The following is a 60,948-nucleotide window of genomic DNA, read 5'->3' on the forward strand; positions in this document are numbered from 1 at the left end:
TATTCAAGCGGTTCAAGGGGAAAACAAGATGTGTGCGTGTTCCCTGAATGTGTACTTATCCTTTAAGAATTCGAATACCTTGAGATCTGTTTATATATGTTTTCACACAAGATTTACTCAGTTCGCCTAAGATTTTCCAACTAAATATGTATGAATCTTAAAGCGGAGTTCCGGGCACAGAATTGTTTTTGTATAATTCACTGCATGGTCTTCCTGACCCTTTGCTGAGCCTGAATTGGATATTCCCGTTTTTTTTTCCCTTACCAGTTTAGAGAGCATTATATACTCACCTTTCCATCGACTTCCTCCCTCCAGAGCCGCGGCTCTCCCCGTCAATTCCGGTCCCGCAATGCGTCCTGGGAGCACTTACTCGGCGCTCCCAAGATGCACTGTGCAGTGACGTAGGCGGCCGGCCGCTCTTATCATCGCGCTATTTCCTCTAACATTGCTGACCCTACGTAAACCAGTACTATGCCGATCGCATAGTACTGGGCATGCGCGAGATTTCGCGCTCGACTCACAGGCCTACTCCCACTCGGATGAGGAAGAAGGGAAGACCTTTCCCCACAACGGACTCGGCGATCCACAAGAAAGATGGCGGCGCTCGTCCAAAATTTTATAAAGTAAGATTTCATACTTGCAAAAAGATTATTCCAATCTAAGAAACAGGATTAGCGGATATATAGTGGTGTAAGGATCACTGTTTGGGGGACATTAAAATAAAAAAAACGATTCTATGCCCGGAACTCCGCTTTAAGGCTACATTCACACCTGAGCGTAGCGTTTTTGCGCGTTTTTTTACCACGATTTTACCGCGATTTTTACCGCGATTTACAGGCGTTTTTTGTGCAGGCGTTTTTTGATTGAATAGATACCAATGGAAAACGCCTGTAATCTGCCAAAAAGAAGCTCATGTACTTTTTTGAGGCTGCATTCACATGTCAGCGTATGATCGCGTGCAGAACCGCCGCGGTTCCGCCCGCGATTCGGAAATTTATTGCAAATCGCGGGACGCCTAGCGTTGCCCGTTGATTTGCAATAGCCCCCCAAATGCCGAGCGATGTTGCCGCGATTTATGCCTGCCGAATCGCGGCAACATCGCGCAAACAAAATCGCGGGACGCAATACGCTCCAAAATAGTACAAGAGCTTCTTTGGAGCGTATTGCGTCCCGCGATTTTGTTTGCGCGATGTTGCCGCGATTCGGCGGGCGTAAATCGCGGCAACATCGCTCGGCGTTTGGGGGGCTATTGCAAATCAACGGGCAACGCTAGGCGTCCCGCGATTTGCAATAAATCTCCGAATCGCGGGCGGAACCGCGGCGGTTCTGCCCGCGATCATACGCTGACATGTGAATGCAGCCTGAGCGTTGGGCGTTTTGCTTACAGCGTCAAAACGCTCAGATGTGAACAGGGGCCATTGAAATGAATAGGATTTGTCTTGTTGGGCGTTTTGAGAGCTGATCCTAGAGCAGAAAAACTCCCCAAAAACGCCCCAAAAAGCCTACATGTGAACGGAGCCTCAGTGAAAGGAGAGTGAATCTGAGGTGAAAACTTTTATAAATGGTGGCCTTTATATGATTTTAATACATTTTATTTGAACTGAACTCGATATTTGTGTGTCCAGCATTGGGTGACAAGCTTTTACAAGTCATGTTGCTAATAAGAAGCCTCCCCCAATGGTCTTATAACCGGTGTTTTCTCCCCTCACAGCTGATTCCCCCAGCCCCTGAACTACACTTCCCAGCACCCCCCTCCCAGCTGATGACACGTCACGCCAAACAAGCCCGGACGCAGCCCCGTCCCTCTAGCCACGCCGAACTACACCTCCCAGCAGCCTCAGCGGCGGCCTGACCAATGAGAAGCCGGCGGCAGACAGCTGCGAAGACGGTGATTGGCCGGCGGGGGACATCCGGGCTGTGTAAAGGAAGTAAGTGACGTTTTGTGCTCAGGCTGGAGCCGGAGGAGGAGAATGGCTGCGCAGGGAGGTGGGTAGAGTGTTGGGGGTTCGGGGGGCACCGGTGTACGGGAATGGCAGCTGCCTGTGTTTGGTAGACTGTACCAGTCAGAAGCCTTGAGGGCTTGCCAGCTGTTGGGGGGAACTACAAGTCCCAGCATGCTCTGGCATAGACCCTGTGGGCATTTGTGTACACTGCTCTGGTGTGAGGTGATGGGTCCTGATCTGGCCAGTTTGATCCCTATGTCTGTGGGCAGCAGGAGATCTCCCCCAGCTAAGTGATCTCTGGAAACAGTGATGTGTTGTGCTATGATGTCCCAGAGATCAGCCAGTGCTGTGATGTCTCCCTGCCCTCCATAGACATAAACATGTCTGCCCTGGGGAGCCCAGCATGCACATCACTGGGTTGTCAGGCCCACACTCTCCTCCAACCAGAGTCTGCTGGTGGTAGATAAGGGATTGTGGATGTGCGATAGTCCTTACATGTCTGAGCTGAATGCTCCAGTCCTGTATCTATAAGCAGCGTGTGGTCGCCTTCTTTATCAGGCTGAGGGTACATACACATGGATGGATGGGTAAATTCAGCACCCGGAGAGCCGCATGGGGTGTGTACAGCCGGCCATAGAAGTAAACTACTCTACACGCTTCTACTCCGCGAAATGCCAATGCTCTTTTGCATCAGCATTGACCCACCAATGAAAGATTTCTCCCCCAAATTTCAAAACATCCAGAAATGCATCACATGTGCATGCAAGGGTAAGCACTGATGGGAAAAGATCATCGATCTTTAACTGAGTACGAACGCAGACAGCCATTCGTTACTATAGCAGGTTGTAAGTAGCTCCCCATGCGTGCGAAAAATGCTGTGAATTTTGCACTAAAGGAAATTTGCTCCTGCAAACGTCTGTATATAATCCAGGTGAACTCCAAACATCCACCTTCCGGAATACAAAGACAGCACTGCAGGTGAAGCCTTACCAGGAATGCCAATAGTGAGAAATCCCTGCAAATTATGGGGATCTCTTGGGGACCCCCAGGTCACCAGAACTAGTGTCCTCATTAGAAGATTTCTACTCCTTTTTTCTCTGGAGAACCCAAAATTTGGGATTTTCTTTACCTTTCGATGATAATGCTAAGTAATGGTAATGTAGACCCTACAAATAGGTGCTAGATAAAACTATAGTGGGCCTTGTCTGCCTAACAGCAGGGCTGTGATTTATCAGTCAGGGTGTCAGGGCTTCCAGATGTGCCTGCTGAGGGGAGAAGTATCCCCACTGGCTCCTGTGAGAGGCTTCTCATAGGGCAGTTTGGGAAGCCCAATCAGGAGACACATCCAAGCTTGTAACTACCCCAGAAGGCAGATTATGCTGCAAGGGATTCTGGGAGTGGGTATAAGTTTGGGGGGAAGTGTGTGGCACGGTATCTTTGGTGGGAGCAGAGTCCCAGGAGGGAGAGTACGGCTGTCTCTCCTCCTGTCTGAGGAAGGCGGATGTCTTGGGGTGTCGCCTGAGAATCCAGAGAGTGCTGAGTTGAGCTGAGGGGATCCGGTGTGCCGAGAGCCTGCGGAGAGAGAGAGAGGTGCAGTCCCAGGAAAGCCTACACAGGTCGTGAGTACTGCGGATTGCCCCTGGGGGTCTGCCTAGAGTCAGAGGGGACCACTCCGGAAGAGGTTCTGGGATCCAGTGTCAGCTAGCTGTAAAGGGGGAACCTAGGTAGAGGACCCTGAAGTTGTAAAGGGGGTACATAGTCAGTGGACCCTGAAGAGTTCAAGTAGTAAAGGGGGCACCGTCAGTCTGGGCCCTGAATTGTATTGCGTGTGCCAGTTACAGTGATAGTTATTTAGAGTTGTACAAAATACTACCTCAAGCTGTGCCAGGCGGGGGAGAGTATTCAGAGACTTAAGCCCCGTACACGCGTACCGATTGTTGGCCGCAAATATTCGGCCGATTGTAGGCTTGTTAGTATGATGCTTCCGACAGCGCATTTTCGGCCGAACAGAATCTGTCCTGCAGGCATTAAAATTTTTGTACGCCGACAACAGAACGGCCGATTGTGCGTCAGTCAGTACAGATTTCGGCCGACAGACAGCAGATTAGCAAGACTGGGCATGCTCAGAGAAGAAAAAAGACATGGAAAGTTAACCATCACATGACATCACTTCTGCAGTCGGCTGTTGTTGGCCGACAAAATTCGTGTGCAGTCTTTTGCACTTTTCAGCGGACAGGACAGCCCTGGACAAAAGACGGCCGATCGTTCGGCCGACGATCGGTACGTGTGTACGGGGCTTTACACAGTGAAGCAGTGTCAGGAGTTCTACAGTTCTCAGTCTTGGATCTACTGGACTATAGGTCAGGGATTCAACACTTAATCTGTTATACAGAGTGTTCTCGGAGTCGGTGAGCGTTGGCTGGTGTCGGCTGGCGTCAAGGAAGCGCCAACGGGCATTTTCAGGCTCAAAGTCCCATTTGTAATTAGTTCAAGCCGAAAGGAGTATCCCACTCATTCCCTTCTCCCATCCCCTTAATTTATAATAAAAACCACAAACTAAGATGCCGGAGTTGTCACTGCTTCAGTTGTCACACCTGGGGACTCCTCTCACAGAGGCTGGAGAGGATTCCGGTACTAATGGCAGACCCACATCAGGCCATAGGCCTAGAAACCTTGCTACAGTAAGAACATATTTGCATGAATACAAGCGCATACAGCCATTCACTTCTATGGCCAGTTGTTTGCAACTTCTTGGGAAAACGCTGTGAATTTTGCTCTAGAGGAAATTTTGCTCCTACAATTGTGTGTATGTGCTGTAGGTAGACACCAACTTGGTCTTCCTCCCAACTCCTCTCCTCTTTTCTCCAATGGCCTGTAGGCTGGGTCATTCCCCACCGATAAGCCTAAGGCTACTTTCATTCTTGTAAATAGAGATGGGCTTGGGCATGCCCGATCCCACCAGGAAGCGGACCCTGAGCAGGGCTAATCAGACAGTGGGACATTTCCTGATTTTGTGCAGCTGCGGACTGGAAAATGTCTCGCTGTCCGTGATTAGCCGTGTGCTGTGTCGGCTTCCTGGCGAGATTGGGTAGGTGAGATCCTAAACACACCTGAGGTCATTCCTACTTGTAAACATGCCCAACAGCAATTACAGGCAAGAACCCCAGTAAGGGATTCCCTCCAGGACATTATCTGTGAGAGGCAGTCCCAATAAAAGCAATGGGAGGCTAACTGGGGTCACTGTCTGTGTGCATCCACTTTTATGGGTTGTTTGCACAAAGCTTCAAGGTGGATGTGCATGCAACAGTCTCAGATTGGAGAACAAGTCTGATCGCCCATGTGAATGAGTCCTTACATGCAAGCAGCCACAATTAGCTGTAGGAGCCAGCAGTCTGCTATTGCTTTCAGTGGGGTTGCCTCCTGCAGCTAACTACTGGTAACCCCTGCTGGGGTTCTCTCATGTAATCTGTGTTGGGCCCATTCGTAGGTGTGACTTTGACCGACACATCCCTATTCCAAAAACACATCATACGCACAGGTAAGGGTACACACTGATATGAAAGAGCTTTGAAGAGTACATGAGTAAAAGCGTGGTCAGCCATTCACTTTTATAGCTGGTTATATGCAGCTGTCTGGGCGTGGGGAAAACAATGTGAACTTTTGCGTTGGATGAAGTTTGCTCCTGTAAGTGTCCGTATGTACCATAGGTAGGGATGAATCCTGGCTTCCACCAAACTCCTCTCTAGCCAAACTTAGAACTTTTTTTTTTTTTACTCCAATGGAGTCATTCCCACCACACAGCTCATGTAAACAAAGAGACAGGGATAACCCAGCCTGCAGCTCATTGGAGTAAAAAAAGTGTACAAGTTAGGAGTATGCCCCATCTCATCTCTAACAGTGCACACTCTAGCACATGGCCGATGGGTCCATATGTCACCCAGATCAGTGTTTTTCTGTGACTGGTTTTATAACAAGCATTGTCAGAAGAACATAAACCCCAACTCATTAGAGGGGCGGGTGCTGTGTCCGTTAATGAATATCAAAGGAAAGGCTTTTACGGTAAGACAAAAATCCCATTTTCTTTTTCGTTCACTGACTGATACAGCTCCATATCTTCTTGACCCTAGGGACATCACAAAGCAGTGTAAATATGAGGGGTGGGAAAAACACAGCAATAAACACACTTCACAAAGGCTAAACATAGCCAACCAGGAAACCTCTGGAGCTGACCTGAAAAAATGCACCTTCAAAGAGGACTAATCCTCTTCAACAGTGGCCTGCAAAACCTTGCAGCCAAAGATGGCATCCGCAGATACCAACATATCCATCTTATAAAATTTTGTGAAAGTGTGCATGGATGACCAGGTGGCCGTCTTGCAAACCTGCCCGCTGACCCCTGATGACAGAAGGCCCAGAGGCACCAAGCGCCCTCATAGAATGCACCTAAACAGGGAAAGTAGGATCCTGATCCTTATTGCAATAGGCCTGCACCACCATCTGCCTGATCCATCCGGAAGTGGTCGGAGCAGACGCGGTCAGCCCTTTACGGGGTCCATCCGTAAGGACAAACAGGAAATCCGATTTTCGGAACGACACCCTGATTGCCCAAACCACATCCAAAGAATGTAGGGCAATTTCTATAGGGTGCTTAAGCTTCGAGCACAAGGAAAGCAACACAATACCTTTATGTAAATGGAAACCAGAGACGACCTTAGGGAGGAACGACTGAAACACCACTTTATCTCCGTGAACCACCAAGTAAGGTAAACGACAAGACAAGCTGCCAGCTCCGACACCCTCGGTGCAGAAGAAAAAGCCACTAAGAAGGCTACCTTCTAGGACAATGTAATCAGAAGAATCTCGCATATATTTCCAATGGCAGTTACTGGACTGACAGCACCAAAGTGAGAGCCCATGAGGGCAATGGAGACCGGACTGGGGGAGCCAAGTGGTGAACCCCCTGGACAAAGGTGCGAATCACAGAAAGCATAGCCAAAGGACGATGAAAGCAAAGCGCCATTGACCGAACCTGGCCCTTGGTACTCAAGGCCAGATGCTGCTCAACACCTCGTTGGAGGAAGTCAAACTCCGAGTCACCAAAAAGGCGCGGTGGTGAACACCAAGACATACATTTCCGCAAAGTAGGCTCTTCAAACGTGATGGTAAATCTACCTAGAATTAGATGTACTAGATTTTAGCAGTGTGGGAAGCACAGATTCAGACAACCCTCTTGCCTTCAGCACCTGGCTTCCAACAGCCAAGCCGTTAAAGCCAGAGACTGTAAAGCAAGATGGAAAATGTGCCCTTGAGCCAACAGATCTCCTCTAAGAAGAAGTCTCCAAGGAGCACCGACGACCAATCGTATCATATCTGTGTACCAAGACCTGGCGAGGCCAGTCTGGAGCCACTAGGATGGTCGTAATCCCTTCTGCCTGAAGCCTACGCAGGAGACGTGGCAGAATTCCTAGAAGAGGAAGGAGGTATATCAGATGATACCGGCCACGAAGAAGCCACCAGTGCGTCTGTGGCGTTTGGCCAGAGGATCCGGAGACCGTGCTACAAACCCATGCACCTTCCTGTTGAGACGAGAGGTCAACAGGACCAACTCAGGAGTTCCCCCACCAGAGCCACAACTGATGGAACGCCTTCTGAGGAAATGTCCTATCGATCGGTAGTCTGGATCCTTCGAGAGTCAAGACCCCCCTGAGCACAATCCCTGCCAAACAACGCCACCCCACATCGGTCAAAGGACCGAACCGGTCACCGTAAACATTTGGAGGACCAGAGTATCGGCTCTCCTGTCAAAAGGATCTTTTAAAAACTGGAGACTCCTCCACCGGGACTTCTGGTGAATGTATTCAGCCTGGAGACCGGAGAGTCCACCACAGGTGGGACTGCCCACGTACTCAACAGACTCCCCAAGGGATATGCTGCACTGATGCAATCAATGCATCCACCTGCGCCTTTTCATGTGCTTATGCAGTAAAAGAGTAATCATCCTCACCGTTGGAGCCCTCAAAGTGCATGGACACAGACCCAGTAGAGTCGCTATATATCAACCTCCCCCTGAAAACATAAGCGCGGGGGCCGCCAACCTCAGTCCCGCAAGGAGACTCTGGCCAGAACTCCACAAAAGGACCAGCTATTAGACCCTGCAAAAAAGCAAGAGGGTCACCCTCCATAGAGGACATAATAGGACATGGCCCCCTTGAAGAGGGGGGGTGGCCGTGACGCAGACGCGCAGTCAGAGCACACTCCTTCCTGGCAAGAAAAAAAAAAGAGCACACTCGCCTACCCAAAGGCTTCTACACTTCACTAAAAATGAAGCGCCTCCCTCCCCCCCCCCCCCCCCCAGGCTGACCAAATAGCCCAGATCCACAGTCCGGCAGATGCCCAGGGAGAGAGTTTGGGGGGGCCTCAGCTAAACTCGCCCAGTAGACCGAAAGCCGTGGTTTACATTTTTGAGGGTGCCCATCCGCCAGGACGCGAGCCCCAGCAGGGCCGGCCACCTGGGGGAAGGCGGATGCCTGTCACTAGCTCTATCAACTCAGTCAGCAGCTCAGACAGCTTGGTCAGTCAGCCACAAGTAGGCCGCAAAGCGACAGCCTAAAATTATTTTTCTATTTTTTTTTTTTTTTTCTTTTTGGCTCGATCCGACCGCAGCACTGTCAGCTCGATTGGATAGCTTGGTCAGTCAGCCACGAGTAGGCCGCATAGCTGCGGCCTAAATTTTTGGCTCGATCTGGCCCGCATGAGGCATGTGCCCGACGGCAGCTCTCTGTCAGCTTGGTCCGGCAGCTGCGAGAAAGCCGCGGCCTAAATTTTCGGCCTGATCCAGTCGCGTGAGGCGTGCACGCGCGGATGATAAAACATCCGCTCCCCCAGCACAACAACCGCCACAGGGAGCCCAAAGGACATCCCTGAACCAGTCACACCCCCCCCCCCCCCCCCCGGGAGGTCAGGGAAACCGCTCAAACCCCCCACCCTTTAAAAGACCTACTGTGACTGTTTTTTGGAGGGGATGGGGAACCCTGGGGTCTGACCATCCCAGGGAGGGGCCCAAGTCCACCCCCAAAAGACCACAGGGGGGGGGAGGCACTACTTATCACACCATGGAATTGGGTGGGCACCACTCCAGGCAGACCATCGCACCATCTTGGAATGGGAGTACTGCAGGCCAGAGGCACGCTGCAACATGGATCATGACCAGGGCTATGCTTCCTCGTGAGGTGTTTTAACTCGCTGGCCAGCCCCTGTCCAGTGGGGCTTTGTCGCGGCCGACCCAGTGCGGCGCGAAGGTCAGGTCGTGCTCGCTGGCCAGACTGGGAAGACCGTAACTATCTAGGATATCCAGTCTGGCAGTTAATGGTAGTTCCCACAGGAACAGCAAATAATAAGAGGGATTCCGTTTTTAAAAAGAAAAAAAAAAAATGCTAGGACCAGAGATCCAAGCAAGGAACTAGGTCCTTGGTCCTGACTAGGCAGAAAAAAACTGAAGCGCTAGGGCAGGAAGCAGGAGTATACCCCCTGGCACTTCCCTATGGTCGCAGTCAGTTTTTTCCTGCCTAGTGTCCTACTCCTGTAGGGGGCAGCATAAATCCAAGGGTCCAGGAGATATGGCGCTGTGTCCATCAATGAACGACAGAGAAAACGGGGTTTTGCCTACTGATGCACATTAAAGCGGAGTTCCGGGCACAGAAGTCATTTTTCAGTAAACATACCCCCGGGACAATCAGGGCTAGTACATTCCACAATGGCTAGCCTCTGATCTGTCCCGGTTCGCACTTACCTGCAAGATGAGATACTTACTAAATTTCTTCCACAGCGTTTCCATCTCTCTTGTGGGCAGCTGAAGCCGGCGCGGTCCTCTTCTGCGTCTTCTTCCGCGTCCTCTTCTCCCAGAATGCGCCTGCACCGGCCCCTCTCATCACTTCCAGTGCGGCGCCGCATTCCTCCACAGCTTCTGGGCATGCCCAGAAGCTGTTTAGTAGGGGAATGCGGCGTCGCCCGGAAGTGACGAGCGGGGCCGGTGCCGTCGCATTGATTCCTGGGAGCGATGACGTTCAGCTCCCAGGAATCATCGCGAGACAGGAAGTGACGGCGGAGCCGCGGTGCTGAGGGAGGAAGTACACTGAGGTGAGTATTTACGATCTTCATTTACAAGGTGAGTAAACAAAAAAAAAAAAAAAACCTAACTATCCAATTCCTTTTCAGGTGATGTCGAACTAGCGGAAGGGCACAAAAAAAAATATCGATTTTGTGCCCGGAACTCCGCTTTAAGAGCTTGTTCACACCAAATCCCCGTTGACCTGCATTTTTCTGCATACCACTTCATGTATACTGTGTGAACAGGGCACATAGAAAACAATTGTGACTGAACAATAGACAGTGTGAACAAGCCCTAAGACACTGTCTTTTTTTTCATCACTTTTCTTTTCGTTTTGCCATCTGTTTCCCAACTAGAAGATTTTTCTTCACTTCTTGTTCTGGAGACCCATCAGAAAGTAAGAGGTTTTCTCATTGAAAGATGCCATTTGTTCTTGGGAAATCCAAATTTTCTAATTTTCTGTATTTGTGACTATGTTTTGGCTTTACCCACTAGGCCTCATGCACACTGGGTGTTTAGCAGCATTTTTGTACAGAAAGTACAGGCACACCATTCAGCCCTGCTGCCAGCAGCCTGTAAGAGTCTGAGAGGCTGAAAGCTGCTGCGGCTGGACAGTGCACTGAGCGGTATCAATGTTTAGGTCAGTACGCGACCAGGGAGGAATGCCCGGAAAACATCCCTGGTTAAAGATGTACTGCCACTGGGCACAAAGGAAAGACCCCCTGTGTGTTATATTTTGCCAGAGTCTTAGCTTGCACAGAGCTGTGGACTGATTATCCCAGTGCTTTTGTATATCCAGACGTACCAGGTGGTACTTTAGGCTCCTGATGCGTAAATTAATGAAGGATAAATATTTGTTATTGGGGATGGAGAGGTAACGCAAACTTGTTTTAGTCTGAGTTTACACTTAATGTGATGCGGGAACCAACACGATTCTAGTGCGGGTTCCCGCATCGTGTCTCCCCTGCAGGCAGTTCACACTGCCCTCTGCGAACCATTGCGGGTGTCAATACAAAGTTAATGACCCCCTCCAGAGCAGAACTGTGAATTTGAATGGGAATCGGATCCCATGCGATCAGATTCCAGTGCTGGGGGTGGAAAATTCACAATTGTATGGCTGAATTTGCGTTGGGACAGACATTGCATGGGGTCTGCACAGCAATGCGGTGTGAATCACCTGCAATGTCTGACTTTGCATACGTGTGAACCCAGGCCTAATGCAACACTAAATTCCTCAATACTTGTTTCTTCTACAACGGTACAAAGCCCACAAGAAGGTCCCATGATGGCCTTTCTTCCAGATGCTGGTCTTCAGCGGTCTTGATTTGCCAGTGCGAGGTGCTGTCACTCCAGCACATGCCCAGGAGTTCAGTTATCTGGGCTCACAGGTGCTGTGTAAAAATGTCCACCATCAGTGTTCATACGGCACAGAGGCACTCAGATTGGCTCTGTGTCTTTTTGTCTGAGATGCCAAGTGTCTGACAGCTCCATCCCTAACATCTGGTACAATGGTCGCCCACCCATTATTTCTGCAGTGTCATTTACAAATGCACTCCAGAAATGTACATGTACAACTCTGCCTTCTTTCAATACAATGTTAAGGATATGGGTAAAGGCTTCAACAAAGCAGCTTCAAGCTTGTTGATGGTGTCACTTGTGCTTTACACAATTGCTTTTATACAAGCTGAAACCCACGTGAACAAGGCCTCAGCAATGGCTTCAAACACAATCCTAGTTTATAAGCCATTTACATCCCTGTAGTGTTTGTTCAGCTACAATGCCCAGCATGGTCATTCATGTACAACTGTGGGCACCCTATTAAATGTTATGGCGTTTTTCCCAGTTTCCTTGCCATGTGCCTGTAGTGTAGTCTTAGGCACCCTGGCATCCCTTATGGCACTTTTCCACTGCAAGTACCGGCTCGGCTCTACTCGGCCCTGCTTGGCCCGGTTTGCTTTTCCACTGCTGGTACCGCATGGTACGGTGTTGGAACGGTTCGGTACGGTACGGTTTGCTTTTCCACTAAAGTAATACTAAAGTTAAGTGGGTGGGATAACAACGGGGTGGGTGGGATTCTCTGACCAATCAGTGGCTAGTAGTCATTGCATGCAAAGACTTGTGGGATATGGTACCTCTTGGAACCCCAATCGAGTAGGTACTGTTTTTGAGAGCCGTACCGTTCGGTTCCATGCAGTGGAAAAGCGCCACCGTACCGAACCGTTCCTACACCATACCATGCGGTACCAGCAGTGGAAAAGCACAAAAGCGAGCCGAACCGTTCGGTTCCATGCAGTGGAAAAGCGCCATTGGACTGAGTAACCATGAGTGACGTGTGGTCACAGGCACACGTCACATGCTATCTGGAAGCTTAGGGCCATCATGGACAGTCTAACTTGCTCTGGAAGCAGTGGAACTACAAGTCCCAGCATAGGCTGGTGGTTCTGGTTAGGAACTCTAAAGCTGTTGTGACTGCTTTGTACCTACCTCTGCAGCTTGGAAACTACCAGACTGGCATACCCTGCCAGCTAGGCCTTGTTACTCTGGGGAGACTGCAGAGCCATTACCATTTCTCTACTTCTATAGAACACAGAATAATCATCATAACATGGCATCATCTTTTGTATGTATGTGTATATATCTATCTCCTAAAAGCAATGTCTGTTGGTGTATAGTATGTCATTGGCTATTTTGCTTTCCTTTATTTAGATGTGATGCAGTTGTTGCTTTTTTGTATGAAATGATTGTGGCCAGGTTTAACACCATCGACCAGCCTATTGTCAGCCGTGGGGGTCTTAACAGGGGTCCTAAGTTATTTAATACATTTTGGATTACTTTTGCTCATACTGTGGAGGCAACATATTCTTTTTGCTATGGGTAAAAGTCCAAGCATCCCAAGTCCATAGTTGTATGGTGTGCAGTGTAGAGACAAAAAATAAACCTCTGACTATACACATGCACTGATTCAGTGTTAATTTCGTCGACTAAAACTGACTACAACTTTTTCGTTGACTAAATTAACACAATTTTAGTCGACTAAAATACGACTATAACTAAAATGGCATTTTAGTCAAAAGACTATAACTAAAACTAAATCGAAATTTGCTGCCAAAATTAACACTGGTGCATGCTGAAATCTTAATACCACCATAAATAATAACCTATTCGATTTTTCACTCCAGGACCAGCAGTAGTATATGAGTTTGGAAATTGTAGAAAAATGCTTAAATAATGCATTACAAATTACAATTGAACTACACCCATTCGATTATAGATGACTAAAATGTACTGGAGTTTTAGTCGACTAAATACGACTAAAACACTTGCAGAAGACTAAAATGGGACTAAAACTAAAATGCCATTTTAGTCCTAAGACTAAAACTAAATTGAAATTTGCTGCCAAAATTAACACTGCGCTGATTTATTGCAAATGTCATATGTGTGACCTGATGACCCAAAAAAAAAACTTCTGAGAAAGCGCTGCATAGTTTTTTTTTTTTTTTTCTATATTACTATTCCCATAACTACTGTACAGTCATTTGCTATATTTCCTGAGCTGTACATCAACCATTGTCCTGTCTCATTCTATTTGCTGTATCCAAGTGCCCCATTCCTGGAATTAAGCCAGTGTGTTGCATCGGCAGTTTCTGTGAATGCTTTGGCATGAGTCTGTTAGTAGTGGTCTGTACTCATAGGGGACCCGGGGGTGTGTGATTGTGGCAGAGGCAGCTGGAGAGAACACGTAACTTATCAGTGCAGGTTGTAAGCAGTGCAGTCTACAGTGGCTTGAGGACAAAAGCAGGGGTGACTGCTGTCCATGTTTTTATGTTAATCTGGGTATACACTAGTGAAATTTTGTGCAACACTTTTTGTTGTCCAATTTCTAATCATTAGTTGGGTCATAATATGATTTGTTTTCGTAGTTCCAACAAAATTCAAAAGGAGGTGTGTGTGTGTGTGGGTTTTCGTTTGGTAAAATCCATTCATTCTAAAATGTTAGAGGTTGTAAACCTCAGAAGAGAGAAAAAAAACCAAAAGACAAAGGCATAATGAGCTAGTATGCATCGCATACTAGCTCATTATGAAATACTTACCTTGGAACAAAGCCCCTGCAGCACCACCCACTCACTGGTGACACGGCCGACATGTTCCGTCTTCCTTCCGGGTTTTCGAACTACCTTCAAATGACATTTTAATACAAGTGCATCTTGAAATATTTGAATATCATCAAAGTTTCATTTATTTCAGTAATTCCATCCCAAAAGTAAAACTCCTATAGATTCATTACACACAGTAATATATTTCAAGCATTTCTTTCTTGTAATTTTGAGGATCATGGCTTACAACAAGTGAAAACACAAAATTCAGTATCTCCAGGAAAATTAGAATATTACAAAAGACCAATTATAAAAATAAAATACAGAAATGTCGGCTTTCTGAAAAGTATGTACAGTATAGTATGCACTTAATACTTTGTCAGGGCTCCTTTTGCATGAACTCCTACTCCTGCATCAATGTAGCATGGCTTGGAGGCGATCAGCCTGTGGCACTGCTGAGGTGTCATAGAAGCCCAGGTTGCTTTGATAGTGGCCTTCAGCTCGTCTGCGTTGTTGGGTCTGGCGTCCTCATCTTCCTCTGAGAATACCCCACAGGAGTTTAGGTTAGGCAAGTTTGCTGGCCAATAAAGCACCGTGATACGTTGATCATTAAACCGGGTATTGGCAGTATGGGCAGGTGCCAAGTCCTGCTGGAAAATGAAATCAGCATCTTCATAAAGCTGGTCAGCAGAGGGAAGCATGAAGTGCTCTAGAATTTCCTGCTAGAGGGCTGCGCTGACTTTGGACTTGATAAAACACAGCGGACCAACACCAGCAGATGACATGGCTCCCCTAATAACTGACTGTGAAAACTTCACACTGGACCTCATGCAACTTGGATTCTGTACCTATCCACTTTTCCTCCAGACTCTGGGACTTTGATTTCTACATTTAAAAAAAAAAAAAAAAAAAAAAAGCAAAATTTACAGAGGACTTTGCACCATTGAACAGTCCAGTCCTTTCTCTCCTTAGCCCAGGTAAGACACTTCTGATGTTGTCTTTGGTCAGGAGTGGCTTGGCACTAGGAATGCGACAGTTGTAGCACATGTCCTTAATACATCTATGTGTGATGGCTCTTGAAGCATTGATACCAGCCATAGTCCACTTCTTGTGAATCTCCCCTAAATTCTTGAATGGCCTTTGCTTCGCAATCCTCTCAAGGCTGCGGTTATCCCTGTTGCTTGTGCACCTTTTTTTTTTTTTTTTTTTTTTAACACTTTTTCCTTTCACTTAACTTTTTCCATTAATATGCTTGGATACAGCACTCTGTGAACAGCCAACCAACTTCTTTAGCAATGACCTTTTTGGAACTTGCCCTCTTTGTGAAGGGTGTCAATGACTGTCTTCTGGACAAGTGTCAAGTCGGCAGTCTTCCCCAAGACTGTGTAACCCGCTGAACCAGACTGAGATCATTTAAAGGCTCAGGAAACCTTTACAGGTGTTTTGATGAGTTAATTAGCTGATTAGAGTGTGACACCGTCTACAATATTGAACTTTTTCACAATATTCTAATTTTCTGTGATACTGAATTTTGGGTTTTCACTAGCTGTAAGCCATTATCCTCAAAATAAAAGCAAGAACTTCTTGAAATCACCGTGTAATGAATCTATTGGAGTTTTACTTTTTTAATTTAAATACTGAAATTACTTTTTTGATATTTACATTTTTTTGAGATGTACCTATATACTGAGAATGTACACGTATGTCCAGCTATAGAGACCTTGTCACCAGTCCATTCATTTCTACAACCACCTTCTCATAAGAAATATATGTACATTTTTTTTTTTAATGTATTTTATGCATAATGTTTACCTGTAAAAGCCTCCCTTGTACAGACATCCAAATGCCCCCCGACTTCTGCTGAGTGCTACCATCTTGGATGTGATGTCAGCAGCCTGAGGTGCCACTCAAGTAACGCTCTATTGCAGGGGTATCCCAAATTTTCTAAACAAAGAGTCAGTTTACTGCCCTGCAAACTTTAGGTGGGCCAGGCTGTGGCCAGTGGGACAAAAAATGTCTTGGTGTCAGTAGGAGTACTAGTGGCCCATCTTTGGGGGGGGGGGGGTGTGGGAGAAATGGTGGTACATAGTTCGGGTGTCTGTGGGAGGGATAGTGGTGGCCCATAGCTAGGGCGTCTGTAGGGGGGAGGGGGGTAGTGGTGGCCCATAGCTGGGGTGTCTGTAGGGGGGAGGGGAGATAGTGATGGCCCATAGCTGGGGCATCTGTAGGGGGGGGGGTAGTGGTGGCCCATAGCTGGGGTGTCTGTAGGGGGGAGGGGAGATAGTGATGGCCCATAGCTGGGGCATCTGTAGGGGGGGTGGGTAGTGGTGGCCCATAGCTGGGCCGTCTGTAGGAGGGGGATAATGGTGGCCCACAGCTGGGGCGTCTGTAGGGGGGGAGAGCGGGGGTATAGTGGTGGCCCATAGCTGGAGTGTCTGTAGGGGGGGAGGGGTGGGGGATAGTGGTGGCAAATAGCTAGGGCGTCTGTAGGGGGGGAGGGGGGTAGTGGTGGCCCATAGCTGGGGTGTCTGTAGGGGGAAGGGGAGATAGTGATGGCCCATAGCTGGGGCATCTGTGGGGGGGGTAGTGGTGGCCCATAGCTGGGGTGTCTGTAGGGGGGAGGGGAGATAGTGATGGCCCATAGCTGGGGCATCTGTAGGGGGGGTGGGTAGTGGTGGCCCATAGCTGGGCCGTCTGTAGGAGGGGGATAATGGTGGCTCACAGCTGGGGCGTCTGTAGGGGGGGGAGCGGGGGTATAGTGGTGGCCCATAGCTGGAGTGTCTGTAGGGGGGGAGGGGTGGGGGATAGTGGTGGCAAATAGCTAGGGCATCAGTAGGGGGGAGGGGGGTATTGGTGGCCCATAGCTGGGGAATCTGTGGGAGGAATAATGGGCCAAGGGCCAGATTAAAGCAAGCAAAGGGCCACAGTTTTGGAAACCATTGCTCTTTAGTATTCCCCTTTCCTCCTCCCTGGCTGGTACATGAAAGGTTATGTAGTGAGGTGAGGGTGGGGGAGCTGAACCAGCACAGACAATAATTGGACACTCCCAGAAGAGCGGATAACGACATATGCTGCAAGTAAGCATCTAAAATACTTTGTATGTGCTTTTACCTACAATCTTTGGTTATATGGTCTTTTTTCAATCTCATTTACATACGAATGAAGTCAGAGTTGGCGAATGTTTGGTCCTAAAAAAAAAAAAAAAAAAAAAAAACAGGTAAAAACTGATATATTAAATATTTCTCAAATATCACTTTAGCCAGCTGGCAGTAAGTTTCAAAAAGCCTCTCTAGCCTTCTGCTCTTTCACCACAGAACTGTTTTTTAAAGACGGGAGAGATCAGATTACACACAGCTGTCAAAGTAGTGACGCCCCATCTCCCCTCTCCTAGCCGAGATCAGACTACCTTGGGCTGCCAACAAGCAAGCAGGCAGCGCAGTTTTGGAATGTTCCCCATGGGGTTTATAGATGTACCCTATGTTTAGACTTTACTTGGAAAATGTAATTTAATATAAACAAAAAAATTACCAAATAAAACGTCATTGTTTAAAATGTAAGAAATGATTGAAAAACCATTAAAACCTTAAACAAAAAATCCATGTTAATGACCTGCAAAAGCACAACTTTGACGTTTTTTATTCATCTTCAGTTCTGATTATTAGAGATATAATCAAATATTTCTTCTTTTAACATATTGAAATTCTTAATTTTAGAAGTAGCCAAATTTTTACAAACACAGAATGGAATTCCTTCACCCAGTCCAGTCAACAGTGCTGTGGACCCGTACCATGCCTGCAGCATCCTCCAGCAGCTTAAAGCAATGTACGATGAAGGCAAGCTGACGGATATCGTCGTGGAGGTGGAGAGCGGCAAACATTTTTCTTGTCACAGAAACGTTCTCGCAGCAATCAGTCCATACTTCAGGTATGTCATATGAAGATGTCATCTAATTTTGGTTGTGAGGTCTGTTTTAAGGAATATCTAAAACCAAAAAATTTTTTTTGTTCTTTAAGCTAGAGTAGGGGAGGTTCAAACTGTTGTCGGTTTTTTTGCCATCAGTGTCTCAGAGCCCATTCACATTGAGGCGACACGACTTCGGGGGGGCGACCTGTGAAGTCGCGTGCACTGCGACTTCGGCGCGACTTGCAGAGACTTCACATAATGGAAGTCTATGCAAGTCGCTCCGAGGTCGCCCCAAAGTAGTACAGGACCCTTTTTCTAAGTCGGAGCGACTTGTGTCGCTCCTATTAGAACGGGTCCTGTACTACTCAATGGACTGCGACATACCGCTAATGTGAATGGGCTCTCATTGGAAGATTTCCCTTCACTTTCTCTAAACAGATAAGCAAGAGGATCGGTTTCCAATCTGGGGGATATAACTTAGTTGTCACAGGAACAAGTGTCCTCGTAGGAAAATTTCTCCTATTTCTATTCCGGTGGCAACTGAGAATTTTGGATGTACCCTCCAGTTTTTTTTTTTTTCTTTCAAGTGACATTGGTAATCCAGACAATTGGAGAAGGTATGAATCTCCCTAACAGGGAAACGGACCACAATAAAAAAATTCCAATTATAACCTCTTACCACTTCATCCAAATTTAAAAAAACCTTGCTTTTAGTTATACTGAATCTTAGTGTGTGTACACCCCAACAATGAACTTCACTTATTTGCTTCCTTTTTGATCTGTTAAATATACCATTGGAAGCATTTTGTTATGTCTGCTGAAAGCAAAAAATACCTGTTGATCTTTCCAGAAATGTAAAGCTGTCCTATGTGTCAGACGTGGCATCAGACCCGGCCACCATCGCCAACTTGCGACAAATGGCTGGTTAAGCTCACATTGTTTTCCCTGATATACAACAGTGCCACTCTAAGCCTCACCCAGCACAAAGATTTTCCAGCTCTCAGGGCCACAGTCTCATGTGCCAGTAGACTAAGAGCGGTAATCGCTGGGTTTAGGTAACTACGCGGTTAACCCTTTATACCCCGAATAGCTTGTCGGCCGATCAACCGTTTAAAAGTTGTAATGGTTATTGTAATGTCTGTAATGCACCACAGACAGGAATATTGCCAAGATTTTCAGTATGGTAGCACTTGATACCAATAGCTACCAGTAGGGTATAGTGATTCCTTTAGGCTGCGTTCACATATTTACGAATTGGATGCGTTTTTGAACTGTATCCAATTTGCATGACCTGAATCAAGCCGGCTTTCTATAAAGCCGAATCACATGTGCGGTGCAGCAGCAGTGTGAATGCAGCAATTTTTTTTTTTTTTTTTTTTTTTTTTTAGCTGTGCCGTAAATTGGAAAACAGTTTGGAATATAAAATTCACATTTTTTTGTTTAGTACGTGGCTAAAAATAGACTTGGTAAAAATTCTTTACACATGCCAGTTATACGGTCACAAATTGAGCAGGTAATTGTAGTGTAGTGTCTGATCCCAACATGTTTCGCCGATCTTGACTTCTTCAGGGGGATTTGGAGACCACTACTAATAGACTATAACAAAGCAGAAACGTGTATAAAGCATAATCTGTTAACATTACATTGTGTGGTACATGGTATTGTATTTACAGTATATACATTGCCATTTTTCTACATTTGTTTGTATTCACTCTGTACAAATCATTCCAATTTTACCCTAAGAGACAACAATGTGGGCCAGCTAGACCATCCACGCCATAAGGGGAGAGGGCACTGTGTGGCCACAGGAGACACACTTAGACCAGACCAGGCTAGGAAAGACCGTACATAAAAGATAAGTTTGAATGTGTAACGGCGGGTATTGTATGTCCAACACATGGCTAATTAGCCTAGTAAATTTACTTGCATGTGTATCGTTTACAAAGGGTTAATGTGAGGGCATCTAGATTCATGGCAACAGCCAACAACAAAGATGAATAAGCTGAAACAAGAAAGAGACAATGATGGCATAGTGTATGACTGTCCTGTCAAATGTGTGATGTGCACACACCTAAGTACAACGCACATATGGTGCACATACACATATCCATAGTAATATGTGTATTTATGCGGATGCACACAACACATGACAGTGTATTCCTAGTTTTTGCAAAGGAGAGACATGGAGGACAAAGTTACTTTGAATTTATGTGAAAGCTGATAGAAAGCCCTCTGCTGTAGGAGGTTAAAAGATGGCAAAACTCAACTGAGCTAAAAACGCCTTTTTTATATTCTAGTGTGTGGATGCATGTATCCAAATAAAACCGAGCAAAAGCCAGGGGTCATAATATGGCAGTGTGTCTCCAATCTATTTATGCACGTATTCTAAAATCCTAAGCAAACACTCAGCATCATAGCAATTTGTTTAGGTTATCAGCCAAGTTTCTCACCTATTTGAGTAAAGCAATGTGTGGGTTGCCCTCATTGTTCCAACAGAATGAGCGCTGGAAATAATGGCTATTTATGTCTGACGTCACCGGCTGAGTGCGGACGTGACTTTGCTACCGTGCATGCGCCAAGGTCCAGATCAATCTTCTCCAGGGCACCTGTGGGATTCACATCTTAGCTGTGCCCATATTGTGTGTTCTGGTGTGGACGGTTTGGCTGGCCCACAGTGTTGGCTCTTAGGGTAAGATTGGAATGGTTTGGACAGAGTGAATATGAAGAAATGTAGAAAAACGCCAATATATATAAATTAAATAACATGTAACTTACCATGATATATTAACTGATTCTGTTCTATACAGGTTTCTGCTTTGTTATAGTCTGTTGATTAGTAGTGGTCTCCAAATCCCCCGAAGAACCCAATATCGGCGAAACGGGTTGGAATCAGACACTATACTACAACTACCTACTCAATTTATGTCCGTATAACTGCCATGTGTAAACCATTAACAATTATATTTTTAACCATGTACTAAATAAAATGGGAATTTTATATTCCAAATTGTTTTTGTTTTCTACTTTACGGCACCACTATAATCCCATCATATACTAGTTTCGTACGCCCTTTCGGCTTGGATATAGATTTTAAGGGGAATGACAACATTTAAAAAAAAAAAAAAAATGGTAATCCATACCAGACCGTTTGTCTCTCCCCCCCCCCCCCCCCCCCTCTCCTGAACAATACCAGGCCACCACCCCGAAGCAAGCACCTTGTCCCCATGTTGATGGTGACTAGGGCCTCTTCCCCCACTACCCAGGCCGGTGGTTGAGGGGGCTTATCTGAACCTGGAAGCCCCCTTTAAGAAGGGGGGGGTGGCAGATCCAGGCCCCACCCTATGAAGAAGTATGAAGTACACTGTACCCCCTACTCATTCACCAAAAAAAGCATCAAAAATAAATTTAAAACAGTTTGACAATTCCTTTTATAAATAAATGTCTCCTGGGGTAGATGCATCGTCGGTCATAATCGTCGCCACCACCGTCGACTGGAGGAAAAAAAAAGGGGGGGCTCCCGCTGTCTGTCGGCTCCATCGTGTGACCGTTCTTAAATCACTAAGGGGCAGGGCCATCAGTCAATGTCACCTGTTGGCACCACCCCCTGAAATATTACTGTATTACTGACCCAGCATGCCCTGGTTGGTGAGGTCACTGGGGGCCAGCCCCTAGCTATTTAGGAAATGTTATACGGTGTGAGCCGAGTTCTACCCCCCCTTTCTTTTTTGGGGTCGGCGGGCGCCGTGACTGACGCTGGATCTACACAGGGGGACAAAGGGGTGTGGGGTTCTTTATTTAAAAAAAAAAAAAAAAAAAAAAAAAAAAGGAATTCTCAAAAGCATGCCCCCCAGTGTAAATCCATCGTCAGTCATGGCGCCCGCCGACCCGAAAAAAGAAGGGGGGGGGGCGCTTTTTTTTTTTTAATCTTTGCTAGACCCAAAAGGGCCTGGTAAAGATTGGAGTGGAGGGGGTTGTTGATTCCCACGCCTGGATTTGTGTGTGTGTGTGTGTGTGTGTGTGTGTGTGTGTGTGTGTGTGTTCCCATTCAGCTGATGAGTTTTCCAGTGTTAAGGATGCAGCAGCTGGCTTCCCAGCCCACTCTTTAAACAACCAGCTAATGTTAAAGACACCGGTGGCCACCGCCTGCAAATATTTGCATCTAAAATCACAGCTGCTTGGGGAAATTCGCAGTGAAAACTGAGGGGAAATTTGCATCGGACATTTGTAAACCTAGCCTTGATCTGTAAAAGTTCAATTGCATCTTTACCACAGGGGGTAGACTTGTTATATGGCCCTAAATGCTAATCAAGGAGTCTGTTGGCATTTTCAGTAATAGTCTACACGTGAGATGATCAGCATCCCCAATGGAGATTTTTTTTTTTTTTTTTTTTGACAGCATACAGGATGATTAGTATTCCATCCTAATGTCATTGAATAGATCCATTGTATGTTTTTTGATTTTCAGATATTCCCATTGGAAATCACAAATACTTTCCAAAGAAATCTGATACCATTCCTTGTCCCTTTAAAATGTAATGGCACATAAATATATAAATATACAGTATCTCAAAAAAAGTGAGTACACCGCTCACATTTTTGTAAATATTATTTTATCTATCATTTCATGTGACAACACTAAAGAAAGGACACTTTGCTACAATGTAATGAGTGTACAGCTTGTATAACAGTGTAAATTAGTTTCCCCCCCTCAAAATAACTCCATACACAGCCATTAATGTCTAAACCGCTGGCAACAAAGGTGAGTACATCCCTAAGTAATAATGTCCAAATTGAGCCCCAATTAGCCATTTTCCATCCCCCCAGTGTTGTGCGTCTCGTTAGTGTTACAAGGTCTCAAGTGTGAATGGGGAGCAGGTGTGTTAAATTCGGTGTTATCGCTCTCACTCTCTCATACTGGTCACTGGAAGTTCAACATGGCACCTCATGGCAAAGAACTCTGAGGATCTGAAAAAAAGAACTGTTGCTCTACATAAAGATAACCTAAACCAGTGATCGCGAACTTTGCCTCTCCAGATGTTTTGCAACTATATTTCCCATGATGCTAAACTACACTGCAAAGTGTATGAGCATCAAGGGAAATGTAGTTCCAAAACATCTGGGGTGCCAAGGTTCGCCATCACTGGCCTAGGCTATAAGAAGATTGCTAAGACCCTGAAACTGAGCTACAGCATGGTGGCCAAGACCATACGGCGGTTTACCAGGACAGGTTCCACTTGGAACAGGCTCCGCCATGGCCGACCAAAGAAATTGAGTGCACGTGCTCGGCTTCATATCCAGAGGTTGTCTTTGGGAAATGGATGTAGGAGTGCTGCCAGCATTGCTGCAGAGGTTGAAAGGGTGGGGGGGTCAGCCTGTCAGTGCTCAAACCATACACTGCATTCAATTGGTCTGCATATCCCAGAAGGAAGCCTCTTCTTCTAAAGATGATGCACAAAGCCTGCAAACAGTTTGCTGAAGACAAGCGGACTAAGGACATGGATTACTGGAACCATGTCCTTTGGTCTGATGAGACCAAGATAAACTTATTTGGTTCCGTTGTGTCAAGCATATGTGGCGGCAACCAGGTGAGAAGTACAAAGTCAAGTGTGTCTTGCCTACAGTCAAGCATGGTGGTGGGAGTGTCATGGTCTGGGGCTGCATGAGTGCTGCCAGCACTGGGGAGCTACAGTTCATTGAGGGAACCATGAATGCCAACATGTACTGTGACATACTGAAGCAGAGCATGATCCCCCTCCCTTCAGAAACTGGGCCGCAGGGCAGTATTGCAACATAACGTCCCCAAACACACCTCTAAGACGACCATTGCCTTGCTAAAGAAGCTGAGGGTAAAGGTGATGGACTGGCCAAGCATGTCTCTAGACCTAAACCCTATTGAGCATCTGTGGGCCATCGTCAAACGGAAGGTGGAGGAGCTCAAGGTCACGAACATCCACCAGCTCCGTGATGTCATCATGGAGGAGTGGAAGAGGACTCCAGTGACAACCTGTGAAGCTCTGGTGAACTCCATGCCCAAGAGGGTTAAGGCAGTGCTGGAAAATGGTGGCCACACAAAATATTGACACTTTGGGCGCTATTTGGACATTGTCAATTAGGGGTGTACTCACTTTTGTTGCCAGTGGTTTAGACATTAATGGCTGTGTTGAGTTATTTTGAGGGGACAGCAAATTTACACTGTTAGGCTCCATGTACACGGGACGTTGTTAAAAGTCCCTTTGAATGCTGGAATTTTTAGGACGTTTGAAACGTCCGGTCGCGTTTGTACCCGCGTTTAGCGGCGTTTGCGTTTAGAAGCGTTCCTAGAGGTCAAAAAAATTATTCCCTTTTAAAATGGAAAAACGCAAACGCTAAACGCGGGTCATCGCGTTCGGACGCGTTTGTGCGTTTGAAACGCCGGGAAACACACGTTCGAACGCAAATAATTGCGTTCTAAAAACAGTCCCTGAACGCAACTGCCTGCAAATGACTGTAAACGACCTGGTGTACATGGACAGATGAGATAAAATGTAGATGGGTTCAGGGGCTTCTGAAAAAAAACGCCCAACTGCTCCTAAACGGCCATTTCCAGCGTCCCGTGTACATGGAGCCTTATAAAAGCTGTACACTCACTACTTTACATTGTAGCAAAGTGTCATTTCTTCAGTGTTTTGTCACTTGAAAAGATATAGTATATTTACAAAAACGTGAGGGGTGTACTCACTTTTGTGAGATACTGCATATATTGGCTATTGTCCATATCTACAAGGTTTTTTACTTATCTATCTGGTGGTTTAATCACAGTGTTCTGAACAGCCAACAGCACATTCTCCTGATGCCAACTTAAATTAAAGAGCTTTTTCTTTTTATATATTTATTTAAAGACAATTGTTGAACTTCCCTGGTTACTTGTACAAATGCGCAAATATTAGCATTAGTATGTTGTGCTGGGAACAACCTCAATTTTTCTTCTAGAGTTCCTTTGTGAAACTTGAATCTCAAACTTGTCCAAGTCTGGCAATGGCCAAAAACTAGGACCCAGACCTAAAACTTGAATCTCGTATCAAGAGTTCATATAAGGAGTGCTTCTCTTAGACTGTTCTTTGTCACATTGGTGCTTTTAGCTATTACATGTTCCCTAATAGGACTTTTGGAATTTCTCCCAAATGGTATGACCCACCTACTGCATTTTCCTCACTGCCCTTTTAGCTCACAATTGATTACTTGTATTTACATTAGTTGGATCTTGATAAGCTCCTACCTGTTCTTCGCTAACATGATTTTCTGGCAGGACAATATCTGGGGTAATCATAGCTATGTTATGGGAATAAACCTTAAAGCGGTAGTAAACTGGCGAGGAAAAAAAAAACCTCCCTGTGAGTTAATGTCATAATGTGCTAGTATGCATCACATACTAGCACATTATGAAATACCTGAAAACGAAGCCGTGCAGCATCTCACTGTAACTGTTGAAGGCACTTCTATCCTGGTTCGCGACCTGCGGTCATTATTATTAATAAGAATAATATACAGGATTTATATAGCGCCAACAGTTTGCGCAGCGCTTTACAAATTGAGGGAAGACAATACAGTTCAATACAGGAGGAATTAGAGGGCCCTGCTCATAGAGCTTACAATCTAGAAGGGAGGGTAAAGTGAAACAAAAGGCAAGAACCGTGGGGGATGGGTTGATGGAGAAAATGGAGGTACATTTATTAGGGGCTGGTAGGATAGGCCTCTTTTGAAAAGGAGGGTTTTCAGAGATCGCCTAAAAGATAATCACACAGATAAGGGTAAGGAGTTCCATAGGATTGGAGAGGCTCTGGTAAAGTCCTGGAGGCGAGCATGGGAGGAGGTGACGAGGGAGCTAGAGAGCAGGAGGTTTTGAGAGGAATGAAGAGAGCGATTAGGTTGGTATTTTGAGACAAGGCTAGTGATGTAGCTGGGAGCTAAGCTGTGGATTGCTTTGTAAGATGTTGTAAGTATTTTGAATTTAATTTGTTGGGTGAGCAGAAGCCAGTGGAGGGCTTGACAGAGAGGAGCAGCTGACACAGAGCGATTGGTAGGTCATCTGGCCGAGCCGCAATGTCACTCTGCGCATGCACGTGGGAGTCAAATGGCACACCATCCATTGAGCGCACAGTGTGCATGTGCCGGTGACATCACCAGTGCTGTTTAGGTTAATATCTTCTAAACTGTACAGGTTTTAGGAGATTTACTGTACCTACAGGCTTACCTGTTTGTATAATTAAAAAGAAAACTCCTTTACTACCACTTTAACCACATCTAAAATAGTTGGACAATCGCTGTACATTTTCCCCATTCCCAAGCTGCCTGTATCCTCTTCAGTGCCATGAAATATCCTGGTGACGCCATATTTCAACACAAAACAAAACTGGCCATACACCAATGACGTCTTTGGGATCCGACTGGGTTTGTTGAACAGACAACACACCCTGCATCCTTCCACCTGGAGCCAGTGTGTGCTGTCCAATAAATTCAGTCGGATCTTAGAGGTCATTGGTATGGAGCTTTCTTTGTTTGTGTTGAAGTAGGTCTATAATATGTTAAGTAAATCAGATTCCCCTCCCACCTTCTGTTGCATTCTGTGAAAGTGTTGGAGAACAGATCATTGCTAACAGCTATAGCCTCTGGCCAAAAAATGGTATGAAAACCAGACGGGCTGATTTGATCAATCAACTTGGTTACAATCGGCCTGCCTACACACGTTTGGAATCTCAACTGGTCCTGCTAAACCGGATGAGATTTGAATAGTTTATGGCTGGCTCTAGGCATCTGTTTGCCATGTAACAAAATATTGTCTATACCCACCACCCTTTTTTTTTTTTTTTTTTTTTTTATTCCTTTTACATCCACTGTGAGTATATCCCTCTGAGTCATTTTTCTAAGCTGCAGTGAAGGCTGTCAAATAAATGTGAAGATGGATCAAATTTATTTTTCCTTCTCAAGTTGATTTGTAATCTGTCAAGATCTCTCTATATTTGAGGTCTCTTCTATTTTGCATGGTCCATTTGTAGACTCCACCTCCACATGTCGTCATGTTCCTTTGAATATTTTTAGCTTTTTAATATTTAGATTCCCCCCCCCCCCCCCCAATTTTCTCTTTTGTCACAAATGTAGGGAGAGTTAAAAAAAGAATTGGCATTCTGCAAGTAGATCTGTTGTATTTCATTTTAAATATCAATTTCTTCCTGTGATATCTTATAAGCATTCCATCAGATTCTGGCAGAATTGTATGTATTTTTTTTTTCTCCCCAAATGTTTTAAAATTGAAATTCATGTTTTTTAAGATGCAAAGAAATTTGCAGGCGCAGACCAAACGGATTTGTAATTGACATTTATTTCTAAAAATTATTTTTAATGTGCCAAAACAGACGATTTATTCTAAGTGACATGCACCACTTAACTCGGTGTCCCTGCACTTTGCAACGGTTGCAGGGACACAATAGGTTTAGTGGTGCATGTCCCCTCAGGAATCTCTCCTCATTACTTATGTGACACATTTTATTGCATATTGCTTTCATTATCCCAGAGGATACGCTCCAGCTGTGAGGAGAAGAGCGCGCACAGCAGCTATGCCCACCCCTCCCCTCCCCCTCTGTTGCCCATTCACAGAAGCCTTTGTATTTTGTGAATGAGTACCTATAATGCAAAGACTTATGTGACCGGGCAGAAGGAGGGGGGGGGGCATAGCAGTTTCAGAAACTGTGCGCTTGAGGAACTGAGACTACAGTGAGCAGGTCAGTTATCTTCCTGGAGCACCATGAACCTGTCAGGTGAATAATAGAGAAGTCTACAGGTGGCATACACCTAGTTAGACTTGACTCCTAGTATGCCGGCAGTTTTTACATAGCTGGATGCCTGGAATGCAGCTTTAATCACTTCATGTCCGGCCTATAGACATATGACAGCCGGCGTTGGCTTTCCCATCCTGACTGGACGTCATAAGATCCCCTTACGGATGGTTTCCGTAAGGGGCTGGCCGCGTCTGCTGTGACCTTTTCTTAATGGATCTGGCAGACGGTGCGCAAGCCTCTTGTATTAGAGGTCAGGATCCTCCGTTTTCCTGTTGAGGCGCGTTCTACGAGGGCGCTTGGTGCCTCTTGGGCCTTTCGTCATCTGGCGTCAGTGGGTCAGGTTTGAAGGCGTTCTTCTGGTCGTCCGTGCACACTTTCACATAATTTTATAGGGTGGATATGTCGGCATCTGTTGATGCTGCCTTTGGCCGCAAGGTTTTGCAGGCACTGTTGGAGAGTATTATTCCTTTTTTTTTTTTTTTTTTTTCCTATCACAGCAATTCATTTAAAAAAAAAAAAAAAAAAAAAAAAATCTACACTAAATAGAACAGAATAACCAGTCCTATATGTTAATGGTGTTTACCACCTAAATATTTATATTAAACCATGTGTTTGGAATAGTTAGTGGTGACAGTGCCACATCCCTGATTAACCTCCCTGGCGGTAATCCCGAGTGTGGCTTGGGGTTAATTTTCAGTACCAAAAGCGGTAACCCCGAGTCACACTCGGGATTACTCTGCAGTGAAACTTACCTTGTCCCCACGATCCCCCGATGTCCTCCGGCCGATGCCGGTGTTCTATCCGAATACCGCTACCTATCAGATTCTGCAACTGGAAGTGATGTTCAGACGAGAACTTACTGCACATGCGTTCCAACATAGGCACTATGCGTTCCAATATAGGATATGTTCTTACACCCAAGCAACTCTTGAATTTCAGACTGATTTTAGCAGTAAACTCGCATTATATACTGAAATAGTCTATTTCACTGCGACCAGTTTGTCGCTGAGCAGTGCTGGGTGTACCAAGATGGACGTCGCCAACTTCTACCTGCAGGTTTCTCGCTATATTTACTGTATTACAATAATAGAAATGTAAACTGTTAATTCAGTCTGTGACTGAATCAGGACACTGCGACTGGGTATCTCCCCCAAGAACCGGCTTCCTAAGCTCTGGAACACGGGATCCGTGAATCTGGCTATAGTTACCCCCAAGAACTAGACAGTACAAGATTTTGAGTCAAACCAGAATCAAACTGTTTATTGAAACACAAAGCAGAAGGTGTGCACTCTGACAACCCCTCCCCCTTAGCCAATCCACACAAACATACACCTCCCATAATAAGCTTACTCAAGGCAGACCTGAACAATGGAATGCAGGTATTGTTCAATAACAAACCCCCACCCCACTAGCAAGGGTCTATGAAAACCCTTTATGCAATATATCTTTATATATTTCCTGAGGGACACTGTTCAGAAATATTACAGTCCCAAGTGAAAGAGCCCTTCACTCTTTCAACACAAACCACATATAGAACCCAGGATAACCGGGGTAACACGAAAGGCTGAGTCCAGTGTGGTTGTACAGTGAGTCTGATTAGTGCAGACCTGACTGCCCCTAATAGACACAGGGTAGCTTACACATAAGAGGGGCTGGAGAAGCTGGACAAGTAGTCTCCCATCCTCCCTAAAGCAATCTGGGTTCCACAAGCCCCCCCAACCAAAGTGACTCAGTCTATAAGGTCCGCTTACTGGTAAAATTAAACTAAAATCCAAGACTGACGTCGTGTAAGAAGATGTCCGCAGCTGCTTTGTGTTCTCACATTAGGAAACCTATTGTAATGCATAGCGGCCATGTTGGAACACAGTAAGGGTCCTTTCACACGGCCGCTCCGTGTGTCCGCAAATCATCCCATCCGTTTGCGGATGATTTGTGGACATAATGTAAGTGAATGGCATTGCGGATGTCAGCGGAATACCATCCGCTGACATCCGATTTGCCCCCTTTCAGTTCTGTTCCGTTTTTTCGAATGGAACAGAACCCTATTTTTTCATCCGTGTAAAAAACGGAAAGGAAGGAAAATCGGATGTCAGCGGTGTTATCCGCTGACATCCGCAATGCCATATACTTACATTATGTCCGCATATCATCCGCAAACGGATGGGATGATATGCGGGCACATGGAGCGGATGACAGAAATGTCATCCGCTCCGTGAAGGAAAAAAAAAAAGTCCCGCAGCGGACTTAAGCAGCGGAGCGGCCGTGTGAAAGGACCCTAAGTTGTGTGTTTTTTTTTTTTTTTTTTTCTTCTGACAAAAAAATGCAGCAAGCAAGATTAACACCACAATGGAAGTGCAATAGACCAGTGTGAAGACATACGTAGGATTTTAAGTGTTTTTTTTTTTTTTCTTGCACTAAAGGTCCCTATAATGGCCCCACAATAAATTAAAATTCATGATATTTTAAAAGTAGACTATAGTACAATTTTTTTTATTTTTTATATTTTTTAAAAACTATAGTTTTCGGCCAATGTATCCTGCGTTTTCGCTTTCGGCACCAAAATTTCCTTTCCACCCGCAGCCTAATGGGATGCAGCACAGGTCCCCAAAAGCTACGAGACCATTCACAATGTGCAGCGCTACTCGTGCACACGCAGTGGGAAGCCGGCTTTCTAAAGTAAATATGCCGCCAGCTGGGGCCGACAAGCCAGTTGAGATGAGGACTGCACTGGATCCCATGACAGGTAAGGTTAGGTCTTTAATAAGACTTTTTTAGTTTTTGTTTTTAGGGTTAAGAACCGCTTTCAAGCACAGCTTCCCTAAATTTCAATGAATCTGTAGGATAGGGCATTTCAGACATAGCAAGAATTGACATATAATGTAAGTCTACACCTCACAAATTGATATTGCTAAAAAAAAAATTACTATCACTTTGAATGTCTTTTCAACTGCTTCTTGTTGTTCCCTAGATCTATGTTCACCAGTGGCCTTACAGAGAGCACACAGAAAGAAGTCCGAATAGTAGGCATTGAAGCAGAGTCCATGCAGCTAGTCCTGAACTATGCCTATACCTCCAGAGTTCAGCTGACTGAGGCCAACGTCCAAGCTTTGTTCACTGCAGCTAGCATCTTCCAGATCCCTCCACTCCAGGATCAGTGCGCCCAGTATATGATCAGTCGCCTGGACCCTCAGAACTGTATAGGTGTATTTATTTTCGCTGATCACTATGGTCACCAAGAACTAATAGATAAGTCTCAAGAATACATACGTAAAAAGTTCGTGTACGTCACCAAAGAGCAGGAGTTTCTACAACTGACGAAGGAGCAGCTTATAGGTATCCTCAACAGTGACGACCTGGACGTGGATAAGGAGGAGCACGTCTATGACAGCATCATCTCTTGGTTTGAACAAGACCAGACTGAGAGGGAGGAGCACCTTGTGGAGATCTTTGCCAAATGTATTCGTATGCCTCTTATGGATGAACAATTTGTGGAGAAAATCCCTCCTATGTTTGCACGGGCGATGCCTAAAAACCACGTCCAAAAGGGAAAGCTTAGTGCCAATTACTGTAATCGGCGTCTTGGCATGACCGCTTCAGAAATGATCATCTGCTTTGAAGCCGCTAGTAAACACTCAGGGAAGAAACAAACTGTGCCTTGTCTAGACATCCTCACAGGAAAAGTCTATAAACTATGCAAACCCCCAGGGGACCTGCGAGAGGTTGGCATTCTTGTAACACCAGATAATGAACTGTACATTGCCGGGGGTTACAAGCCTAGCAACAACGATGTCTGTATAGACCACAGAGCAGAAAGTGACTTCTGGTTGTACGACCATTCAAACAATAGGTGGTTAGCCAAGGCCCCCTTGCTTAGAGCACGTATAGGTTGTAAACTGGTTCACTGCTGTGGTAAGCAATACGCCATAGGTGGGCGAGTTTATGAAGGAGATGGTCGCAACCCGCTTAAGTCCGTCGAATTCTATGATGTAAGAGACAATTGTTGGACGGCTGTAAGTTTAATGCCAGTGGCGATGGAGTTTCATAGTGCTGTAGAATATAAAGACAAGATATACATTTTACAAGGTAAGGCATGATGTTTAAGGTAAGTAGTGTGTGTCCTGTATTTTTATAAGAATCAAAGTGTGACCTCCTACTATTCACCTTTTTAGGAGCATGTTACATATTTAGGGTGCAACATGCTCCCTATACACCCACCTCTTGCCGCTAGTGCTCCCCGTTCTGTGACACTCGCTGTCACTTTTTTAAAATGGATTGGCTATGTGCGTTTTCACCCACATAACCACGTCATTCATTCAGTGTGCTGTAAATGAATGAACTTCAAGTACATTGGCCTCCACGGCAGATGGCTGTAGTTCTTGGTGAACTGCAAGGGCGCTGGTGAGTGCTTTCGTAGTTCATTGACCCTTCCTGCAATTCAGTAATTGTCTGCCTATATGGGTGCAATGCCTTTTACAGGCTGCTGTGTAAAGACAACCAAGAAAAAAAGCAATCAATAAATGCACATTTTTAACTGGAATATATATATATATATATATATATATATATATATATATATATATATATATATATATATATATATATATATATATATATATATATATAAATAGTTGTGCTCATAAGTTTACATACCCTGGCAGAATTTGATTTCTTGGCCATTTTTCAGAGAATATGAATGATAACACACAAACTTCTTTCACTCATGCTTAGTGTTTGGCTGAAGCCATTTATTATCAATCAACTGTGTTTACTCTTTTTAAATCCTAATGACAACGGAAACTATCCAAATGACCCTGATTAAAAGTTTACATAGCCCAGTTCTTAGTACCGTGTATTACCCATTTTAACATCAATGACAGCTTGAAGTCTTTTGTGGTATTAATGGATGAGGCTTTTTTATCTTAGATGGTAAATCTGCCCATTTTTCCTGGCAAAAAGCTTCCCGTTTCTGTAAATTCTTGGGATGTCTTGCATGAACTGCACGGTTGCCATCTCCCCAGAGTGGCTCAATGATATTGAGGTCAGGAGACTGAGATGGCCACTTCAGAACCTTCACTTTATTCTGCTGTAGCCAATCGCAGGTCAACTTGGCCTTGTGTTTAGGATCATTGTCTTGTTGGAATGTCCAAGTATGTCCCATGCGCAGAATGCAAATTTTCCTCCAGTATTTTTTATTTTTTTTTTTAACATACTGAATTCATCTTGCCATCAATTCTGACCAAATTTTCTGTGCCCTTTTTGTAGCTCACATCCCCAAAACATTTAACAATCTATCTCTGTTTCACTGTAGGAATGGTGTACCTTTCATCATAGGCCTTGTTGACTCTCCAAGATGTAGCGGTTATGGTTGTGGCCAAAAAGCTAAATTTTGGTCTCATCACTCCAAATGACTTTGTGGCAGAAGGTTTGACGCTTGTCTCTGTGCTTTTTTGCGTATTGTAAGCAGGATACTTTGTGGCATTTGCGCAGTAATGGCTTTTTTCTGGTGACTCGACCATGCATCCCATTTTTTTATTCAAGTGCCTCCTTATTGTGCATCTTAAAACAGCCTCACCACATGTTTTCAGAGAGTCCTGTATTTCACCTGAAGTTGTTTGTGGGTTTTTCTTTGCATCCCGAACAATTTTCCTGGCAGTTGTGGCTGAAATTTTAGTTGGTCTACCTGACTGTGGTTTGCTTTCAACAGACCATCCAACCCCCCACCCCATTTTCCACTTATTGATTAGTTTGAACACTGCTGATTGGCATTCTCAATTCCTGGGATATCTTTTTATACCCCTTTCCTGTTTTATACAGTTCAACGACCTTTTCCCGCAGATCCTTTGAGAATTCTTTTGCTTTCCCGAGACTCAGAATCCAGAAATATCAGTGCGGCACTGGATGAAGGATGCAAGGGTCTGTCAGGAGTCCAGAAACTCATTGACCTTTTTTTATACACCCACTAATTACAAGCAAACAGATAACAGGTGAGGATGGTTGCCTTTTTAATAGCCATTCAAACCCCTTTGTCAACTTGTGTGCATGTTATCGGGCCAAAATCACCAGGGTATGTAAACTTTTGATCAGGGTAATTTGGGTAGTTTCTGTTGTCATTATGATTTAAAAAGAGTAAACACAGTTGATTGATAAATGGCTTCAGCCAAACACTAAGCATGAGTGAAAGGTTTTTGTGTTATCATTCATATTCTCTGGAAAATGTCAGAGAAATCATAAATTCTGCCAGGGTATGTTAAACTTATGAGCACGACTGTATACAAAGGTATATCTTCTACTGCATCTGGACCCCACTGGACTGGATGTTAGAAGAGAGAGCCTGGAAGTGGTTTCATATAGGTCTGTTCTGCTAAAATGACTCCCTTAGTGTATAGACCAGTTGGCTGGGAGCTACCTTAATTACTTTTGGTTGCTGGGTATCTTATTCCATATAGTTTTTTTTTTTTTTGTTGTTTGAAGGCATCTGTTGGGTGAAATGTCATGGACTTTTTCCTCTTATACAGAATTGAGCAGCCCACTTTTACCTGCTACCAGCTCTATTGGTTTCAGGAGTACCTCTAATCTTTAGCCTTTTAGTTGCCTTACTGCTACAGTCACATGTTAAATTCTAGACACAGGGTAGGGAGACAGCCCCACTGTAATGTGGGCTCCTAGTTTACCTTCTGCAAACTGTTCTGGAGAGGCTTGCAGTGCACCTTCCAACAGTGCCTACATTTGCATCCTAGAATCATGTTAATCTCTGATCTAGGACTCTGGTCTGTGCTTTGGATGAGTCTTGGAGTCTGTCTGGGTGTGGCTGGTTCCTCTTCTCCTCTTGACGGTTTTACCGTAGTATGAAAGTTTCTTGACCCACATTCTCCATTCTCCAGTTGTTGGCGTTCTCTGATCAGAGAGGTACAAGTACACACACTCAAGCAGAATTTAAATCTGATTTACCCGCTGCATCCAAGCCATTAGCTGCCATCTGATTCTCAGTCCTCTGGTCCTTGGCTGATGAGTTTGCTCTTGAGGAGTCACACAATAACACATTTATTTCCAAATATGCCACAATGGTGGTGATCTACTAAAACTGAAGCACAAAAAATCAAATGCTGTGCATAGTAACCAATCTGCTTCCGGGTTTTATTGGCAAAGCTTAATTGACCAAGCTTAACGTCTTCAATACAGGGCACCTATACCCCCTTTCTGCCCAGGTCAATTTTCAGCTTTCAGTGCTTGTCGCATGTTGAATGACAATTGCGAAGCCATGCAACACTGTATCCAAACTAAATTTGTATGTATCTTTATTTCTCTAGCGCTCATCGACAGACGTAGTCCTCGGTGATACACCACCTTCGGGTTATGTTACCTCCGCAGGAGCAGGACTAGACAGGAAATTAAAAAGCTCTGGCCACACCCTAGGGGCAGTCCCAGAGGGTATATCCTCTCTCTCTCTGCCTCAGCAAATCAGTTATTTTCTGTCTAGTTAGGAGTAAGGACCTAGATACCTTGCTGGGATCTTCGGTCCTGGCAAGATTTTTTTCTTAAAAAGATTTTTTAGACAGCTTTTTTCTCCAGTGTTCCTGTGAGATCTTCAAGCAAAAAAGCTGAACTGGGCGACGGGCTGGATGTTGAGATCCGGTGGTCACCCCAGTTCAGCCTACGAGCGCGTGCAGGCCATAGCTCCGCGCTGGGTCGGCCGCGACAAAGTCCCATTAAGGGACTGACCCCGCGAGTTAAACGTCTCGCTGAAACGCCAAAGACCATGAGTCACGGCGTCCGTATTGGTCGACAGCCCTCCCGCCCCGGTGGAGAGGGGTACTGTCAGGAGTTGGTGCCCGCCTGGTTCCGGTATGGTGAGTAGTATGTTCCCCCTTTTTCCCTGACGGGTTTTGTGGTGAACGCGGGCCCCTCTCTGTATGGTAAGAAAGAGTCCTTTCTATCCTATAACATGTCACAAATCCTCCTACTTTGAGTGTGATTTATGTGTGCAAAAGCCAGGAGGCTTGGCTTGGGAACTAACAATCTATTGTATACATGTTTTAAAGATGTAATCTGTGGCATTCTGGGAATCTTATGGGTTAAGTATAAGCTACCTACCAGTCAGAAGCCACGGACATGTAGACTGCCTTCCAAATCAGATCTCCAGCTATTTAGCAGGCCTCCCGAACGGCCACGCGGTCCGCCAGGGCCGGTACCGCCAACCACGCATATCCCCATGCAGAGAGAGTGTTGTGTGCCCTGCAGCACACCGCTATTCAGTTTAGGCCGCCGCCATTTTTTTTGCTGGATCGCACGAGCCGCCATTTTGGCGTAGCCTCGTGTCTCCAGCATGGGGGCGGCCATGTTTGAGGTGATTCTACACCTCGTGGAGCTTGGGGGAGGCACCGGAAGGCGTGCAGAGGGGCGGAGCCGCCTCCTTTCTTCCTGGGCAGCCAGCCAAAAGACTTCCTGTTTGTCAAGACAGCGCTGTAAGCTGTTGCAGTTTAACTCTGAGCATCAAGTGGTGAGCCTGGGGGTCTATCTCTCTCTCTCTCGATCGATGGGGATCCCTAAGCAGGTAACACTAAGGGGCTTTTTTGTGGCGCTGGGGGTCAGAAAAAAAAAAAAAAAAAAAGTTTTTTTCTTTACTTTTGAATTATATTATCCAGGAAGTAACTGGAGTTATTATGGACCCTGCCACACATATTCCCCCACCTGTTTCCCTCGAGGGGGCCTCGGGACCCGCCGGTGCACAGAGTATAGAGTCATTTACAGCAATTTTGGAGTCTATGGTGGCTCGGGTGGAGGCGGCCTGTCAGGGACGGGGGTCAAGGAAGCGACCCCCGCCTACCCCTATACCATCTGACACCTCTGACTCAGATTCAGAGATGGTCACGGCAGTTGCAGGTTCCTCTGCAAGGGCTGTTATCCCAGGTAAAGCCCCCTCAGACAGTGAGGAGTACGCTTCTTCTCTTGCTATAATTCAGGAAGAAGCATTGGTGGACGCACTAGTTGTGGCAGTGCAAGAAACCTTAAAACTTGAGGCTTTACCGGCAGAGGCAACTGAAACAGAGAGGCCTTTTGGGACTAATAAGCCCATCAAGACGGCGAAGGCTTTTCCTGTACCTAAATGTTTTGGTAATCAGATTAAAGGAGAATGGGAGCATTCTAAACGTACCTTTACTATTTCCAAGCGTATTGCTAGACGCTATCCGTTTGAGGAATCCATCATTAAGAAATGGACGGTACCACCAGTCGTGGATCCGCCTATTTCCAGGCTGAATAAAGCCACGGTTATTCCAGTGGAGGACACTTCGTCCTTTAAGGACCCGGTGGATCGAAAGATAGAAGCAGAGTCCCGCACTATCTTTTCTCTGATAGGGTCAGCATTTAGACCAGTAATCGTTATTGGTCTAGTTTCCCAGACACTTACGGAATGGGCGAAAATGGTACGCCAAGATCTTAGGGGAAAAGATATTCCCCAGGAGACATCTGATTTGATGGAACAGATCATACAAGGGCTACGGTTTATCTGTGACGCAGCCTTGGACACTACTCCCCTATTAGGGCATGCATCTAAGTTAGCAGTGATCCTCAGACGTGTGCTGTGGTTAAAATGCTGGTCAGCTGACCTAGGTTCCAAAAAGACCTTGACCAATCTCCCCTTTCAGGGGAATCGTCTATTTGGAGCCAACCTAGATGAAATCATTAAGGATGCCACTGGGGGCAAGAGCACTTTTTTGCCACAGGCTGCAAAAGCTAAGGGACCTCGCAACAAGCGAGGACCTTTCTTTACCGCCCATAAAGGGCGCCCGGCTGGTACTAGCGGGAAAGGCAAGACTCCTCCAGGAGGGTTCAAGAAGGGGACCAACCCAGCCAAACCCGAAGCAAAGGAGTACACAGCCTGAAGGTGCGCCCCCACCCGGTTTCAGGGTGGGGGGACGTTTTCACCGGTATTCAGGACATTAGATCGAGCATCAACCACTACTACCGGTGCGATTCTTCCCTTCCAACATTTAAGTACCACAGGAAGCGGTAGTTACCGTTCCCTGAAAAGATCTTTTCCTTTACCTTTTCCTAAGATTAGTCCCGATACCTCACAGGAATCGGATCTGGTTGACCAGATAGGCCAAGTAGCCTCTAGTCGGGTGACTTCGGTCCCTGAGGTTCAACCAGAAAAGATCACCTTTCCTGATAACTATCAGGTATCTGATAAATGTGTGGGAACAGATAACGACCAGACTTTCTCGGATGGTCGGGGCCAGATAGCTCTAGGGACGCCTGATTCAGATCCTATCAGCGCCAGTGGTCCTAGAAATTCTAGGCTGGCCTCCTCAAGCCGGCCTGGCCGACTTGGACATGTTAGTCGCAGACGTTCCGTGGGAACTTCGTCTCAGGGAGTGTCTGTGGTCTCAAGGACCAATTTACCTTCGTGCTTTACAGTCGCTGGTTTTAATGGCCTGGCCATTGAGACCCAAGTACTGAAGGACAGAGGTTTGTCTACTTCAGTCATTCCTACCCTTATTAAAGCAAGAAAAGCGACTTCCAGCAAAGTCTATTATCACACATGGAAGTCTTATATTGCGTGGTGCGAATCTTTAGGATTTCCTCCACGTACCTATTCGGTGACTCGAATATTGGCCTTTTTGCAACAAGGGGTTGAGCAGAAGCTAGCCTTGAGCACCATCAAGGGTCAAGTTTCAGCATTAGCAATCTTCTTTCAGAAGCCTTTAGCTACCAAATCCTTGGTGCGGAATTTCATCCAGGGGGTGCGGCACCTGGCTCCTCCAGTCCGCGCGCCCTTACCGCCCTGGGATCTTAATTTGGTTTTGTCGGTTCTACAGAAACCTCCCTTTGAAAACATCAGGGAGATTCCCTTGCTTACTCTATCCCAGAAGGTGGCCTTCTTGGTGGCTATTACTTCTGCTCGCAGGGTGTCAGAACTGGCTGCATTATCATGCCAGTCACCATACCTAGTGATTCATAGGGATAAGGTAGTACTTCATCCTAAGCCATCTTTTCTTCCCAAGGTGGTTTCAGATTTTCATCTGAATGAAGATATTGTACTACCTTCCTTGTGTCCTCAGCCCAAGCATCATCGGGAACATGCGTTGCATTCCTTAGATGTGGTTCGGGCAATCAGGGTATACCTGAAAGCTACGGAATCATTCCGTAAGACGGATTCACTTTTTGTGATCACGGATGGCCCCAGAAAGGGTTTGCCTGCATCTGCCGCGACCATTGCCAAATGGATTAGACAAACGGTGGTACAGGCTTATTCTATTAAGGGTCAGAGTCCTCCGTTCCCTGTTAGGGCGCACTCCACTCGAGCGCTCAGTACTTCCTGGGCCTTTCGCCATCAGGCGTCAGTGGTCCAGGTATGTAAGGCGGCCACCTGGTCGTCGGTACATACCTTTACAAAATTCTATAAAATTGATGTGACGGCATCGGCGGATGCCTCATTTGGCCGCAAGGTTTTGCAGGCCGCAATTTGAGGAGACCGGTGGTCTACCTCGAGGGTTTTTTTCTGTTTGAAAAAAAAAAAAAAAAATTTTTGTTTTCTCTTTTTTTTGGTTGAGTCTCATCATTAAGGATGAGCATTGTAAACTTCTAGTTGGCACCGGTTGGGCCTTCTAGTTTGGGATTTGATTTCCATTTTCCCACCCCTCAGTTGTGATACTGCTCTGGGACGTCCCGAAGGTGGTGTATCACCGAGGACTACGTCTGTCGATGAGCGCTAGAGAAAAATGGATTTTTGTAAAATCTTACCGTAAAATCCTTTTCTCTTAGCTCATCGACAGACGTAGTCCCCGCCCCTCTGTTTTGGAGTTGGGTTGGGTTAAATTCTCTAAGCACTGCTTTTTCACATAACTGATTTGCTGAGGCAGAGAGAGAGAGGATATACCCTCTGGGACTGCCCCTAGGGTGTGGCCAGAGCTTTTTAATTTCCTGTCTAGTCCTGCTCCTGCGGAGGTAACATAACCCGAAGGTGGTGTATCACCGAGGACTACGTCTGTCGATGAGCTAAGAGAAAAGGATTTTACGGTAAGATTTTACAAAAATCCATTTTTTTACACACACACACACACAAATAGCGCTTTCTTTTGGTGGTATGTGATTGCCACTGGGTTTTATTTTTTGGTAAACCATTTTAAAAAACATTTTAAAAAACATTTTGAAGAAATTTTGGTTATAAAAATGTTGTAAATAAGCACATTTTCTCCTGACGGACCACTGATGAGGGGGCACTGACAGGCTTCCCTGGTGGGCACTGACAGGCATCCCTGGTGGGTCTACACTGATAATCCATGCACTGCTTATCAGCCTTGACAGACCCCCCCCCCCCCCCCGTCAAACGGCACATCCTGGTTATGATGTGACCAGCTAAGATAAGAGATGCAGTGTGTCAGAGCGGCACATCGTACCACCAATCGCTGCACTGCGAGCCCTCGTGGCTTATCCTGCCTGACGTATGACTCCCAGTCATAATAACCTAAGCACTTTGTGGCTGTCCTTCTGCTATATGGTGGGTGGGAAGTGGTTGTTAGTAGCTGACTTGACTACCTTGCACAGCTGCACCATATTCTAGGTGCACCAGTTTCAGTAAAATCTATCTCTTTCCCCCCCCCCCCTTATGTCTCAGAAGCGGTCTTAAAGGGTAACTCCAATTTCATGGTAAAAAATGGCAAAAATATATAGTGTATACAATTGCTACACAAGCCATACTGTGATTGAATGTTATTAAAATTTTAATTCAATCTGCAGTGCTGTCATTTTCTGTAAAATTCAATGCAATATGGCAACTTAGAGGAGCTCAGCACACTATTGGCATATGGAGCACTCCTGGAAATGTCACTACCTGCTTCTTACCATTTTTGGTTGGATAATCTCCAAGGGTTAGTCACTTCTAATGGGGTGCAGACCCTGCATTTTCCTAATTGTAGCACTGAAAGTATATCAGCTGGTAGGTAATGTAAAAGTCACTACCATTTCAGATTAACTTTTACACATAGAATCAAGAAACAAACCGCTTTGAGCATAGAAAGCACAGTATAGGAGTAATGAGCATAGGAGGCACAGCAGACGCCAGCATTGTCAGCTGGGGTGGGTGAGTATTGTTAAATGTTTTAGCAGATTTAGATGCGCCAACAAATTTGAAGCCAAGCTCCACCACCCTTTATAATCCGTTACAGAAAATCGTATTCCTTTTGGGATTAAGCTTTTGAATAAATAGTTTCCCTATTTCATGTAAACTGGTTTATTCTGCTGGAGAGCTTGAGCTTTTGAAAAACAGCAGACCTACTGGCCAGATCAGCAGATAAAAAACTGAAAAAAAAAAAAAAAAGGAAGCTAATACAGCCATCACGTCTAAGAATTGGTAAGCTGCAATATAATGTTTTGGGTTTAATACTGCTTTAACGCTCCTCTTTTATCCTGGAATCCTAAGTACTCCCTGCCCCTTTCCTCCCTGAAATGTCTTCCTAGCCTGCTTTGTTGAAAAAAAGGAGGGCATTCTGTTTATCCTCATTGCTCTGGCCTGGCCCAGGTGGAAGTGGTACACCAGCTTGATAAGTCCTGGCAGACCCTCCATTGCCTCTTCCACTTTAATATCTTTTTTTACCATCCTGCTTTAACTGAATGGCGTTTGAGGCATTAGGGACATCTGAGTCTGATTTCTACAATGCTCAACAGTGGGAAGTCTACTTGTGACATTTTTCTAGGCTTACTTCATTTGGTGTGTGTCTTGGGGCTTCCACCCCAGAAGTTGCTTTGTGAGATTAAAATTTGCAATTTTTAAAATTTTCCTTTAGATTTAGCCCCAACTATGCAGGGTCCTGTCTCATTGCATACATATTGAAAGTGTTTGTTTGACCTCCCATGGTTTCAGAAAATCGAAAAGGAAAATTGTATAATGTACGGCCAGCCTTATTATCTCCTTTCTACAGCTGGGTCTGGATCAGCATCTGGCTGTCGGCACCATAGGGTCAGAGTTCTTTCCTTTTTTCTATTCGGTTTTGATTGTTGCCCTTGCACTCTGTTTTGAAACTTTTTTTTTTTTTTTTCCCCGTTTTTAGGGGGTCTCCCATGTAGCTTCGACCGTCTGTTCCCCTGTGACTCTCTCTCAGGGATCTAAAATTGGTTCTCTTCACTTCAGAAACCAGTGATTGAACCCATTAGACATTCCTCTCTCTACCTCACCAACAAGGCGGGGATTCTTGTAGTCCTCTTCTCTGCAAGGCAGTTGTCTGAGCTGAAGTATCCTTGAAAGAGAGGTGTTGAGGCCTAGGGCTTGCTTTTTGCAGATTGTTCACCCATCTGTCTGGATCCAGGTCACCAAAGCAAATTTTCCTTCATTGTCTGGATGTGGTTCAGGCTGTGGAAGATTGATTCAATTTTTGTAATCCTAGATGGACCCTGTAAAGATGCACTGGCTTTTCAATCCACCATCTCTAATTTGGCTCAGGAAGACCATTGTTCCAAGTTAATGGTCTCAAGGGTCAGGTTCAGCAGTCCCTGACCAGGCAGACTATTGCCTCGTACACACGCAACGATTGTTGGCCATGAATTTTCGGCCAACGTCCGATTGGCCGATTTTCGGCTTGTTAGTATGATGCTTCCGACAACCGACTCCGACTTTTCGGCCGAACAAAATCTGGTTTGCATGCTATAAAATTTTTGTTGGCCGTCAACAGAATGGCCGATTTTCCGTCAGTCAGTACAGATTTCGGCAGACAAAAATCTGTTGAGCAAGACTGGGCATGCTCAGAGAAGAAAAAACACACGGAAAGTAAACCAGCACATGACATCACTTCTGAAGTTGGTTTTTGTTGGCCGAGAAAATTCTTGTGCACTCCAGAGCACATTCCAACCAACACAACAACACTGGACAAAAGTCGGCCGATCATCATTGTGTGTGTGTGTGTACGAGGCATTAATCCGATCTGTGAGTGCTTCTTAGGCCTTTCATCATCAAGCAATTGTTTCCCAGATTTAGAAATCTTCTACCTGGGTGTCTGTGGAAACATTCTCTAAGTTCTCTCAGGTGGACATTGAGGTCTCATCTGATGCTAGTTTTGAGCATAAGGTAGCTCTTTGCGTGCAGGCAGTTCCCAGTATGCATGTATTTGTGTAGCTGTGAAGCAAAGAATGTTTCGGACCAAGTACAGTGACTGATTCCTGGTAGGCTTTTTTTTTTTTTTCTTAAGCAAGAAAATGAATAGAGGTGTTTCATTTAGAGAGGGTGATCAGACTTTCAGACGATCATCCCTTTTTAACTGACCTTCCCATCGTATGTATGTATGTGTACATTTTGAAGTCTGCTGGCCAATGTTCTTCAAGACTTGGGTCTGTTTTATAAAGCAGGGAATGGGACTTTCACCAAACATGATTGATCCGATCGATGTGTATGTATAAGCAGGTATTCTTTACAGTGCTGTGAAAAATTATTTGCCCCCTTTCCTGATTTTCTTTGCATATATATTTAAGATCATCAAACAAATGTTGTTCTTACACAAAGATAACCCAAATAAATACAAAATGCAGCTTTTAAATGATTGGGGGGGAAAGAAGCTGTCCAAACTTGCCTAACCCTATGTGAAAAAGTAATACCCCCCCCCCCCCTGCTAAATAATAAACTGATTAACCACATTATTTGGAAAGAGTCAATTTTCACTTGCCACGCCCAGGCCTGATTACTGCCAGACCTGTTGAATCAAGAAATCCCTTAAATAGAAGCTGTCTTACAAAGCCAATCACAATAAAAGATCTAAGGCAACACATGTCGTGATCCAAAGAAATTCAAGAACAGATAAGAAACACAATAATTGACCTGTATCAGACTGGAAAGGGTTACAAAGCAATTTCTAACGATTTTGGACTCCAGTAAACCCCGGTGAGAGCCATTATCCACAAATGGAGAAAACTTGGAACAGTGGTGAACCTTCCCAGGAGTGGCAAGCCTACCAAAATTATTCCAAGAGCATGATGACTGATCCAGGGAGGTCATAAAAGAACCCAGAACAACATCTAAAGAACTGGAGGCTTCCCTCAGTTAAGGTCTGTGTTCGTGATTCAACAAATAAGAGCTTTGCAAAAAATGGCATCCATGGGAGAGTTCCATGGCAAAAAAAACTGCTAACCAAAAAACAGCTTTTGTCTCATTTGCCAAAAAAATGTTGTTTGGTTATTCCTAAGACTTTTGGGCAAATATTCTGTGGACTGATGACAAAAAGTTTAACTTTTTAGAAGGTGTGCCTCCTGTTAGATCTGGCGAAAACTAACCCAGCATTTCATAAAAAAACATCAGGCCAACAGTCAAACATGGTGGTGGCAGTGTGATGGTCTGGGGCTGCTTTACAGCTTCAGGACCTGGACGACTTGCCATAATTGTTGGAACCATAAATTCTGCACTCTACAAGAAAATCCTGAAGGATGTCCAGCCATCAGTTTGTGACCTCAAGCGCACTTGGGTTTTGCAGCAGGATAATGATCTGAAACACACCAGCAAGTCCAGTTCCTAAATCTCTCTCCAAAAAAAAAAAAAAAGTTTTTTGTAATGGCCTGGCCAAATTCTGGACTTAAATCTGATTTGAGATGCTGTGGCATGACCTTAAACAGGCTGTTCATGCTCAAAAACCCTCCAATGTGGCTGAATTTAAAACAATTCTGCAAATAAGAGTGGGCCAAAACTCCTCCACAGCGATGTGAAAGAATCATTACCAGTTATTGCAAATGTTGATTGCAGCTGTTGCCACCAAGGGTGGCACAAGTAATTATTAGTTTTAGGGGACAATTTACTCTTTCACGTATGGCTGGCTGGGTGGGTTTGGACAACTTTTTTTTTTTTTATTCTATTCTCTCTCTTCCCCCCCCCCCCCCCCCCTTTTTAATTCTCATTTTAAAGACTGCATTTTGTATACTGTTTGATTTCCAATATTAGAGAATCCTTCAGGACCGATTTTTAAACCTTTTTGGTCTCCTGTCCGTTTTTCTATTTTTTGATATGTGTCCTATTGGGAAGGATTTCTCATCACTTTGGGCCCTTTCACACGGGCGCTCTGTATGTCCGCAAATATCCTATTTTTTTGCGGATGATTTACGGACATAATGTAAGTCAATGGCATTGCGGATGTCAGCGGATGGCCATCTGCTGACATCCGATTTTCTTCCTTTTCAGTTCTGTTCTGTTTTTTGGAACGGAACAGAACCCTATTTTTCCTCCGTTCAAAAAACGGAAAGGAAGGAAAATCGGATGTCAGCGGTGTCATCCGCTGACATCCGCAATGCCCATAGACTTACATTATGTCCGCATATCATCCGCAAACGGATGGGATGATATGCGGACATACGGAGCGGATGACACAAGTGTCATCCGCTCCGTGGGGAAAAAAAAGTGCCGGAGCGGATCGCAATGCGGTCCGCTCCGTGTGAAAGAGCCCTTTCTGTCCTTAATGAGAGGCAGCAGGAGCAGGTGTCCCCGTTTGGAAGATTTACCGTCCCTTTTCTGTTGCACTCCAAAGTCTAATTTTATGTTTTTTTTAGAAGTGAGTGTTAATGAGTGATTTTTATTTGGACTGCTGCTGTCCATAAGACTGCAGTACCAGATTGTGGATAACTTGGAATATGCATAAAAGCTTCTATGTACCATGTTCAACAAAAAACACTAATCATGGCTAGAACTTATAGCCACTCAGCCATACTGCAGGTGAAATTGCCTTTAAAAATATGTGGAGGTTATAAGTGTGTTGTGGGCTTTTGCTTATTTTGTTTTTTTTTTTTCTTAGGAGATGTATTTCTGTGCTATGATCCTCCAAAAGATTATTGGTGTCACTTGACTCCCATGAGTATGCCGAGAGTTCAAGGCATGGCAGCTGTATACAAAGATAACATCTACTATGTAGCTGGAATTCGGGGCAACCAGCGGGTGCTCACTGTGGAGGCTTACGATGTCGAGCAGAACCGGTGGACTCGAAAGAACGATCTTCCATGTGAACAGTCTTCAAACCCGTACATTAAACTTTTGGTCACGAAGGGTAAACTCCACTTATTCGTCCGTGCAACGCAAGTAAGCGTAGAGGAGTTTGTTTTCCGAACCAGTCGAAAAAATTCCCTGTACCAGTATGATGAAGTGACTGACAGTTGGAAAAAAGTCTATGAAACACCGGAAAGGCTATGGGATTTGGGCCGTCACTTTGAATGTGCAGTTGCTAAACTTTATCCCCAGTGTCTTCAAAAAGTTTTGTAGACTATAAATGGCTTTTCTGTGCTGCCATTGGAAATAGGAAGAAAAAAACTCAAACAAAAAAACAAAAAAAAAAAAATATTGTCAGTATTTAATGTTTAAAAAGTGGACAGTTTTCTGTATTTGTGGATGGGTGCTTTTTCAAGGTTGCAGTATAAGAGTTGGTGAAGGGGTACAGCTTTTTTTTTTTTTTTTTTTTCACCACTGTTTTTATTCAGTGAAACCTGAGTTTACAAAGTGCAATTATCGGCATTGTTTTCACGGCGTACATTTTAATCCAGTTACTCCATTGTGTTTTTGTAGGTACAGATTGTTTTTAAAGTAAGTTATTGATTTGCTTTAGAGGAACCAAGACATCTATGCACTAGAATGAGCAAAGCTGCAAGTAATGATAAGAACTTTAAAAAAAAAAAAGATAAAAACCAAGAATTTTGGTTGGCTCCCACATTATACCTTTTGGACAAGTAACACTGGAGTTTTTTTTTTTTTTTTTTTTTGTTTTTCTTTTTTTGGAGGGCAGTAGTTCATTTAATTTATAGTATTGGATTAGACCAACCAAAACTGCTGCATTAGTTTGGACTGATGCCAGCTGGTTTAATCACCCAGCTGACCCCTGGTGGATTCCTATTGGCTACATTAGTACACCTGAATTCCTAGTTCCATTAGCTTGTGGTGGTTTAAATATTTTGAAAAAATGATACTTAACTTGGTAAGCTTTAGAAGTAGGCCAGGGCCTTTGTGTCCTGGATTCAAAGGCTCCACCTGCCATAGTCCAATATAGATAAAAAAAAAATGTAAAAACTACTCATCACTGGGTTAACAAAATGAAGCAAAATACTACCTACAAAAGAGACTTTACTCTTACTCCACAGTCCATTCCTCTGATCTTTGCTCTGTCCAAGAGCTACGGCTGCCTGTAGAATCTTATTCACGCGTCTAGGACTGTCTGCAGATGCCTGTACCCACCTGCACTGTGGTTTCTTCCACTGACCTCTACATCACTGCTCTGTCCTGAAGTAGGGGCTGGCAGAACTAACCAAAGCACATGGTGGGGAGCCAGGTATTGGGTGCAGTGTCCGATGTGGGGAGGCCCGTAGTCAGCAAAAGAGCGAAGATCGAAGAAACAGGGCAGCAGGATAGGCAGGTATAAAGCTTCCTTTCCAGGTAATGGTTTAATTCACATTTTTCTATTTGTATTTTAATCCCTTTTTTTTTTTTTTTTTCCCAAAGTCATTTGTTTGACGCAATAGGTGACTTTGTCCACCAGCATCTGCTGAAAACTAACCAGTGGTTTTGGGAGGACTTCCCTGTTTACATAACATGAGTAATATAGTTTTGGAGTTTTTAGTGGTAATGTACTATCTTTCGTCAACTTTTTGACTTGACCACGAAAGGTGGTGGAAATCTTTGCTACCCCATAGTAATCCTAGCAGGTTTGCTGTTAAATGAAAGCAGTAAATACTGTCTCCTACATTATATTTTTAAAAATCCTTTTGTATGATGTCGGAGATGGTCTATCTCGGAGTGCCTTCATTGCTACACCATGGCACAATGCGTCGAAGTGGTACTGCATCTTTTAAAGTTTGAAGAATAATTACGGGTAATATCTGAGGCAATATCACTAGGCTTTGTGTCTTTCCCTACCTTCTGTTTAATTTAGAGAATGAATGAATGCATTTACTGTGAAACACTAGAGATAAATGGTTTTTATCTGTCTCCGGTCATTACTCCCTTTACAGCTCACAACGTACTGTAATCTTCCATCGTCGTAGAGGCTGCAATACAATTTTTTTTTTTTTTTGTAGGGTTTCTCATTTTTTGGCTGTTTTTAATGCTTCCTTCAGTATTGATTTTTATCTTGTATAGATTATTATACTATATATTTCATTTTTAATTCAAAAAAAGCAAGTTTTTTTTTTTTTTTTTTTTTTTTTTTGAGCAGGTTTTCTTTCTTTGTTCACATGCTTTAATTTTTGTATTTCAATGGTGCTATCTTTGTAACAAAAACTAGAAGACCAAATCTAGGATATTTACCCCAAAATGTGTTTCCTTTTGTAAAATAGACTTAAGATTCTATTGGCAGAATAGATGTGAAGCTGCATGTGCACACTTCGAAACCTACTAAAAAAACTGCTGACGCTCCAAGATTTAAGCATTGTAAACTCTAAACATACATAGTTCTCTCATCTATCCTTCACTCACCAAATTATGTATGTGGATCTATTTGGACATATGCAGCTGAGTTGCATAGGGAGTTGAGTTTAAATTGTTTTACGATGTTCTGCCAATCCAGACCATCTGCAATGGAAGTTTATCCAACTGGTTAGGTAGTTCATGTCTGTTTTTTGACTGGCATGCTGTCCATTTTCTTGGAGTAAATGTGAAAAGTAACTATACCGATAAAGCTTCATAGCAGTTGGCTTTTATTTTTTGTAGAAAAATGACTTTCCAGTGTTGTCATACATACAAGCCTATCCTGTCCTGTCCTTTTTGGATGCTATGGTATGTTTGACATTGCCATCTATTCTTTGCCACAGTAGGCGAGTAGGCCATGTAGCTCAAATAATTTCGACCGTTCCGGTTCTGTATTAGAAGATCAACATGTTGGAACTACTAAAAGATGTATTCTTCCAAATTGATGCATTTTGTATTTCATCATTCTTTGTATTGTACCTACTAAATCCTAAAACAATTAATCCTTCCTTTAAATCTTTCACACATGGCCTTAAAAATCACTTTAAATAGGTTATTACAATCTTTGTACATGGCACAATTATAGTGTCTTGGTTCTGCATACCATTTTTAAGATGTAAAAAAATATATATTTTTTTGATTTTATTTATGTTTCAGATTCTTAGATTATATCCATATATTTGCTGGAAAATATATAACACTAACTTGGATGATAGTGCTTTAATTGTTGCACTCAGTTTAGTGTGTTCAGTAGTTATAGCCCATATTTTACAGAAAAATGTAAAGAGTGTGTGTTGTTTTTTTTCTGTAAATATTTTGTGTGCATAGCATGTAGCAGTAAAAAATTAAGAGGCTTTATGTTCTTCTGGGCCTTGTTCCTTTTGGACTTCTTCTTCTTCTTCTTCTTGTATAAGAGCAGTATGTACAGCAAGCTTTGTAATTTTTTGGAAAGCTTTGAGCAGCTTTTTTGAAGGCTTTTATATATATATATATATATATATATATATATATATATATATATATATATATAATATTAAGACCCCCTGAAAACGTTTTCGGGTCTCAGAGGAACTCCCACTCAAGGTATTAGACCAACAGCTCATGGTACATTACCATGCTCACTAGGTTGTGGAGCGTTTTAAATAAAATAAACCTAATGGAAAATGAAACCTAGTTACCATGGGTGGTCAGTGTAGAAATGACCCTTTAATTTGTGGTTGATGTAGGCAGGAGATCAACTGCTCTCTTCCCAAACACTTGGCTGCTTCTGGAGGAAGCACATAATTCCATAGAACCCTGCAAAAAAACACACTGGGGAGTTTACACACCTTGTGTATTACCATAAGCAAATTTACTAAATCTACCAAGACAAATGGATCCTCATAAGCGGATAAAACAGCAAGCTTGTAAACGATGCACTTCAGCTGACCGTGGTGAAACCCATCCTGGGACCAAATGATTGGAAGGCTGACGCGTTTCGTGGGACATGCCCCTTTCCTCAGAGCTAAACCAACCTCAGGGCCAGTTCACACCATAGACACGGGAGTCCAGATGCGTTTTGGGTGATTTTCTGCATGCGCGTTTTTGGTGCATTTCAGTGTGTTTTCTGATGCAGTCCGGAGCATTCCCCCCCCCCCCCCCCCTTTTTTTTTTTTTTTTCTCTTCTTTGGAACTGACTGCACTGGTGTGAACTATGCCATTGAAAACCATATAACCTACTATCCTTGCGTTTTTGATGCAGAAAAAAAAGAAGCTCCCTGGACTTCATGTGGTGTGAACATTTAAATGGTCTTAGAACCCTGGTTGAGAGAGGATGCGTTAAAGCATAACTATCCTCCAGAATGAGGAAGCAAACACAAATCTTAATAGTAGTGTTCTAAACATGCTGCAAGTTGACTTCAGTAGGCTTCAACACTATTTGAAGCTTGTTGAAAAACTGCTGAAGCCTGCTAGCAGCCTTTTTAAAAGTGGAGCTGAATTGTGCTTTAAAACTGACCCCGTCAGCAGGTGTGGCTTTTACCAAGTAGGCTCCCTGTAAGAGTGTGGATGTACATTTTCAGCAGCTTGAGTTTTGAAAAGCCGTCACTTCTCTGCTCCCTAGCCACTGCAAGTATTGGATAAGCTGACTACTAGCTTCCTTTAGGCCGCAGTGTTTCTCTTATGTATGAGCCAGCAGGAGGAACCACAGCAGCCGCGCAACTATTTCACACACCTGGAGTGTAGAATACATCCAGCAACTGGAGAGCAGAGAAGTGACTGCTTTTCAATACACAGGATGCTGGAAAGATACGTATATCCACAGTTACAGGTGAGCTATTCGATAAACGTGATCCTGTGCTGACAACAAAGCCGCTCAAAGCTTGCTGACATCATTGCTGTTATATAATTGAATCCCCCTGTGAACGAGGCCTGTAAGATTTGTGTGAAACATACTGGGAATTTTATTAAAGTAGTTTTTAAATTGAAAATTTTCTAACTGGAATGGGAGTTCTTGACAGATTAAAAAACGTCTCACTAAAGGCTTTTCTCACTTTTGTTAGAAAACAAAAAACGAAACTGAAATTTTTGGAATTGAATTCAAACGGCAATACTAACGTCAGATGTGCAGTCATTTTTTTTATTATAATGTTCTTTAGTAACAACTGCCATTTTATTGATCTCAGTGCAACTGAAAGCCCAAGTCTAGAAATGTTTGTTTTATTTTTCGGGTGTTTTTTTTTTTTTTTTATCATTGACACCATGTCAAGAATGATTTATATATTCACTGTCTTTAAATCCCATAAAACCTTACCATGGTTAAAGCAGTAAGGGCTCTTTCACACGGTCCGCATCCGTAGGTGGACCCGTGTTGCTCAGCAGGGGATCGTAAACGCAGATCCCCGCTGAGCAGGAAGGTGACAGCTCCCTCTCCGCTCTGTGTGCGGAGAGGGAGGTGTCAGAGCCCCATGCATCTTTATGGGGGAATCGGATGAGAGGGGACTGCCTGTCCGCTCTCATCCGGATCCCCTGGATGGATGGAAAATAGGGTTTCCATTTGTCCGGATTTCAGACAGGATCGGATGCAGATGGCAGCGGGTGTCAGTGGACATGTCTCCGCTGACATCCGCTGCCCCATAGGTATACATGGAGCATCCGATCAGTTCCGCCTAAAAAACTGACAGGCGAATCTAATCAGAGCGCTTGTGTGAAAGGACCCTAAAACCTTCCTTTTCCTTTAAAAGCAGCCTCTTGTCAGGTCAGCTTTCTATTACATCCTGCAAATCTGCTCTGATGCACAGGGATTAGTACAGCTGCTCTTTTACTTCTGGGTCGTTTGCATGTTAAGCATTGCAGGTGTTGTAAACCATTCATAAAATGAAGTCTAGGACTGTTTTGTGAATAGCCTAAGGGCCTGTTCACACTAGTGTGATGGGAGACATTGCATGTGATTCGCAATGCATTGCTGTGCAGATCGCATGCGATGTCTGTGCAACGCAAATTTAGCCATACAAACTATGGCTGAATTCACATTGCATTCGGACCAAACTTGTGCAGGACCCCTTTTTTTTTTTTTTTTGTCTTTTGTCCGCACCAGAATCGGAACACATGGCTGTTCAATCCCATGCACTCCGATTCTGCAAATCATGCTGCCTTTTGCTAACTGTATGTCGTTAACATACACTTCGCAATCAGTTTGCAATTTTATTTCGGTACGAATTTGCACCGCATCTAGTGTGAACCGGGCCTAAGAGGCAGTGGAGACACGACTACAGTGCTTGCATATGAGCATTCAGAAATCTAGTGAGAGCTCTAATTCCCTAATGCATGCAAGCAAATGTATAGATGTAGAGGAAAGACAAAAATGTTAAACTGCTTTTAACCTTGACAAGGTTATTGAGATGAAAGTTGGGCTTTAAAACTTTTCACCGCTCCACTTCAAAATGCTGTGTTCATTGCCGTCTTTCCTTTATTGGTAGGATTTCTCCTGCACTTAGTTTTCCTTTGATGCCCCGTTAGTGGAAAAGTAAGTGAAGGGAAATTTTGCCCAGTCTATCAAAAAATATAAAACCCAGTCTGGGGTTGGACTTTACAGTGACCCTTGCTATTCTATGTAAAGCGCTCTCCCAGTAAAACAAGAAGGTGAACAACTTTCCCACCCCCTTGCCCCCCCCCCAAACTTTGCTGTCAAATCATCCCTGAAGTAGGCTGTAAAACAAACCTTCAGGGATGTAGACCTCCTGGATCTCTCTGCAGCTCCCACTGGTTCTTCCCTTTTGACTGAGACTAAAGCCTCGTACACACGCAACGATTATCGGCCGACCGATCGTCCGTCTTTTGTCCAGAGTTGTGTTTTGTTGGTTGGAATGTGCCTAGACTGCACACGAATTTTCTCGCCCAACAAAATTCTACTTCAGAAGTGATGTCATGTGTTGGTTTGCTTTCTTTGTGTTCTTTCTTCACTGAGCATGCCCAGTCTTGCTCATCAGATTTTTCCCTGTCGAAATCTGTACTGACTGCACGAAAATCGGCCGTTGTGTTGACGACCAACAAAAATTTTATAGTCTGCACACCAGATTTTTTTTCGGCCGAAAAGTTGGAGTTGGTTGTCGGAAGCATCATACTAACAAGCCGAAAATCGGCAGATCGGTCGTCGGCCGAAAATTCCCTGCCAATTTTCGACGCGTGTGTACGAGGCTTTATTTTAGGATAGGGAAGTGACATTGGGGATCAGCAGGAGTAAAGAGTGAGAGCTATATAGGGGGTTTCAGGAGAATGACCTTCCCAAAAGTCTTGGTTTCCAATGGGCTTCGGGGAACAATTTCAGAGCATTGGAGCAATGTACAGCAGGCAGTAATGGGGGTATTTACATTTTTCTTCTTACAGGAAGAACTTTGTTGAGTACGCTTTATATAGCGACAAGATCCTTTACGTTTTTAGTGCAGACTCTCAGGCATTCATATTCCAAAAAAAAAAAGTCTAATACACAAATGTGACCCAGCTTTAGGGAAGCCGATTTCAAGTGAGGGTAGTAGTCACTAATATATTTTAATCTTCATAGTATGTACATAACTTTTTTTTTTTTTTTTTTTTGCCCAAATCTTGCACAAATAATACTGTGAAAAAGGGGGGGGGGGGGGAAGCCTTGACAAATCACATACCTCATCGCATTATTTTATCTTTTGAACATTGTATATGCATATTGAATACTCTGTATTTGTTGTGTAAAGAATGGCTGATTTTCTTTGCTGTTTAGTGGCATCTGCATAGTAGCTACTAGTTCTTGGAAGCAACCCTCAGCATTTCTTTGAAACAAAGTAGATGTAATGCTTGTAAGATATGCCGTGTCTTGCTAATTCTTTTTATTATTCCAATGTTTGTACAGTTTTTGCAAAAAATATTTTTGCTTCTGGACAATCTCATTCACTTCCATCTGCTAGTTCTCTCCAGTTGTACTTGAATTTTGTGGTTTATCTGAGACTACTTTTGTAGCAAATTACGTTCTTTTATTATTATTCTTTTTTTTTTACTTTTTTGTCACAGCATGCTCTTAGAAAAAAAAAAGCAAATGGGAATTATCTGTCCGTCAGTGGTCTGGAGTGTTTGTGATTTAGTTATCCTATAATTACTGGCTATACATGTGCCATTGTGATGACACTGGACCTGAGATTGGCTTGTAAAGTAGCCACCAGTTATCCATAATGGCCAGAATTGCCGTGTTACTTTTTTTTTTCCCCCTATTTTTTCTAATTTTTTTCCCTAAGCGGAGTCTGCAAATTTTCTCTTTGCATAGGCAACTGAAGTTTATCTATGTGGTGTAATTTGTCCTCCTATTTACAATATGACTCTCTCTTTACCATTTTCATTGGTTGAGAGGTATAGCATTACTAGTACAGAAAAATAAAAATGGAATAACGCAGTAGTGGAAAGATGCTGTTCGACCTCTTATGGTAAAGCCTAAATTCTCAGGCATGGGTAACAATCTTTTTCCTATAAGACAGTAGTTGCAATGAAAGTCATCAAGCATGTTCATAATGGTCTTTTGTTCACCTGATGGTATGTACAGCAATTCGACATGATCATGATCTTTGACAACTTTTCCAACAAAAAAAAAAAACTAGATAGATCTTAAATTTGTGACAATATAGTAAACCTGTGTAGGCCGCTGTTTTGGAAGTAATGGCTGTCTCAACGAAATGAGTAAAGAGTAGGCTTGGATGCATGGGCAGCTACTTCTCTATACCATGACCTACACCAGTGTTTCTTAACCTTCTTTCAGTTGGGGCACCTTTTAAAAGTAAGCACCCTAGTTTTAAATTGAAAAAAAAAGGGTACTTCTGAATGGGAAACCCAAGTCTGGGATGCTATACACAATTACTTTGATGTTAATTCACGTGAGGAGTCCTCCTTCACGCCAAAGGTCCCCATCACATCAGAAGCCCCCACCATGTCCGAGACCCCCCTATACACTAGAACCATCACCCATCACATTAGTCTCCCATCACCACAGTGTCTGCTCATCTGTGATCCAGGGCGAATTGGGTTACGTGCTCCCAGCACCCTGGTTGAGAAACACTGACCTACACTACTGTATATGGCCAAGTGTTTCACACCAGACCATTGCACCTATATCTGCTTGTTGAACATTTCATTCAAAACATGGGATTAATATGGAAATGCCTCTTTTCTTGTGGCTCTAACATCCTCCATGCCCTTACGATGGGATTTCAACCCTTTGAGCCACAAGCATATTTGTGAGGTTAGGGTAGGATGCTGAAAAAGAGAACCTGGCTTTTGCAATCAGGGTTTAATTAATTTAATGTTTTTTTTTTTTTTTTTTTTCCATTGTATGGTTGAGGTCAGGGTTGTTTGCAGGCCACTCAAGTTCCTCCACACTGAACTGTTTTTAACCATGTCTTTTTGGGCCTGACTTTATGCACAGGAGTCTAGTCATGCTGGAAGAGAAAAGGGTATTCTGCACACTGTTGCCACAGTGTTCAAGGTCCACAAGTCTCTCAAAGGTTTTTGTATACTGAAGCATAAATGGGGCCCTTCACGGCAAACGCCAAAGCACCGTAAATTGAAGTGGCGTCCACATTAGTTGTCCATATAATGTGGGCTGGAGGTGTGATTTTCAGGTGTTCTGGATATATGGAGATTATATATATATATATATATATATATATATATATATATATATATATATATATATATATATATATATATATATATATATATATATATATATATATATATATATATATATATATAAACAAGTAAGAGGGAGGAACAAATGAAACATGGCTGCTCCTGGCCGATATTAAAGCAAGGTGGGCACAGATAAAATTGTATTCAAAGACAAAATAGATTCTCTTCAAAGGTCTAATTGCTCTGCTCTAAACTACAAAATGTTTGTGTAGAGAGAATTTTTGCTATAGAAAACTCAGTTGTGTTTGTGGTGTTTCTTTGTGATGCCAGCTGTTCACCGATTTTAAGGAATCCATTGTAAGGAAAACGGAGGCTGGCCTCTCCTTCTGAAAATGTTAGTTGCCTGGTTGTCGTGCTGTCCTCTTGCCTCAATACTTTGAATCTGTGAATGCATGCATGCAGATAGCGGCTTTTCTGATCTGCCAGGTCAGTTACTTGATTTTATTCAAGGCAGAGGGTCAGCATAACAGCCATATGACCAGGATTTTTAAAATGAGGTCAGCAGTGGCAGCCCCTGAATATTTATTTTAAGGTATCCTTTAATGTGTATGTAAACACTAAATCTATTTTTCAGTATGTTTGGCATCATATCTCACTGTATACATTTTTGTTAAGCAAATCATTTTTGTAAATCTGCAAAATCTGTAACCTCAAGATCCTGTCAGTAACGGCACTTTTTGTTTTGGGCTGACAACACTAAACTACTGTCTTGCAACTATCAGCAGTGTTGTCAGCCTGCTATGTTTTCTTTGTCAGTAGGCTTTTGGGCTTCCCATCAGGAAAATCAGATTGGTAGCTAATTGGTTAACTAAAGGAGTGCATGTGGTGGGCTGACAATACTGCAGCTAATTGCAAGGCAGTGGCTTAACGTTTGTCAGTCTAACACAGGAAGTGCGGTTTCAGGTAGAATCTCCAGGTAACAAATGCTTTGCTTAATGAAACTGTATACAGCGAGGCATGATGCCAAACCTACTGAAAAGTAGATTAATTGTTTACATAGGCTTTTAGATTACCAATTCTTCTTTTTTTTTTTTTTTTATTGCTTTGGGCAACTTCTCCATTTCATTTTTATTTTGCTCTAGGATCCCATAATCTGTCCTAAGAGTTCCATGGACTATTCTAACACGGAGTTCCTGCATCTGAAACAAACTTGAGTAATAGCATGTTGATGCCTCTGACATCACATATGGCTTGCATGGCCATTTTAGAGGAAAGATGGGCAGTTACTTAAAAGCTGCATGGATGCTTTAGAGGCAAATCTCTATGGTGACCGCACAATCTTGGATATCCTGAAATAGACCATGCACATTTCAGTTCTGTTGCTAGATAACCTTTTTTATGTACAGAAAAAAAAATTGGACACTTTAAAATTTTGATTAAACCTTTTGATGGTTTTCTATACTTCTTGCGGTCTCGGTTGGTAAAATCTGGGCGCTGAGTTCTCAGTCTGCACACATGCTGTGGTCCATTTATGAAGGATTCCATTTATAATGTAACAGGAGTTAGAACACTAAGGTGTGTAGAGACACCTAAAATGCCCAAGCTCGTAACAGCAATTCTGGCATAAGGATCTCATTGTTGGAAAGCCCAGGATACACTGCCTGGCCAAAAAAATTTGCCACCAAAAAAGTCACTCTAATATTTCGTTGGACCGCCTTTAGCTTTGATTATGGCACGCATTCGCTGTGGCATTGTTTCGATAAGCTTCTGCAATGTCACAAGATTTATTTCCGTCCAGTGTTGCATTCATTTTTCACCAAATGATGGGAGAGTCGGACCACTGTGAAAAGCCTTCTCGAGCACATCCCAAAGATTCTCAGTGGGGTTACGTTCTGGACTCTGTGATGGCCAATCCATGTGTGAAAATGTCTCATGCTCCCTGGACCACTCTTTCACAATTTGAGCCTGATTAATCCTGGCATTGTAATCTTGAATTATGCCCGTGCCATCAGGGAAGCAAAAATCCATTGCTGGAATAACCTGGTCATTCAGTAAATTCAGGTAGTTGGCTGACCGCATTCTTTGGGCACATGCAGTACCTATCCAATAGGATAGTTACAGCATGCTTAGTTTAGTTAGTTGCTTAGCTAATTCAAGGTGGCGACTTTTTTTTTTTTTTTTTTTTAGCTGGGCAGTGTAAATTAAGCCTGTGGTGTTTGTGTCCCCCCCCCCCCCCCAATATTGATTTTTGGAGGGGGGGGGGTGTGTGCGTTTTTTTTATTTTGTCTTATGGTGTCCATCATAGGCTTCCATGTATACAGGTACAGTCTATGCAATTGCTATACGTGTCTTTCCTCTGTGCCCATGATATGTCTTCAATGTACCACCTCATAGTTTGGTGTCTACCATCTACTACCCTGTGCTAATTCAAATTCCTAAAATTTATTACAAGTGATTCTTAAATCTCTGCTCTCAGACTCCCTGTACTGCTATAAGTAGATCTCTTCTGAATTGCTTGTGAACTTTTGCTATGTACACTAGATGGCTTGGCTTTTTCATTACTGTATATAGTGTTTTTATTTTTTAACTTTTGATCTGTTTTTAATTATTTTTACACTCCCGGAATTATTTTAATGCAATTTAACAAGTTCTGTGTACTGTTCTGTGCTCAGGTATGTTGAAAGTACTGTAGTGCAGGTACATTTTTTGTTTTTAATTTTGGGGTCGTTAACTTATTTTACCGTGTTTGCCATCCTTGCACACATTAGCATTTTACTTGATGTTTTTTTTGTTTTTCAATAATAAATTGTTTTGATATTTGTACTCCTGTGTCTGAGTTTTACATTTTAAATAATATAAAAAGATTGTGGTATGTATGTATGTATGTATGGATGTGTGTGTATGTATATATGTGTGTGTGTGTGTGTGTATATATATATATATATATATATATATATATATATATATATATATATATATATATATATATATATATATATATATATATATATATATATATATATATATATATATATATATATATATATATATATATATAATATTTTACAGACCAAAAGTTTGGACACACCTCATTCAGAGTTTTTTTTTTTTTCTTTATTTTCATAACTATGAAAATTGTAGAGTCACACTTCAAGAGGTAGTCACCTGAAATGGTCTTCCAACAGTCTTGAAGGAGTTCCCAGAGATGCTTAGCACTTGTTGGCCCTTTTGCCTTCACTCTGCGGTCCAGCTCACCCCAAACCATCTCGATTGGGTTCAGGTTCGGTGACTGTGGAGGCGCAGCACCCCATTACTCTCCTTGGTCAAATAGCCCTTACACAGCCTGGAGGTGTGTTTGGGGTCATTGTCCTGTTGAGAAATAAATGATGGTCCAACTAAATGCAAACCGAATGGAATAGTATGCCGCTGCAAGATGCTGTGGTAGCCATGCTGGTTCAGTATGCTTTAAATTTTGAACAAATCCCCAACAGTGTCACCAGCAAAGCACCCCCACACCATCACACCTCCTCCTCCATGCTTCACGGTGGGAACCAGGCATGTAGAGTCCATCCGTTCACATTTTCTGCATCACACAAAGACACGGTGGTTGGAACCAAAGATCTCAAATTTGAACTCATCAGACCAAAGCCCAGATTTCCACTGGTCTAATGTCCATTCCTTGTGTTCTTTAGCCCAAACAAGTCTCTTCTGCTTGTTGCCTTTCTTTAGCAGTGGTTTCCTAGCAGATATTTTACCATGAAGGCCTGATTCACACAGTCTCCTCTTAACAGTTGTTCTAGAGATGTGTCTGCTGCTAGAACTCCGTGTGCCATTGACCTGGTCTCTAATCTGAGCTGCTGTTAACCTGCGATTTCTGAGGCTGGTGACTCGGATGAACTTGCCCTCCGCAGCAGAGGTGACTCTTGGTCTTCCTTTCCTGGGGCGGTCCGCATGTGAGCCAGTTTCTTTATAGCGCTTGATGGTTTTTGTGACTGCACTTGGGGACACTTTCAAAGCTTTCCCAATTTTTCTGTACTTGGCTGCTTTTTTCTTGCCATAATACAAATTCTAACAGTCTATTCAGTAGGACTATCAGCTGTGTATGCACCAGACTTCTGCACAACACAACTGATGGCCCCAACCCCATTTATAAGGCAAGAAATCACACTTATTAAACCTGACAGGGCACAACACCTGTGAAGTGAAAACCATTTCAGGTGACTACCTCTTGAAGTGTGACTCTACAATTTTCATAGTCATGAAAATTAGGAAAACTCTTTGAATGAGAAGGTGTCCAAACTTTTGGTCTGTACTGTGTGTGTGTATGTATGTATATGTATGTATGTGTGTGTGTGTGTATATATATATATATATATATATGTGTGTATATATGTGTGTGTATATATATATATATATATATATATATATATATGTGTGTGTGTGTATATGTATGTATGTATATGTGTGTGTGTGTGTTCGTAAGGTCATGAAAATCCTGGAAAAGTCATGGAATTTTGACATGACACTTTCCAGGCCTGGAAAATGAGTAAACTTACTAAGTTTTGGAAAAGTCATGGAAAAGTGTTGTGCAACTATTTCATTTTGTCGTCTCTTTCTCTTCTATCTTCTATCATGTCTGCAGTCTCTGACCTTCTCTTCTATCATGTCCGCAGTCTCTGACCATCTCCTGTACCATGTCTGCAGCCTCTAACCACCTCCTGTACCGTGTCTGCAGCCTCTAACCACCTCCTGTACCGTGTCCGCAGCCTCTAACCACCTCCTGTACCGTGTCCACAGCCTTTGACCACCTCTGTATCGTGTCCACAGCCTTTGACCACCTCTGTATCGTGTCCACAGCCTCTAACCATCTCTTCTATCATGTCCATCTCTTGTCTTTTATCATGTCTGCAGTCTCTGAGGGGGTCTGGAGAGGAGTCAAAAGTGGGAGTGCTGTCGGGATTGGGATCACAGGAGAAGTCAGACATGTGTGGACTGGGGAGAGGAGACTACAGGATAAAACCAGAGCATTGCACCTAAGAGGAGGTCAGTGACAGTGCTGCCCGGGCAGTCTGAGGGGGGGGTCACTGATGTAAGGGGGGCACTGTTATAAAGGTTCCTCCTTGTATCAGGACCCCCCCCCCCTTCCTTAGTGCATTCACTCTGTGGAAAGTGGGCTCTGGTCACCCCCCTACTACAGAGTTCTCAGCTTTCTCACCCGTGCGCCTGAAGTGACACCTGCTCCCAGCTGCGGCAGTGGTGCTTCCATCTCATCCACTGTAAAACAAGGGACCATTTTGAGTCGCGCTGTATCCAGAAACGAAACCCTAACTGCAGAGGTACTGTACACTACAAAGATTGTCATTTATTTTAGTAAAAATATGCTGGGTGTGACATGGATTTTCTTCTTATTTAATGTGTATACATAGACATTTCATGAAACTTTAGGTCATGAATATTTACGTGAAGTCATGGAAAAGTCATGGAATTTTATTGGTTAAAATGTGTATGAACCCTGTCAGGGTTCCTACGGTCATGAAATTCCTGGAAAAGTCATGGG

The 60,948-nt window shown here is 43.8% G+C and overlaps 1 protein-coding gene across 1 annotated transcript; it reads left to right on the forward strand.

The window, feature by feature from the left end:
• Positions 1-1,963: 1,963 nt before the first annotated feature.
• KBTBD8 (kelch repeat and BTB domain containing 8) lies at positions 1,964-46,412 on the forward strand. Its single transcript, XM_082266445.1, has 4 exons — positions 1,964-1,986; positions 17,858-18,068; positions 30,828-31,942; positions 45,616-46,412. Exons 1-4 carry the CDS (start codon positions 1,971-1,973, stop codon positions 46,074-46,076), a joined length of 1,803 nt encoding a protein of 600 aa, XP_082122571.1. The 5' UTR covers positions 1,964-1,970; the 3' UTR covers positions 46,077-46,412.
• The last annotated feature ends 14,536 nt before the right edge of the window (positions 46,413-60,948 follow it).

This window comes from Pelophylax lessonae (genome assembly GCF_965119305.1).
Source record: "Pelophylax lessonae genome assembly, chromosome: 8".
Classification (NCBI taxonomy): Eukaryota; Metazoa; Chordata; class Amphibia; order Anura; family Ranidae; genus Pelophylax; species Pelophylax lessonae.

Excerpts from the sequence above, each read along its gene's own strand:
- KBTBD8 (XM_082266445.1), top strand. Across the intron at positions 18,069-30,827 it reads GCAATCAGTCCATACTTCAG|ATCTATGTTCACCAGTGGCC; the intron begins GTATGTCATATG and ends GTTGTTCCCTAG. Across the intron at positions 31,943-45,615 it reads CAAGATATACATTTTACAAG|GAGATGTATTTCTGTGCTAT; the intron begins GTAAGGCATGAT and ends TTTTTTTCTTAG.